The sequence below is a fragment of the Lontra canadensis genome, unplaced genomic scaffold, assembly GCF_010015895.1.
Source record: "Lontra canadensis isolate GAN:19392208 unplaced genomic scaffold, GSC_riverotter_1.0 scaffold52, whole genome shotgun sequence".
Lineage (NCBI taxonomy): Eukaryota > Metazoa > Chordata > Mammalia > Carnivora > Mustelidae > Lontra > Lontra canadensis.
In genome coordinates this window covers 177,482-249,570 of record NW_022631046.1, presented here as the reverse complement: position 1 = coordinate 249,570, position 72,089 = coordinate 177,482, and positions in this window count along the sequence as shown.

Genomic DNA, 72,089 nt, shown 5'->3' with positions numbered 1-72,089 from the left:
AAAAGGACCCTACCTTTGATGATAAATAATAAAAATAATAGTGAACCTAAAATATATTACATTTTTTTAAATTTAGAGAAACATTGTAATAACTATCTCTGGGTGATAGAGATAAGGGGAGAGTGTGAAAAGGACAGACAAGAGGAGCAGGCTTAAAGTGTTGCAATACCTGGTGAGATATAAGATTACTGATAATAAATGTCAAAAATTCAACTACATAGAACAATGTCCATGACACATTGTTAAATTTGAAAAAATAAATAAAAAGGAAATAGAACAAAATATAGTACGAATATTTTTGTGTAAAAAAACAGACACACACATGTACACTATTTTAGATGTTTCTCATTTGATTCTAAATGTCAGAAGGCTGATTCGAGTTTCCTTAGCTAAAAGAAGGGAATTTGAATTTTCATATTCAAATATGAAAGCATATTTGAATTGTTCATATAATAATAAAACCAAAGCAAAGCATGAATCTATTTAGGACTTGTAGAACCAAATACTCAACATCTTTTCTTTCTTTTCTTGTCTTTCTCTCCCTTCCTTCTCTTTTATCTGCATAACGACTTCATTCTTTCCTTCTGCAGATCACTTGCCACTGTTAGTCCATATCATGGCTGCCAACAATTCTCTCCCACTTGGCAGATACACCAGAGAGAGGCCAATCTTCTTTTTTCTAAATCCCATCTAGGAAGCACTGGTGAGGAATTCTGAAAATCTCAACTAAACCAGGTTTTTACCCACTCACATTCAATCATTTGGCCAATCAAGGAAATGTTGTCAAGCAATACAGACATGAGCTTTGAGACCTCATTATATACATTGTATCTATATGTAAATATATATCTGTTTTTATATGTAAATATATGAAATAGAATGGAGGGGAAGAGGGTAGTAGGAAAAAAAAGCAAGAAAGATGGGGACATTTACTTTTACCTAATAGCCTTATGTCTATTAGAATTTTAAGGATATTGTTTGAGGTGGCCAGATCGCCCACAATAAATTATTTGGTGGCTTAGATCGTTTAGGCTGCCTTACTTGTCATGGAGTCTCCAGAATAATGGGGGAACGTCTATATTAATCCAATTAGGCCACATTTGAAATGTTTGTGCTGTGTGTAGTCAAACTCTAGCAGATCTAGTGAAGAATAATCAGCAAGGGGAAGGAAACCTGTAATGGGAGAAGGAGTTCCCCATCAAGGGAGGTTAAAGCAATAGCCATATTTAAGTTCATTGTACATGATATTCATGCATCAGAAGGATGACTGTTAAATCACTATTTGTTAAACTGAAAGCTGAACTTAAAAGCTTCAGTATCAGTTATGCTTTTGTCTGATGGTTCACATTTGGTGTAAGATAGCATTTTAAAAAATTTCCTTTCCAAATTTCCTTTTAAGTTTGAAAATGACATTAGGTGACTCTGGGTTTTTTTCTCCTCTAATTAGTTTCCCCCCTTACAGCAACCATGCCTGAAACCAATACATCTCAGTGCTGAGTAAAAATGAGATGAATAATAATTTAATTTTACTGCATCTATAAATGAGAGATTACAAAGACATTCTCAAACTCTATGGCACATTATGGTATATCAAGCACAAATGTAGAAGAAAATTTTGCCTACATCCAAATAGTACATATTATTTTGTTGGGGACCATTTTGCTATTTACACTGAGATAACATTGTTTTATCCTGAAGAAAAGTAAGAGAGCAAAATTAGAAATTTTGGTTGAGTTACAAACATTAAACAAAACAAAACAATAGAATAAGGAACCAGACTGAATTAAATCCTAAGAAGATAATTGTAAATTTAAATAGAAGGAAAAAAAAGTTAAAAACCCTTTTTAAAAAGAGGGGGAAAAAAAGAACATATCTTCCAATTTTTTTTCCTTTCTTTGTAATTCAGTGTGAGAAAGGTAACTGAAAAATCAAAATGAATTCAATATAGTCACTGTATAATTCACACATCAACAAGTATTTTTCATATCTACTACTTATTCCTAAAGTAAGAGTCCTAGAAGGTTTTATAGGGTTGCATAATAGTACATAATGGAGGTAAGATAGTGCCATCTAAGAGAACAGATCATGAATGCACAAACAGGAAGAATTGACATGACATACTGAATTTTACTATAAGAAAGTCAGTATGATTATAAAATATTCTCCAGCTATATCCAGCTGGTCCAGAAGAAGGAGGTACAGAACACGTTTTTAAACTGTACTGGCTTTGCAAGTAGAGGTGTAAAGGAGTTGAAGATGACTGCAGGGATATGTATTTGTTGTATAAAATAAATGCACACAATTTATCCTGGAAAGGAGGGAAATGTTTTTGGAAAAAAGTGAAAGTATTCTAGGATTAATGGATCTTAATTCTTGATGGAGTTGAAGGATTATTCAAATTTGTAGACAGAATGAGGTGGAATGGGAAGATGGAAAGGTGGGTTTGAGATTTTTGATACTTAAACACCTCCCCCACAAAAAATCCCAATCCAGATTAAATTCTTTTTACATAATGTGAGTTTTTAAGACACCAGCACAACTCACCATATTTATAGAAACACAGCTCAAAGCATATGTTCTAGACATGGAGGACCAAGAGAATGAAGAACAGCATGTTTCTGTCATTGCCAAAAGTGTTGAGAAAGCTTTCCTTTCTCAGCCAGTAGAATCTTCAACAGCAGATGTGTTGCTAATAATAACAAACATCTTAAATATACCCTGCTTGTTAAGGAACTTTTAGCAGCCAAGGTAATGATAATCTTTTGCATAGAATGAAATAGAAATGCAGGTCAATCACATTTTCTGTAACTTTGTAAATGTTACTTGTAAAAGTAAAAGCCTTTTACTTCTAATTAAGCATTCATATTATATAGTAAATACATATTCTTAAATATAAAATTCAGACGGGGTGAACAAATTATACACTCCATTATATATCCTGATATAAATCTTAAGAGTGTCCCATAAATATATTTATGAAATATTTAGAATATCATTTAATTTAGCAAAATATAAATTCCTGAACAAAATTTTGAGCCAAAGAACTACAGTTAAATCCATAAAGATGAACAGGTATGTTTTAGAAATGTTAGACTATGACACTCATGGATTATAAAAAATAAGTTGTGAGAACTAATAAATGTACCTTGAAAAATGTTTTATGCCAAGTTATAGAGATTAATCCTTCTATTTAATTGCACTACCATACTGTTTCAGTGCCTGAAAAAAAAAAGTGGAGAGAGATCTGGGTGGCTCAGTTGGTTAAGCGTCTCCCTTTGGCTGAGGTTATGATCTCAGGGTCCTGGGATCGAGTCCCACATTGGACTCCTTGCTCATTGAGGAGCCTGCTTCTCCCTCTGACTGCTGCTCCCCCTGCTTTTGCTCTCGTGCTCTCTCTCACTCACAAATAAAATCTTAAAAAAAAAAATGAAAGAAAGGAAGGAAGGAAGGAAGGAGTAGGTACAGTTTTGACTTCTAAGAATGTTCCTTCATTATTAAATATTTTCATGCACTAATAATCTTATTTTGAGAAATTATATCTAAACACAGTATTTCATTTTTTCCACAAATGGAGTTTTATTGAAAAGCAAAGTGAGACGACTTGTCTGTATCCAGATGTTCGCCTAAACACCTGTATATACCACCAAACTTTCAAGTACACCAAATTTTAACCTGAAAATTATTTGGGAAGCTTTCTTACATCTACACTCTAATCTAGGAACATGAATACATCAAGGGGAGACCATATCCTCCAACAAATACATCCTTGTATTTGATACGAATTACCATTTTTTTCTTATGCTAGCAGCTTTGAATTTCTATATTCATTCTGATTGCTAAGTCAGACTCCTGCTTTGTCTATATTTGAAGTACTATTACACTAAAGGAATTACCAGGAAGAACTATTGAGAGAAAGAAAAAAACAGACAACTCAACTTCGGTTGTATACAAGTTATATAATTAAATGTCCACATGGGCATAAACTATTCAAGTAAAAACAAACAAACAAACAAAACCACTCCAAACTCAAAGGTATTCTTCACTGATTCAGAAAACAAGAAAAAAATAAAACAACCTAAAGTACTCAGAGAGAGAGGACCCATTACAATTTCTATCCCACTGCCAAATTGGTTCTGTTACTGCTTTAGTAACTCCCCAGTCCATCACCACATTCTGGAAGATTCAAGACAAAAGGCCCTAAACTTTTCTACATTTTTCCTGTTAGAACACATATTACCACATTTGCTTTAGGTTGATATAATTGGATGGGGATCTGAATAATTTTTGCGTTACTTGAGTCTTCTAGAGATCTGGGGTATAAAGATACATACCTGTCTAGATGAGCGGTAGTGGTTAAAAACTTCATGTCAGCAGTTATGGGTGAGAAAACTTTCCTCTTCTACATACTAAGTTTCTGACCCTGGGTAGGGCACTGTCTTCCTTAGCCCCCTTTTACTCCTCTGAAAAATGGACGTAATACCTGCCTACGTTGTTAGCATTGTTTTAAACATTTTTTTTTTTAAATAATGCACAAAATTTTGCACAGTGCTCAATAATGAGCACCTAACAGAAACCATCTTTTATTATTACTCAGGCTTTTATATTCCTATAGTTCCTCTTCACAGGTACTTTATTTCCAATCTTTAGCCAAAATCTAGGGTTCTCTTTATCAGTGAAATAGCAGTCATGTTTGATATTGGCCTAAAGAATTCCTCAAGTTCCACAGGCTCTGTGATAAGAGCTTGCTTCCAGATGATCCATGAAATGTGTTATGTATAGAAATTGTGGTTATTTTCCTGCCATAGTATTTGCTTTGCCTTCCACCCCATTATGTACCACTTATTATTTGTTCTTTTTATTTATACTTCTCATTTCTAACTCACTAATTAATTTTCTTTTTTCTACTTATTATCACTTATCAAATATTTTAGAATAAGAATTCCATGAGGTTAGGAATCTGCCCTCATTGTTCTTTTACTCACTGGTTTAGACTTTTTATTCACTGGTGTATCTCAACAGGCACTTCATAAATTATTTTCGAAATAACTAATGAGTCCTAGAAAATTTGTTTGATTACTCAATACCAAGATAGAATAGGGGTACAATTCAAAAAATATTATTTCTGGATTATCCATTCTTTATTTAAGATTTAATCTTCCCCCGAGTATAACTTAAACATAACTTTGATCTTAAATTTGTCTTTATAGTTCATTCTTATTCCTCAATTAAGTTATTTTATATAATTAAGTAGAATAAGATATAGAAATGAATAAATAATAGGTAAGACTGAGACAGAGCAACCTCCTGGCACTACTTTATCAAGAATTCTCTACATGATCTTATCAGCCACACACTATGGCAGTAAAAGGTAATGGCAAGTTATAATCAAAAGTCCACGGGAGCAGTGACTAAAATGCAATTACTTAGGAATTCACTCCTGTAATCTGTGAAATCATTTGTATCTGCCAGTGTTAACAATCAGACTGTACACCTCTGATGGTAAGAAGTATACAGCACACATTTTAATTTTACGGTGACTTCTTGGTAGTTAAGGAATTGATATACCATGTTTTAAAGAAATAAAATTTTCATTACTAATCAGAAGTTCTAGCTAGCTCTGTCAGTTACTTACTATGTGACTTTCATATTAGGATGACTAAAATGTTAAGCCTTTCTTTAGTAAAATGCAGGAGAGAATTACAGTAGTTAAGAACTAGAAATGTGAAATCAAAGAGAACAGAAACTGTATCCCAGTTATGTAATTCACTGCAGGAGTCAGCCTCAGACGGCTTATTCATTTATTGACAGGTTTAGTTTCCTCCAAAATAGATTATGAGAATAACTACCTCATGGGCTTACTACAAAGCCTAAATGAAATAATGGCTATAGTGCATATGGCACAGTGTCGAGGTCTTAATGTCCAAGCACACACACACACCCTTTAGCAATTTTTAAGTTCCAAACCTAACGAGTTGTAAGGTTAGGTTAAATAAGATAACATGTCAATTTCCAGTGTAGAGGAAGCATTCAGCAAATGGCAATATGAAATTCACATGAAATAGTTTACATTAACTAATACAAAAATAAAGAGGAGATGGGAAGGGAGGAAAAAAGTGGAGGGGAAAAAGGGAGAAGAGGGAAAAAAGGTATTTATTATAACATTTCAAAGATATGATAAATAGCCATTTAATCTTGAAACCTTATGTTACTTTAATTTTGCTGAATTTATATTGTCCCCCTTTATCACCTTTTGAATATTTGCTGGCCAGTGCATTTCAGTTAGTAGGATTCCTCTGCCATTGTGTCTCTTTAGGAACCCACACCTTGATAAAGGCAAAAAGAGTAAGAAATCAAAAAATCCTAATCAAATGTGAAGTAAAACTTGAAGTTATATTTTGGTAACTCATTTATCAAAATAGGACCAGAAACCCTTAGATCATGTAGCCGTAGCCTTGATACTTAAATATGCAAAGTCAAAGGCTTAAAGATTGGTGGCAGCACACTGGACTAAAAGTTAGATGACTTGTTTTTTCAACTGGGCTTTATACATATTATAATTATTAGAAAAAACACACACACACACACACACACACACACACACACGTATTTATGTATGTAAATGTCCAGAGTTTTTAGTTGTACTTACTGACAGAAATATGGAAAAACACACCTACTTCATTTTCCTGGAAGTGGAAGTATATACTTGCTTATTTACTGAGAAGGATTGTTCATTTCCTCATATTCCCATACCTGGAAGTCCCTCTTTCTACTTTTTTCTCTCTCTTTTTTTTTTCTACTTTTTTCTCTTAAACTATTTTTTCTTCCTTCTACTTTTATATTTTCTATCACTAGCTTAACTAATAATCATTTTCAGGGATCCAAAATAATCTAAGTTAAAAAATAAAACTATATTCAAAGAATTCTAGTTATTTATTGGAGTGTAACAAACCATCCCAAAATTTTGTGGCATAAAAGGATAACTGTTTTATTATCATTATAGATTCTCTGGATCAGGAATTTTGACAGGATATAGGAAAGATGGCTTAACTCTGATTCTAATGTCTGTGGTATCAGCAGAAAGTCTCACATAGCAGGGGGAACTATGGTTATGGTTATGGTTAATGGCAGAGGTCCAGAATTATCTATAGATTTCTTCACTCACATGTCTGATACCTGGGCTGGGGATACTTGAAGGCTTGACTTACCTGGAACCCATAACTGGAATGACTATGTGTGGTCCTTCCTTCGTTGTCTTCTTCCTCCTCTTCTTCCTTTTTTTTTCTTCAGTTAGTTTCAGAGGCAGGGTTTTAGTTGTATATCAGTTGTATATTACACCCAGTATTCATTACATGAAGTGTCTTCCTTGATGCCCATCACCCAATTATCCTTTCCCTTCTCTCCTGCAATCCTGTTTGTTTCCTAGAGTTCAGCATCTCTTATGATTTGCCTCGCTCTCAATTTCATCCTACTGTATTTTTCCTTCCTTCCTCTATATTCTTCTAATTTGTGTCTTAATTCCACAGGTGAATGAAATCATATGGTATTTGTCTTCCTCTGACTGACTTATTTCTCTTTGCATAATACCCTCTAGTTCTATCCATGCACGTGGTCCTTTCTTGTGGCTTAGGCTTCTTCACAGTATGGCAGCCCCAGGATAGTTGGATTTTAATTTTTTAAATTAATTTTTCTATTGAGATTTAATAGATATAATATTGTTGCTGGGTTTGGCCCTGAGGCAGTGAATCAAAAAATTATCCCAGACACCTAAATAAGAGAAAGGAGAGGGCGATAGGACCAGTTGCTCTAGTGGTGAAAGGTCCCGAGCCTGATTTAGTCTCTGCGTTTATTGCAAGTCTTATGAATACATCAAGTAAAAGCAGAAAAATAGAAAGGAATGTTAGGTTTTAATAATCAAGATGTAAACATATGGCACAATGCATGATTGAAGGAAACAGTGTTCATGACTGGTATGCAGGCTAAGGATATGATGAATACATGACCTAAGGTGAGAGTGTTTCTCATCTAAGTTAAACATTTACTCCCTCGGTGAGAGCGTTGAGCTACAGTAAGGATCTGGCTAATTTCATCTCAAAAACTTTAAAGGAAACCCAGCATTCCAGGCACTCCTCCTTTGCTTTTCAATTGATCTCACCTTGGGAGACATATTTTACTTAAATCTTATCTATCCAGGCACTATGAATCCCCACATATTATATTAGTTTTAGTTGTACAATATAATGATTTGCTATATGTATATGTTGTGGAATGATAACCACCACAGGCTTAGTTAGCATCCATCACCACACATAGTTAAAATTTTTTCTTTTAGTGAGAACTTTTAAGATCTAGTCTCTTAGCAACTTTCATATATGTAATAGAGTATTTTTAATTACAGTCACCATGCTATACATTAAATCCCCATGACTTTTTAATTTTGTAACTGGAGGTCGAGAAGGTCATTAAGTTTCAATGAGACCATAAGGGTGGGCTTTAATCTGATATGATTTTTAGAAAGAGGAAAGATCAGCAAAGATCTCTCATGCACCCACTGAGGAAAGTTCATTAAAGCACAATGAAAAGGTGGCCTGCAGCAAATCAGGAAGAAAGGTTTCACTAGAAACCAACACTCTCAGAACCTTGGATCTTGCATTTCCAGCCTCCAAAACTTTAAGAAAATAAATGTCTATTTTCTTTTTTTATTTATTTATTTGCCAGAAAGAGATCACAAGTAGGCAGAGAGGCAGTCAGAGAGAGAGAGGGGGAAGCAGGCTCCCTGCTGAGCAGAGAGCCCGATGCAGGGCTTGACCCTGGGATCATGACCTGAGCTGAAGGCAGAGGCTTAACCCACTGAGCCAACCAGGCACCCCAGATGTCTATTTTCTAAGCCACCCAGTCTGTGACATTCTGTGGGCAGCCCCAGCACATACAGTAAAAAGGGATTGGGAAATTGTGAGCGTAGAAGTGACAAATCTATGTTTTAAAGGGGACGCTGGGGGTACCTGGGTGCCTCAGTGGGTTAAACCTCTGCCTTTGGTTCATGTCCTGATCTCAGAGTCCTGGGATTGAGCCCCCATTGGGCTCTTTTCTTGGTGGGGAGCCTGCTTCCCCCTCTTTCTCTGCCTGACTCTCTGCCTATCTGTGATCTCTCTCTCTCTCTCTCTGTCAAAAAAATAAATAAGAAAAAATAAATAAAGTGTATCAAATGGTAAATTGAAGAATGGAAGCAGAGAAAACTGTAAGGGTGTTGAAAATGATAAGAATATAAATTGAGTCAGTCCTTTTGGAAGGCAGCTTGGCAGTGTATATAAGTGCATAACATCTAATAAATAGATTCCATTTTAACCACTTTACAGATGGACTAACACAATTACCACAGATATTCATGCCAAGATGTTCATTGCAGAGTTATTTATAATACTGCAAAACTGAGTCTGTCTAAGTCCCTACCTATTGAAATAATAAAACCAATTATGGTATAACTATAGGGTACAACAAAATATAGAAATTAAAAATAAGTATACATATATGATTTTTATGTTCTTCAGTATATATTTACATATATATGTGAAAATGAATATATGTTTTTTCAAGGCAAGTGTGGGTATATATATATATATGTATGTATGTATGTAGATATACATATATATATACATACACACACACACATACCTAAATGTATATACACACACTGAATTTTCTTGTGAATAAAAAATTTCTCACAATATACCTAAGGTATGGTTAGCAGTATTACCTATGGGAAGTGGAAATGGTGAAGTAGGTAAGGTGACTCAAGAAAGTGATTATTGCTCTTCCTTTAATACACTTCTATACTCTTATTTCTTATAAGCATGCATTTTCATTAAATAAGTTATATATTTTAAGCCAATAAATATTACATTTACATATAAATCTTTTTTGCAAAGTTAGGGTCCTTAAATATCTGATTCTATGTGCATTAACTATATAATGAGTTGATTTCAATTTTGCTTTGTACAAAAACAACAACATTTTGTTTTAGAGACATTTGTTATCCAGACAACTACTAAATAGGAATGCTAGGATACATAATGAATATGATTTTAAATTGACAACACAATCGGTGAAGCAGATGGAATGCACCATATCATTTTCAGTAGATTAAAAAGAGACTATCAGTTGCTTTTCATCAGAGGACCCTAAATAGGATGCCTGTGTACCTAACTGCCTCATTAATCACTAGGATATTACCTGTGATCTTCATTAGGGATTTTTTGTACTGCTTTATCATCTTAAATAGAATGTATTTTTTTTTCATTTCTCAAGACAATTAATTAATTTTAAAAAGGCAATTATGTTTAAGACAATAAAACTTCTATCACATATTTGAAGCAATACCTCCAATTTTATCAGAATAGATAAGTATAACCCTTAAACTATTCTTAGTCATCATACCATGTTGTAGCAATGTATTACTTTAATAATCTGAATTGATTACTTGCTCATTAATCTTCATTTGCTGTCATCTGTAATATGGCTTCAGTAGTCTCATCTTTAAGTCATGTGATGTGAGTTGCCATTAATTTAAAATAAAATGTTTTCAAATCATTATATTGTTATTCTCCTGATACACATCCACTCTCATCTCCTTTATGATGGCATGTTTTTCTACACCTTTTTTCTTCATTTTACTATTTAATCTTCTCTTTGTACTGCCGCAATTTATGTACCCTAACTTATGAAAATATAGTAAATCTCCAAACGATCTTCAGTAAGTTTCTATGAGCCATCTGTGCAGTAGAGTACATTTGCCATATGGTATTATGCTATGTTCATATTTTATTTGAAGTTTTTTGTGTCTATTGAACATTTCTTAACATTTGATTGTAAATTATATGGACTAGGCGTTGGTTTTTGTTGTTGCTTTGTTTTGTTTTATGTTTTTATCCTAGTAGGAGATAATGTAATTGGATGCTTGAGAACTCCTTAGGGGCGGGGACACATATCCCTTTATTCTGCCTTTCTTCCTGAGATATTGTATTACCTGAAAGTCATAGTATTCTTCATAGTTATTTTGACATAGACTGGCAAATTGTTAAATTGTCTTCTTGTTCTAGCACACATGCTTTGAAGTACATTAGAAACATAATTATGGTCTATGTCCATTCAAAGTGCATCTATATACACACTGACAGTAAGCTTTAATATAGATAAAAATGCACTCATCCAGTTTGTCCACTCTTTGCCCACATGGCTAGCCATTTAATTTAAGGATTGGTAAACTATACTTTCTAAAATCAAAACTGAGAGAAAATCTCTGTTGTTTATTACACTGTTCCATGGAGCCCTGGGAGAATTTTTTTTTTTTTAAGATTTTATCTTTTTATTTGACACCGAGAGAGAGAGAGAGAGAGAGGTCACAAGTAGGCAGAGAAGCAGGCAGAGAGAGAGACGGGAAAGCAAGATCTCTGCTTAACAGCTCAATGCGGGGCTTGATCCCAGGACCCTGAGATCATGATCTGAGCCAAAGGCAGAGGCTTAACCCATTGAGCCACCCAGGTGCCCCCTTGGGAGAATCTCTTCAGGAAATATAAAACTAGAAAATATAATGCACCCACCTAATTAAAATGATGATTGTAGGTATCTTTTCTGCCCACAATGGTATGAAACTAGAAATTAATTATATGAAAAAAAATCTAGAAAGAATAAAAATATACAGATGGTATACAACATGCTACTAAACAAAGAATCAATCAAGAAACAGAAGAGGAAACCAAAAAACACATGGAGACAAATGAAAATAAAAATACAATGGTCTAAAATCATTGGGATGCCACAGAAGCAGTTCTAAGAAGGAAGTTTATAGCAATACAGGCCTACATCAAGAAACAAGGAAAAAAAAAATCTCAAGTAGCAACCTGACCTTACACATAAAGAAGCTAGAAAAAAAGGAACAAGCAAAGCCCAAGATTAGAAGGGAAATAACAAAGATTAGAGCAGAAATAAATGATACAGAGACTTAAAAAAAAAAAAACTATAAAAAGATTAATGAATCCAGGAGCTGGTTTTTTGAAAAGATAAATAAAATTCATAAACCTTTAGCTGGACACATCAAGAAAAAAAGAGAGAGGACTCAAAATCAGAAGGAAGAGGAAAAATAACACCCAACATGACAGAAATACAAAGAATATATTGAAAAATTATATGCCAACAAACAGGGTAACGTAGAAACAGATTCCTAGAGACCTATAATCTACTGAAACTAAAGCAGGAAGAAGGAGAAATTTGAACAGACCAATTACCAGAAATGAAATTAGATCAGTAATTAAAAAAACTCCCAACAAACAAAAGCACAGGACCAGATGGTTTCATAGGCAAATTCTACCAAACATTAAAGAAGAGTTAATACCTATTCTTCTCAAACTATTAAAAAAAAAAAAAAGAACAAAAAGGAAAATTTCCAAATTCTTTCTATGAGTCCAATATTACCTTAATACCAAAACTAGATAGACTCCACTAAAGAAGAGAAATGCAGGCCAATATCTCAGATAAATATATATACAGAAATCCTCAACAAAATGTTAGGAAACTGAATTCAACAGTACATTAAAAGAAATTATTTACCATGCCCAAGTAAGATTTATGCCAAGAATGCAAGAGTGTTCAGAATTTGCGAATTGATCAATGTTATATGTCACATTAATAAAAGAAAGAATAAAACCCGTGAGATCATCTCAATAAATGCAGAAAAAGCATTTGACAAAGTACAACACTCATCCATGATAAAAATTCTCAACAAAGTGGGTTTAGAGGGAATATACCACAACTTAATAAAGGCCATCCTTGAAAAATCCTCAGCTAACCTGAATTCTATGATTAAAAAAAAAGAGCTTTTCCTCTAAGATCAAAAACAAGACAAGGATGCCCGTTCTCATCACTTTTATTCAATATAGTACTAGAAGTCCTTACTATAGCAGTTAGGGTGAGAAAAAAAAAAAAAAAAGAAGAAAGAAAAAGAAATAAAAGGCATCCAAAATGTTAATAAGTTTATATTATTGTATTATAATTTATAACTGGAAGTAGGATTATTGGGCATTAGGATATAAATGATTATGAGGTGCTTGATATTTGTTACCATAATGCTTCAAAGAAAACTTTGATAAAATCCATATTGTCATATTACTGGTAATTTTCTTTGTGATTTTCCCCAGACATTAATTTAGAGAATATTTCCCTCTCACATAGGTTTTCCTTCACCTCAGATGTGGTCTAATATTTCATTCACATCTATTTATATATGTGAATAGTAATAACTCAAAATAATGTTTATTTCAAGTAAAAAAAAATCAGTTACTCAAGGAATATTTATATAAGCTAACCTTTTCTTTTTGAGTAAACATCTCATTTTTCAAATAGTAGGATTATTTTTTTGATAACAGCTTTATTGTAAAATAACTCACCATAGAATTCATATATTTAGCATGAACAAATTCAGTGGTTTTGAGTATATTTATAATATTGTATAACCAATACCACAATCAATAAAACATTTCCAGTACCCTAACAAGAAACTCCCTACTGTTCAACAGTCACTTTTTATTTCCCCCAAAGTTCAACTAGCCCTCGGTAACCACTAACCTATTTCTGTCTCTATGGATTGACCTATTCTGTATATTTCATATAAATGGAATATACAGAATTGTGACTGGCTTCTTTAATTTAGCAGAATGTTTTGAAAGGTCATCCATAATACAGCATGTGCCAGAACTTTATTACTTTTTATTTCAAATAATATCTCATTGTACGAATATACCACATTTATTTGTCTTTTCATCAGTTGATGAACATTTGGCTTTTTTTTCTACTTTTGACTACCTGTATAATGCTTCTATGGATATTCCTGTACAACTTTTGGGGATGAAATGTGTTTTTATTTTTCTTGAGATATATCTGTGTTAGAAATGCAGGGTCATATAATAGTTCTATTTTTAACACTTTAAAGAGGTATTATATAGTTTTCAGGGTGGTTGCACCATTTTACATTACCACAGTGTATGAAGTTTCCAATTTCTCTACACTTTTGCCAATACCTGTTATTATCTGCTTCTTTTCCTTCCTCTTATTATTATTATCATCACTATCCTAGTGGTTGTGAAATGGTTTGGTTTTGATTTGCATTTTCCTGATGGCTAATAAGGATATATATTTTTTTAATTTTATTTATTTATTTGACAGAGAGAGAAATCACAAGCAGGAAGAGAGGCAGATAGTCAGAGAAGGGGAAGCAGCCTCTGCTGAGCAGAGAGCCCGATGCAGGGTTCGATTCCAGGACCCTGAGATCATGACCTGAGCCAAAGGCAGAGGTTTAACCCACTGAGCCACCCAGGTGCCACTAATAAGGTTATTTTTTTGGGGGGGGTGATTAATTTTATTAGAAAAAATTATTAGTGAACATGTAATACATCTTTAGTTTATGGTGACACTTTCATATTCGCTAAGTTGTGTATTCATAGAACTTCAGCTTAGCCCTCTTGTCACATGATTTCCTGTATCATTCTAACATAGTTATTTATATTCTATTGATCATTTGAAAACAAAGCTGAATTTTTCACCTTAATATAAAAGAAAATACATTGGGGCACCTGGGTGGTTCAGTGGGTTAAGCATCTGCCTTCAGCTCAAGTCATGCTCTCAGGCTCCTGAGATAAGACAGCCTCTTCAATAAATGGTGCTGGGAAAATTGGACAACCACATGCAGAAAAATGAAATTGGACCATTTCCTTATACCACACACAAAAATAGACTCAAAATGGATGAAGGACCTCAATGTGAGAAAGGAATCCATCAAAATCCTTGAGGAGAACACAGGCAGCAACCTCTTTGACCGCAGCCGCAGCAACATCTTCCTAGGAACATCGCCAAAGGCAAGGGAAGCAAGGGCAAAAATGAACTATTGGGATTTTATCAAGATTGAAAGCTTTTGCACAGTAAAGGAAACAGTTAACAAAACCAAAAGACAACTGACAGAATGGGAGAAGGTTATTTTTAAAGCTTATGTTCTATTTTTAGGATATTTATTCTGTTACATTTAAATGTCTATCCTTGCACCTAATATATATTTTTGATCAATTATTATTCTGTAATATGTTTTAACATTATTTCAGTTTTCAGTATAACTTTATTTTGCAACACTTTTTGTGTATATATCCTTATTTATTAATTATTCCAAATTAAGATTAGAAATATTTCTTATTGTTTAAAATTGCAGTTCCCAAATTACTTCTGAATATTTTTCCAAAAGAAATTAAGGCAAAAACTCAAACAGGTATTTGTATATCCATGCCTATAGCAGCATATTCACAGTAACCATTAGAGAGAAGCAACCCAAGTGTCTATCAATGGATGAATATATAAAGAAAATGGAATACATTACACACAATGGAATATTATTCAGCTGTAAAAAGGAAGGAAATTCTGATACATGCTACAACATGATGGACCTTGAAAGTATTATGGTAAGTAGATTAAGCCAATCACAAAAGAATAAATGTTGAATAATTCAGCTTATATGAAGTACTCAAGAGTAGTCAACATCGGAGACAGAAGGTGGAATGGTGGTTTCTAGGAACTGGGGGAATGGAGAATGGGCAATTACTATTTAATGAGAGTTTCAAATGAGGAATTTGTATGGGTTCTGGAGATGAATGGTGGTGATAGTTACACAACAATGTGAATGGACTTAATACCACAGGAATTTATACTTTAAAAATGATTAAAGTGGTTATTTTTTGTTATGTACATTTTACCACAATAATAAAAAAGGAACTTATAGAAGACACAATTGGAAATTTTAATAGAACTTCATGAAAACAATTAATTTGTGAAAAAGTTTATATTTTGTAAAATGTAGTTGTCACACTATGGAAAATTTTATCTCGCTTGGCATTAAATGTTACTTCAATTTTACTACTGAATTTTTCAAGTAGTTTCATCAGTGTCTCTCTTATTAAGTTTATTCTGATCTCCTTCACATTTATATTACTGATCTAAGTAATATTTTAAAATATGGCTTCTTATGATCTGTTGTCAGTATAAGATGCTTCTTGTCTGACTACTCATTAATTCCTAAAACTTAGGCTTCTACACCTTGAATTTTCCTGAAGCTTATTTATTGAAGGCATTTCTCAATGGTATATGATCATCAATTGTTAAACAAGAAATCTTGGAAATAATTCACCTATATTTAAATGTTAATTAAAATATAACGATGCATTTACACACCACTACTTTGAGGTAAGGTAAAGTCTCTTTCTGAGCACGGATCTGCCTATTTGAGTTCTGCATCATTTCTTACTTAAAAGGTAATCCATCACATATTTTTTAAGTATGGTTGTTGAAAACCATCCAGCTACATTGACAAGAATCATTTTAAATTTAGGCTCATTAACCTCAAGTCGGTCCTTCATGCTGTGCACAAGTCCTGTAACATTGCCTGGTGCATTCACTCTGCCAGTCTCCCAAGTAACTGCATCTCTCTGCCTCTTCCAGCATCCAATATTTCCTTCCCATCCATGCTCCCAGGGACTTTATCTCTCATTGGAAACACAAAACAGAAGAGAAATCCTTTGTGTTTTCACTACAACATCTTCCAGTCTCTTTCCTTAGAGCTAATACCCTCATCTTCCCTGCTGGTCCCACAGAATGGGTGATCTTTCTTTTCCCCAAAGATCCAAGCTTTTCACATGTGCATCTGATCTCTCTTGCTTATTTAAGAACATCTTTTCATCAATTATCCCTACTCTCATTCTAATCATCTACTTCCTTTCCATTGGATAATTGCTATGAGCATATGAACTATTTGTTATTTCTCTTGTTTCACAGATAGCTTTCTTTGACCTCACATTCTTCTGCAATTAGCAGCACTTTTTTTTTATTAGCTCCTGTGTAGAGAACACAAATAGACAAACAAAACAAAACAAAACAAAACAAAACTTTGAATGAGTTGTATAAAGCAGTTTCCAAAACAGGACCTATTGCCCTGCTTTTTATATCTGATATATCCCTCCCTTTAAAAAAAAAAAAAAACATTTATTTACTTATATATTTGACAGAGAGAGACAGTGAGAGGGAACACAAGAAGAGAGTGAAAAAGGGAGAAGCAGGCTTCCTGCTGAGCAAGGAGCCTGATGTGGGGCTCTATCCCAGGACCCCAAGATCATGACCTGAGCAGACACTTAATGACTGAGCCACCTGATAAATCCTTTTTAATTCCCATAGTTCACACCAATATTTTAAAATATGACTAATGAAGAAAAAGAGTCATTTTTCTGTAAAATATACATCTTTTTACCTTTTTCAAATTTATTTATGGAAAGATGAGCATGCAACTAAGAGACATCTAACATCTAAGAGCAAGCCTTTTTCATTATTTTGTCTGTAGCAGGTAAATTCCACTTGAAATTTAAAAATTATTTTGGTGAATATGGGTCTTAACTTTTTCATTCTCATTTTGTAACTTTTCCTGGCCTAATAGAGGTTTCTTCTTTTCTTTTCTTTTTTCTTTTTTTTTTTTTTTAGGTTGGTGGATAACTTCCATGGTATAGGAGAGAATGATAATAAAACTGTGAAAACATTTCTAGGCATTAGTCAACAGATTAAAAAAAAAAACTGTGAATTTTCCTATTCATGTGAAAAATAAAGATCTCTGTCTCTCTGTCTCATTCTCTTTTTCATAGCATAACAGTCCAGGACAATTCTCTTGCTAAACCTGTGATTTTGACCTACTAACCTAGTCAGTATATGGGAAAAGGAATAATAACATGCAGACCTGTGAGAACCGAAGCCCAAAAGACACATATGGTCATCAGAAGGGAATGTAGTGTGCCAACAGCAAATAGTAACACTTACATGATACCATCTGCTATAGTGGAACTAATGGAGGAAAGAAAAGAACTAATTTGAAGTAAATGATATATAAGTGAGTTGCTCATCCAAATAGAATGGAGTAGGGATGTAGTTCTTCCTTTTGGTTCAGGTTAATATGTGGGCAGTACATTGACGATATGAGTGATGTCTGCCACTCCAAGTTCCAGAACATTTCAAGTGATAAGTATCTCAGGAGAAATCAAATCTTTGGAAGAAGAAACAATGCCAATTAATATAAGCCAAGAAACTTGGTGTTTTAGAATGAAAAATCTTATCTAGACTTTGAGTATATCAATCATCTGATTAAGTAATGTTTAATAAATACGGGGAAAACAATTGGTAATTTTTTTCTAAGATGATGATGTTCACTACCATCAAAAATGCTAATCATTTTCTCTGGAAAGTATGTCAGTTGTTTGCAGGTTTTTCTGACACTTACAGTATTTGTGACAGTAGGGATTTTTTTTTTTTTTTTTGAGAATTGTCTGAGTGTTGGCTTAGCCCTATTTTGACTCAGACTAGCTCTTTCTTTCTTTCTTTCTTTCTTTCTTTCTTTCTTTCTTTTAATGAGATAAAACATGCAAAAGTTGAAGTAGGTTAGCAGAAGCTCCTAAGTAACTTTAAAGAGAAACGGATCGTTGAACTTGTTGGAAGGTGAGTGAAGTTGGAAGCATTGCTTTCTTGAACATTATATTGACCGTTCCTCCAGTGAACAATTTTATTTTGAGCTTAAGAAGTGAAAGATCAGGTAAAACTACCTGATTCTGCAACAGTAATAGTGAGCCCTCAATATGATTTAAGCTGTAAGAGTCAATAAAGGTGTCAAAGGATTGCACAGATTTTTGAGTCCGGCAAAAGAAATTGCAGGAGACCCTCTGGCATTGTAACAGTGCTGTTTGACATTGATTTAACATTGGCTGCAGCTTCTTAAAGGTACATAATCCTATACATTAACAACTCACAACACCTTATTAGGGTTCTCACGATAAGAACATTGGAATTACATTTTTTTTCCTCCCCTATTTGCAATTGATTACTCCTTCCTTTTTTCTTGCTTTATATCATAAAATTGCCTCTGGATACCCTTAATCAATATGATATGATAAAGAAACATGATAATCTTTGCGATTAGAGAGTCATGTTAAATGCATGTATTATGCCATGATTCCCACACACTAGCAAAAAGCAAGCACCCTAACCATTTTATCTCTAAGACAGTTTAATCTCAACTAATTTTTAGGGAAGATACTGATATGTAAGGAGCACTTGGACATTGTATAAAATAATACATGATTTTTTTCTTTTCCTTTCTTCCCTTTTGCCTGCCCCCGCCCCCCACATTTCTCTGTAGTGCAATGTCTAGCCCAGAGCTGGAGCATTTTGAAAATATGTAGACTAATCTTCTTTTGCTTTTTACTGGATATAACTTTATTTAAATGTGTTATTCTTTTGGTCTGTATTCTGCTAGTGTTTTGGGGATTATTTTCTCAATACCTATTTTAATACGGTTTATATTGTTATTCACAGATGTGGGAATATCATGTCTTTGAGACAATGTATTGCTCAAGGGATCTAAAATGCTATAAAGACAGTTATATGTCTCTGATATAGTAAAGTTTAGATTTGGTGAACATATGTAAAGGCACATGAAACTACTGTAATAACATACAGGCAGACGTTAGAAAATGCTCACACTTACATCAGAGGCCAGAAAAAAATTGATTTGTAACATTTTTGAACTGAGAATAATTTTAGAGGTAGGTCCCAATTTTGAGCTTGTATATATGTGACTATCAATGGCAACTTTTCAAAGTAGTAATTTTGTTCTTTTTTCCCCTTCTATTGGTGTGTCTGGCAACAATTTTTCCCTAGCTTTTTATAGTTTCTAAAAATATATCTTCAGATTCTCAAAATACATGAAAGCAAATTCCCAGCCAGTTCTTCACTTGAGCATATTTGCAAAGGCCATATGATTCTAAAAATAATATTTATGTTTAATGTATCCTGCTTTGAGATTTGTATAAGAGGTTTTATAGCTTTGTGAGTTGTTAGCATATATGATTATATAAATTTGAAAAGCTGAATCCAATGCTAAATAAATGTCAGTGTGTTTGTGAGAGAAAATGTAATCATTTACATCAGCTACCAAATCTAAATATTGTATAAATATGGTAAAATCTCTAAGAACTCTTCCTGATAAAAAAGATTGAATTTTGTAACTATAGGTTCAACAGAGGATGAAATAAAGGGCAAACTAACTTTCTTAGACTTGTGAAGCTTTGACAGTCTCAAGATGTCAACTTGTAAATGTAGAGAAAATTAAACCCAAATGAAACTGGAGAAATAATGCAATCGTTTCATACACTTTTCAAAGAATAAAGTGCATCATAGTTTCTTTTGATGCCGCATATTTCCATGTGTAACACTGGCCTGGTCATTTTTCATTTCCTCATTTCTATTTATCCCTTTGATGGTGAAGATTTTCCTCTTCAATCTTAAATCCTGATAGTAAACTCATTGCCATCTCTGAAAACAATAGGGCAACATGATTGTTTAACCGAAAAATTGGCCTGTTCACTCTACTCTCAGTGCCAAAAAAATTTACATTTCTTTTGTCACTGTTGTTGATGATGTTTTGTTTCTTTTTTACTTGTTTATTCTATAGCAGGCTTTCATAAGCTTGGAACTATTTATATTTGGAGCCAAATAATTATTGTGGCAGCCAGTCTCATGCATTGTAAGATGTTCAGAATCATTCCCTGGTCTTTACTCAATAAATGACAGTCCCACACAGTTGTGACAATCAAAACATGTCTCCAGATATTGCCAAGTATCACCCAGTAGGGAATGTGGGGACTCTAATATTAGAAATATAAAGGGAATATACATAGTGCTTTATTTCACAATAGAAGATATGGTTTTAAAAATAAGGAAATAAGCATGACAGATTGTGTGTGTGTATGTATATGTGTATGTATATATATAGATAGATAGATAGATAGATAGATAGATATGTGTGTGTGTTCCAAACAAATAATTGGCACTTAACTTACTAAGCAGAGAAGTAGTTACAAGGACAATGGAATATACAAAATCCAGATTTCCCTCATATGGCAAATACCTTAGGCTTTGTTTCTTTCCATCTCAGGGAAAAGTGGTGGGGTTGCTTTACGTTACTTTATAATTCTTTGGTCCATTTATGGTTTGCTGCTGCCTCCCCTTAGCTGTTTAACATTCTTCTATTTTCATAATATATGGGCAGTGTAGTATGTTATTGTAGTAGGGTACTGATACAAGCATGTAAGAAAATGAAATCCCATTTGCATCTGAAACTCAATTGTTAACTTTGGGGTATTTTATTATGTAAAACTTTATACTGTATGTTAATATTATTAAAAAATACTAAACAGTGTTAAGAAATCTACATTCCCATGTTGACAATTACAGAGAATTCATTGATTTTGTCTGTTGAAAAACAGGAATTAATAACACCATGCTTCCATGACAACAGTGAATCTCCCTTGCCCTAACAGCTGCAGTTTTAATTATAGCTCGTAGTTTTCTAATAATAACTAATAAGTAACTACTTACTAGTTTCTATACTAAATGTGTTTTCTTGGTGCCTGAGCCATTAAAGTTCCATTCTCTAAAAGTTGAATATTAGGCTACACATTACAGTGCAATTTATCACCTGGATACTACCCACTGACGATTAACATTAAAAAGGGTGATCAACCACATGGATTGCTTCTAATATAGAGTTCTCTATGTATATAGCATTATTATGGGGATTTCAGTATTTTTGGTGCTTCCATTGAGCAATAATAAAATAAAAAATAAATGCATTATGATATGATTTTAATATTGTATACTTCAGACTATCAAGAAAAGCTTTAAAATAACATTTAGAAATACTTATTAACATTAAAAAAAAAAAAACCTTGAGTAAAATGTGTCTTTTGGATGACTTCCTGGTCTCTGTCTCTTTTTTTTGATGATTAGTCTTCTGCTTTCTCTCATCTCATCCAGTCACTCAGGACATCTTTGCTTTGTTCTAAGTATTATGTTGCACATCTCATGTCAAGAGTTTACATGAATAAAAACTATCTGGACTTCCATTCATATCTCCTGCCTTTAGTGCCTCATTATCTGTGCACCCATACCAGATTCAAGATTCAACAATAGTATGCCCCAAGTGCCATTGGGTACTTTCACAAATCGTCTCACCTCATTACCTCACGTATAAGCTTGCTAGTGCCACTTTCAATCTGAAGAGGAGGAAACTGAGGGGTAAAGTGTTTTGAGTTACCTGCCGCTAGGCATACGGCCATTTCCTTCATGCCTTTCATAATTTCACTCACACATCTGATAAACTCATTTCTTCTTATGATGGCAACTCAGAACCATCATTTCCTTTTTGATAGGCATTTTTTAAAAAGATTTTATTTATTTGAGAGAGAGAAAACTTGAGAGAGAGAGAGAGAGAGAGAGAGCATGAGCAGGGGGGAGGGGCAGGTGGAGAAGGAGACTCCCTGCTAGCCTGGAGCCCTACAGAGGCTCCATCCCAGGACCCTGGGATCATGACCTGAGCTGAAGGCAGATGCTTAACCAACTGAGCCACCCAGACACCCCAATAAGCATATTTTTAAATTAAACTTTTAAAATACTGTAACTTAGATTTCGTTTAAGCAAAAGGAAAAAAAAAATAGTGCTAATTTCAGATCAGATAAGAAGGACTCTGTTACTGTGAGAGGCAAAGGAAAGGTATTTTAAATCACAAATCACAAGTCTCTTCTGGGTTGTGGTAAAAATAAATCTATTTGACATGATGCTAATGGCACTTTAACTCATAAGGATGTTTGCAATGTTTTAAAACAAAGTTCATGAAATTACAATTAGAATGGGATATTCTTAGGAAAAAAACACTTGTGATTTTGTAATCCTTGATAGACCAGATCAACTATGAACCATGTATGAAGCCTAGTTAATAATTAAAGGTCCATTTCATCCTTGACTTCTTTTTTCTTTTATTTATTTATTTATTTATTTATTTATTTATTTATTTATTTTTACAGAGCTCATCCCTTAGAGGTGCATTAAAAAGTATGAATTGATAGAGAAATGTAATTTTAAACTAGAAATGAAGTAAGGTCTCTGTCTAGAAGGTGACTTGTCTAGGTTTCTTATTGAAATAATAAAGCATCTTATTGAGAATACAAAAAAAAAAAAACTTGAGTTTAAAGTCTTTCTCTTAGAAATTAAATATCAATGCCCCTTCAAAAGGATTGTAGTGGAAATATTCACCTTATACATTGCTAATTTTATGAAATCAATGAAGGTTGTTTGGGAGAATTACAGATTTTTTTTAAAGATTTTATTTATTTATTTGACAGAGAAAGAAAAATCACAAATAGGCAGAGAGGCAGGCAGAGAAAGAGGGAGAAGCAGGCTCCCCGCTGAGCAGAGAGCCTGATGCGGGGCTTGACCCCAGGACCCTGAGATCATGACCTGAGCTGAAGGCAGAGGCTTAACCTACTGAGCCACCCAGGTGCCCCAAGAATTACAGATTTTTATAGAATATTTCTTATTAGAATTATAAAATATGTGAAGTCATCATACAAGTTATGGAATTAGGAGTCTTGTGCAATAAAAAATGCTGTTCTTGAGGAAATGAAAGCCAAAAGTGAAGGGATAAAGAGTAGAAGTGTCTATATTCAAGGTCATAATAGTCATCATGTCAATTATGATATTTTAATGGTAAATGATTTTTAAAATACATCTGAATGGACTTTCCAGTTTTTCTTTGTCTACATATATTAATGACATTAAGCATGGATTACTAGAACAGAGACCAGAACAATCTTTAAGGTAATATATACTGATAAAGAAGAAAATGAAAAAAAAAATTATTAGAATACAAGTTCTCTAATTTCCAATTTCCACATAAACTACTGCAAGTCACAACCTTTCAGAACGTCTTACAGAGAAGTGCAAAATGGAAATAGCAAATTTCACTTTACTGTTTATGAATAAATTTTACAATGGTAATGATAGTACAGCCCATAAGAAAACAGCCTTAAGCACAAATCTAGTGAATTCCATTCTGGGGAGTGTTTGAACAATCCGGACAAAAATTTGTCAAATAATTCAAACACTCTGCACAATGTCATGACTATCCAAGTACTAGATGATCATTTGACAGTTGTTCTCAACTTACAAATTGTATTTGTCCTTTGAAAACAAAAATCAGGTACTATAAAACTTTATTTCTCCAAAACTGAATTCACAGAAATGCAGAACTGAGCAAAGAGAAAGATAACAGTGTGGAATAGAGAGCTTTAACCAGATTTTAAAAACCTACTCTGTGTGTGTGTGTGTGTGTGTGTGTGTGTGGTTAATAAGCAGACACACTAGGCATTTTCAGAGCTATTGAAAGAGAAAAGTTTATATTCCAATGTTATATGAACATGTGAATAAGTTACAGATAGAGAAATATTTAATCAAGGCTCTATTTAACAACCAAACTTGAGTGACTTATATGGTCATGAAAAAGAGTAATTTGCAATTGATATTAGAAGTCATGCTATAATTTCTTTTTTCCTGCCTCTCCCTACTCTTCCAGATACTGGCACTAATAGAATAGCTTGCATTTTCTGAAATTTGATATAAATGTAGTCATATCATATGTGGTCTTTCTAAAGAATCATTTTGATGTAGACTAGAGACTGATATGTAAACAAAGTGGACATGTCTGCATGGTGTCAACATAGATTGCAAAATAAAATCTGATTGAGAAGACAAAGATGTAGAGATGTTAGCTGGATAAAAATTCCCATAACTCTTTGGAAAGGAAGAATTAGAATTTGATATTGTGTATCATCACCTTGTTTAAAAATAATCATATATCCTTTAGGTACATATTTAAATATATGTACTTTAATTTCATAGTGTCAGTTCAGAAGTCTTTGTATTTATTTGCTAAGGCTGTTATACCAAAATACCACAGACCCAATGCCTTACACAACAGAAATTTATTTTCTAACATTTCTGGAAGCTAGAAACCCAAGATCAAAATGTGGGCAGGTTTGGTATCTTCTGAGTCCTCTCCCTTGGAATGCATATGACTGCTTTTTTGTGTCATCATTTTTCTTCACTCACTCTTTGTATGTCTATATTCTATTCTCTCCTTTAAGGAAACCGGTCATATTGGATTAGGACCCACTCATATCTTCAGTTACTTTCTGAACTACTAGGCTTTAGGACTTCAAGATATGAATTTTGTAGGGTACAGTTCAACCCATAAAAGTCCTCAATTATTCTTTTTCTTACCTTTATAAAATCCTGAATTAAATGTCCCTAAACCTGGGCCACAACTGAAAACTTCAGTTGAAAATCTTCAGGACATTTAGAAGAAAACTCCTAAGATTTAGATGAAAGATGAATATTACAATGAATGGTTTCTGGTACGGAAAGTACTTATGAACTGTCAAATGATTTATGCATCATTTCCATTTAACCCATAGTTAAAATTTTCTGTATTTTAGTGAGTGATATATAAAATGTATTGCTTTGTCTTATCTTTGTTCTGGGAAATATATTTATAAATCCTTATAAAGAACATATTTTCATGACTAATTTTTAAGATGTCCATTTTATTGCCTCTCTAAATAATTTCCCATTATATTTTCAGGTAAGGTTGTTTTTCTCTCTTTTAATTTCAGTTAATAGCCATAAATTCTAATTCTTTCTTATTTTGGGGGTAGTTTTTAGAAAAATATTCACCAGAATTAAAATGAAAAAAAATGGTGTCAAGCTTTTAAATTTCAAATTGTAAGATACTTAGACTAACATATTATGATCTTTCTGCAAATGGTAAGGTTGTCTTGTTGAGATAACACAATTTGTTTTTTTTTAAAGAGGTACTTTAAGTTGTCTAATGTCTGTCTGTGATTATATAACACCAAAAATTAGATCTAAGATAGTGATCATAGTCTTTTATAATATATGCCAAATATTGTTTTATAAATTCTCTATAGGAAACATAATTTTAAGTGGGTAAATGAAGCACTTTCCTCTTATGTTTTACTTCAAATATTTTACTTGTTTAACCAGATACACAACATATTTACTTAGAAAACATCCTTTATTTATTATAGACATTGTGCTTTATAATGTCTTATGTTCTCTTATCTTATGTCATATATATGTATATATATGATATATATATCATGTATATATGTACAACTCTTAAGTTAGAAAACTAAAAGTTTCTAGCAAATTTAAGCACATATAGATTTAGAATTCCAATTTTCAAAATTTACCTTGTTAGCTTTAAGCTTAATTAATATAAAATCTTCAGTTTTTGGACCCTGTGAAAAGAATGGTTACTATTGATTATGAAACTGGTAAGCAAACACTTAGTAAGAGTACATAACAAATTTTAATCTATAAAACTTCGGAGACCTGAATATAGTGATAAAATGATATGTGCTTAAGAGCCACATGAATAATAGCCACATATTGTAAAAAGAGTACAATCACTTTGCAGTAGATTTTATAGGATGAATTGTTCCCTGAAATTCCTATGTTGATGCCTCAACTGCCAGTACCTCAGAATGTGACTATATTTGAGAATAGGGCCTTTACAGGTATAGTCAAGTTAAAATGAGATCCTTAGGGTGGGAAGTAATCTAATGACTGGTGTTTTTAAAAAAGAAGAGATTAGAACATAGACACACTTACAAAGGGAAGACCATTGGTAGAAGACACTATTTGCAAACCAAGGATAGAGTCCTCAGGAAAAAGAAATGAATATAAAAATAAAAACCTTCCCAGCATCTTGATCTAAGGCTTCTAGCTTCCAGGACTATGAGAAGATAAACTTTTGTTGCTAAGCCACCCAGAACATGGTGCTTTGTTATGGCAACTATAGCAGACTAATACAGATTGCATATAATCCTGATACATACACTCTGTTAATAAAATTATAAATATCTCTCCTTCCATTTCATGTATCCATTTAACACGCATTTATCAAGCATTTATATGTGGCAGGTTCTTGAGTACTCTTTTGAGTCCAAGGCATTACAGTTTTGAACAATACAAACAAGATCCATGCTTTTAATCAAGGTATTGTTAGGGCTAGTATTAAGAGCATTAAACCACAAACAATTGTGTAAGCCAAAGAATGTCATGAAGTGATCATTTCTCCAGTGGAAAAAAAATGGATTGAAGGGTTTATAATAGCTTTCTGTAGCAGTGGATATATGTACAAATTGATTTGTCTTAATCCAGAGAGAAAATGACCTGTGCTCATTGAACATGTTTTATTTTTAGTTTGCTGTTATCTTAAATAACCCTTTTAGCTGATGTCTTCATCTCTCTGATGGCTGATTTTGAAAGGTTGTAGGGGAAACCTGTAATTAGAGAGAGTGTGCAAAAGCAAATGTACAGACCAGTCTTTCCTTGCTAAAATCAAAAAGATTGTGCTTGACTGGTGAATGATGCTAGGCCGAGAGTCAGCTAGTGCCAGCCAATCTCCTCTGTGACTCTGATAGTCCCAACTCTTTATTTAAGGACTGGGTCGCACTGGTCTGGTAGTGCTTGCAGAGCTATCCAGTCTGTTTGTTGTGTCTTCAGGCAGTCTGCCTGTGGAAGCCTTTGCTTGCATATGAGCCACTACATCCTTCACACTGAATACAGATGTTCTAGCCCAACTGATCGTCTAGTTTTCTGAGGGAACCTTTTTATTCATTGTTCACATGACTTGGGCACTTATTTACAATCATAAATGGTAGAAAAAAATAAAATTGCTTCTGGGCTACTTCATAAGCTTAAAGTGTATGTGACTTTTATCCAATACTTTATATTAGATGGTTGCTTTTAAAATGCAGTTCTCACTTACACTTTAATGGATAGGAAAACTGACAATTTCATTTTCAACTCTTCTGTATGGCAAAATTAGAAATTAATCTTAAAATTAACATTTGCTTCCTTATAAAGTTCTCCTGTGCATGTAGATTACATCCATAGAGTGCTAGAGGGATTCAGAACAATCCATTACAAGAGCTGCAAAATGCACATATACCTTCCTTGGTTTTTGACACATAGTAGATACTCAATATATATTTATCACACCAACCCATGAATTCAACTTCAGAATTCTATATACCTTTGTATTTTAGTTGGTATTACTTCACATTGAACTATGTAAGTCTTTGGAGTTATAGAAAACTTAGGTGTTATTTTTATACTCTTTGTAGATCTAAAATACATGACATCATTAAGTATTGCTTTTATACTTTTTTTTAGAAGATTTTATTTATTTGACAAACAGAGATCACAAGTAGACAGGCAGGCAGAGAGAGAGAGAGAGAGAGGGAAGCAGGCTCCCTGCTGAGCAGAGAGTCCGATGCAGGGCTCGATCCCAGGACCCTGGGATCATGACCTGAGCTGAAGGCAGAGGCTTACCCACTGAGCCACCCAGGTTCCATGTATTGTTTTTATTCTATGGTCTATAGTCTGTAGTCTACAGTGTTCTATGGCTGGGTTTCCTAACAGTGATACAATTGACATTTTGGGCTGAGAAATATTTTGTTGTGGGGACTGTCCTGTACATTGTAGGATATTTAGCAGCATCCTTGTACTGTATTCACTAGATGCCAGTAGGACTTTCACTCCCCCCAACACACACACACACACATGCACACACACACACACACACACACACTCACACATGAGTGTGTAATAAGCAGAAGTATCTCCAGACATTGTCAAATGGCCCCTGGGGAGAAAAACACACCCAATTCAGTACAACTGCTCTAAGGAGGTAATTAGAACACCATAGCATGCTAAAAAACAAAAGTTTTTATGGCAGAATTTAAGTTCCAACTTGGATACTTAGTAGCTTTGACTTTTAGTGTGTCACTTTATTGTCTGGGATTCCATTTCCTCATCTGCAAATTGAGGCCCATATTTCATCTGCTGTTTCAAAAGCTTAGAATCAAATGGCAACTCCCTGACATGACTTCTGAAGATAAGTAGAATCTAGAATTAGAAAAAAATAAAAATAAAAATAAAACTCAAAGAAACTAATTTGCTCTGGTTGGTCAGAAAAATCTCTCAACAGTGACATGCAAAATGAAACATGAAGGAATAAAAATGTAAGTCTTGGGATGAGGAAGATGAAAAGTAATCTGTTGCCAGGGAAAGCAAATGCAGAGATCCCAAGGTCTTTGTCTAAAAGTACATGCTCCTGTCCTCCCATTCTACGGTGATTTTCTCTGTTTGTTGAAACTGATCAGGTCACCCAAAAATTTGCCACTTTGGTGTATGGATTATTCTGAGTTGACAATTGAGAAAAAGCAGACACAGGAAAAGCTCTGTGCCACCCATCTGCCTAAATGTAGGGCATATATTCCCCTGTGGAGATGCTCTCCCCTCTCCCATAGCAGAAAGAGGGAAGCAAGCCTTCTCATCTAGAGGGAGACAACAGTGAGTTGAGACTGCTTAAGTAAATCATGCTAAATATTTTTTACTTCTCATTAGTTTTCCCTATATGGTTACCTCTCCACAGTTGACCATCCAAGAACTCCAAACCCATTTTCCTTTGCTGGTCACTCCTCCAGAATTTATCATCCTTTGTTAAAGTGGTATATAAACTTTCAAGTCTGTCTACTTTGAGTTTTTCACTTCTGTGAATCCCCTGTGAACTTAAAAACATTAACATGAAATAAAAGTGGTATTCTTTTCTTCTGTTAATCTTTCATCATTATGAGTTACAGACCCCATTTATAGAACCTATCAGAGTAGAGGCCAAGTTTGTTTCTCATCGAGGATACTGTATGTCTGCTTACCACCAGAAAATCTGGCATATATTAAGATCCCATTAATTATTTGTTGAATAGATTCATGTATGAGAATAATAATAGTCTGATGTAAAAGGAGGTACCACATATGAAGGAACTAAAACATTATATACTATTATGCACAGCTTATGGTTATTGTTACCATTTCTGCTTTTATAGTTATATTGATATTACATATGTAATATATACAGTAAAACATGTTTATTTCACCAAGTTTGGTTTGACATAAATTTGAATTTAGAATATTATCCTTTCATGTAACTTGGTTCCAGCAACATTTCTATTATATTTCATTCCTGGTCTCTAAATGAATAACTCATCAAAATTTATGATTATGATGTGATTCCTGTATTCTAGAATAGGCATGTTATAGTTGCTTTAATTTTAAAAACTCTAAACACAGCATACTCCATAAAGAACATGGACTGAGTCAGGACCCAATTTTGGTTCTTAAATAGCATGTTTAAAAAAAATAGCATGTTTAGTTAAAGAATCCTGACTCTTTGCAAACAATACTCTTATTTTACATATTTAAGGAATCAAGTCTTATGGGCCATGTGGCATTTACCACATCGTTGATCTTACTGAGCTGCAGATATAATTCTATGAAACTTTCATCTTTCATAATAGGTTAGCTTTGGCCATCTCTTTGATAATGCCCGATTGAAATTTTATTTTTGCTATAAACTCCTGATTTTGTTTGTGCTTTTTCTACCTAAGTTTATTACTCCTTATAAACCTTTTCAGCTGCTGATAATTTTACAAGCCTTGGAATTTAAGACATATCAGCTTGTGAATCTTAACAATAATAATTAATTTACCTAAGGTTGTTTCTCTATATGGTGTGATATAACCACTGTGTAATATTTCAAAGAATGATTTTATGAAATGAAAGGTAAAACATGTTGTCCACCCATTCAATCACAAGAAAAAGTTATAATTTCAGCCACAGTAGTCAGTCTGACAGTTCTGCTACATGGTCACTGGCAAACCGAGACCAATCTATTTTTGAATGTAGATACTGCTGTTCTATTTTTTTCTATATCTAGAAGTAATTAAAAGAGTGGATCCTAACCACTACACCAAGACTCTAGAAATTGTTAAGGTAAATTAAATGTTATATTTCCCAAACAAGTATATTTGTTGAATAAATACCTGTATGTCACAGGCCCGAAAGGAAATATCAGAAGTGAACATATTTTATTAACCACAAATTAAAATATGAGAAGTTCAAAATTCTTTATCTCTATGGCATAAAATCCCCCAAACAAACACTGAGTCAGAGGATAAAATGATTTCTAATTTCTGATACTTCATCTCTTTAATCATTATTATGGGAAGTACATGATCTTCATCAAATTATAGAATTTGCCATCAAATCCTGCAAAATAAAATGAGTGCTGTAATAATACTAAGCTCTGTATGTCTTCCTAAGTTCTGTATGTCTTCCTAAATTCTGCATTTACATGAGAAAAAAAAATCATAAGAACTAAGAACTAATCTGTTTTTATAATCATAAAAGATTTCCTTTTTTTTTTTTTTTTGCTTACAACAGTTTTCAGTTTGCATGTTTTTACTTCTACCTTGGCAATATTCAACATTTTATCTTATTATCACACGTTTTTTCGTGTCTGTGATAACCAGAATTCTGAGATGACCCAAGTTTCCTGACCACTTGTATAATCACCTTTTCTTGAGTTTGTGCAGAATGGCAAATCACTCTGGTGATTATGTTAGCTCATATGGCAGAAAGGATTTTACAGATCTAAACAGGCTCTATGATCAGTTGGCTTTGAATTAATCAAAGGAGTGTTCACCCAGAGTAGCCTGACCTACTCAGCTTAGTCCTTAGATGTGAACAAATGAGTTGAAGTAACATTCTCCTCTTGCGTTAAAAGAGCAAACTGCCATATTTGTAGAGGCAGCCAATTGGCAGGGCCTCCAGAAACTAAACAGCCTCTAGTCATCCAGTATGTAAGCAAAGACTTACAATCTTATAGTCAATCACCAGGGACTAAACCACCAACAACAACCAATGACCATGGAAACCGAAGTTGAGCTCCAGATAAGTATGCAGCTAGACTTGGTGTGCCAGGGTGGCTTAGTCCATTAAACATTTGACTCTTGATTTTAGCTTAGGTCCTGATCTCAGGGTTGTGAGATCCAAACCCCATGTTGGGAGGGCATGGAGCCTGCTTAAGGTTTTCTCTTTCCCTTTCCCTCCACCCCTCACCTCCCCCAAATAAGAATGCAGCTAGACTGAACTTTGATTTCAGCCTAGTGAAACACTAAAAATAGAACTCAGTTACAACAGGTCTGGACTTCTGATCTACAGAAAATATACGATAATAAGTGAGTGTTGTTCTAAGCCACTCTTCTGGAGATAACTTACTTCTGAGTCACTAGGTTTGTGGAAGCTTGTTACTTGTGGAGTGTTTTCTCTAGTAATGCCCATTTCTAAAGTGTAACAGAAACTCAAAGCAATTTGACAAGACAAGAAATCATTATCCCTGTCTGTCCCCAATTTTATGTTCATCCTTAAACATATATTGATATATAGTAAAGGAAAGAATACAAGGCCTAAGTCTGTTCTGTTTAGAAATATGTGATGCACTAGAAATTTGAAAAGGGGTTTTAACTTCTATTAGTCCAAACATTTCCTTTACAAAGGAAAAATGAAAGTACTTGAATTAAATCAACATGTTAAAAATGGGGTAAAAATATAAGGTATGATGAAACAAGGGCAAATAACTATAATTTATTTACATTTTTTAAACCACAGTTGAATTCTATCATGGTTTACCCTCAGATCCATTTGTTTCATATCCTCATGTACTAGTTTTTTCTTTCTCATTTTTTAATTATATCATTGCCTATGAACAGAGAGTGAGCAATGCCAGAGAACATTCTCAATGAATATCTTTTAAAATTTATTAGCATCTGTGATCAAGGATTTAGTGAAGGGCAAGGATGAAGTTAATGTTTAAAAATTAAAGTTGCAGTACTGTTGGTAACATTGCAAGTTAAAAACAAACAAAACAAATCATAAAAATCTTAACTTTGAAATATGGTACTGTGAGTCCTTTTTATAAAAGCTGCAAAATGAGAATTTTTAGCTAATGAGTGAGACTTGGCAGGACATAAATGGAAATATGTTTCATTGGCCAACATGTTCTGGAGGCATATGAGTGTCTAAATAGACAACGCTCAAAAGAGTATTTTTGGCATGAAAGTGCTTCCAAACATTTTGATCAGGAATTTGATTGCCATATGTCCATATCCTCCAACTTAAACGATGAACATACTTCAGGTCTTTTGGGGTTTCTTATTTCCTGGCAGTACTGACTCTTTTACCATTAAGCATTGTGGCTTGCAAAATGCATTGTTTTTCTGTCTTTCATAATTATCCTTGTATTTTATTGATCATTTCAGTATAAACTGTCTGGAATTTGCGCTAGAGCAATGACTTATTGTAGCTCAGTATTGAGAGAAGCAGCCATGTTTAGTGTTTACTCTTGAGCAATGTTTATGAATTTCCCTGTCATAACCCTTGACCATATACAGACTCATGTTTAGTCATAGATGTTCATTTTTCCTCTAACCTTGTAGATTATAAACTTCTAGAATGATTTAGGTGTCATTTTCATCTGTTTCCCCACAGAGGTTTTCAAAATTTAAAAGTTTTTCAGAAAATATTTGCAAATACATTACTGAATATCATGTTTGTTCAATCAAATGACTTTATTTTAACAAAACATGCAGATGTCACCAATGGTAGAAATCTGAATTTTGGAGAAGGTAATTGGGCTTAAATTTTCCTAATGCTTTGGAAATCCTCAAATTACTTAAAATGTATTTTGAGGGAGGAAATATTTTGTTAATGTTTTTCCAGTTCACCTACCATGTGCTTCAATGTTTTTGTTCTGATACCACTGGATATGTTAAACATTGGTAAATATGTATGCACAAATAATCCTGCTTCATGGAAGTCTGGAGGAGCTATTTTTCTTTTTACTTTTTTTTTTTTCATTTAAGCAAACTTTCTAGAGCTGATACTCCTAGATGTGCATTGTAGGCAGTTGTGGTTACATGTTTTTTAAAATTGATAGAGTTTATTTTTTGAGAGCATATTTAGGTTTATAGAAGAATTAAAAGTGCAGAGAAAATGGTTGCATTTTCATTATAAATGCTTATTTCAATTATTATTTCTTGTGTGACACACTTTTGCAATTCCTATCCTCTGTTTTATTTCATCTTCTAAATAAAAATTTTCACTTTACCTTATTTTTTTTTAATGTCCACTCTGAGTATCTGAGTTTATAATATAAATGCTTTGTTAAGGAACCCTGAGAATGATGAAACAAAAAGCATCAAAATGAAATATAATTGATTAACTTATACTACAGGCAAGGTTGGCATGCTTCCTAGGAAGCAATAGAAAAGGTTCAATCAGGAGCTCAAGTACCATAATTGAATATAAAGGTTTTTGTATTTGATACCTCACCTACTGAGAAAGGGGAATTTCTCTTCTTACAATAGATAGCTGGAGGCCTCAATCTCATATCTGATGCTGTCTGGGCCCATTTAAGTTATATATCAAATTAAATAGTTCCCTGGCTGGCAGACATTTATGAGTAGAATTCTGAATGATCTAAATCTTTCAATTTAATAAAGGAGATAGTATATCTTAATAGATTTTGTGTATTCAAAGGACTTTATAGAGTTCACCAATGACTGAATATAAAGTACTTGGAAGACAAGAATAATGACTGGTTGAGGCAGGGAAGCATTAAGTTGTCTGTTCAAAATCTGTGCACCACAATCCTGATAATGGTGCATGAATGACCTTGTTTCTCCCTGTGGCAATTTGCCATGCTTGACATCTGTGGAAACTGTTGCATGCTGGAATCCCTGAGACACTGTTCTCTAACTTCCATCCTTCTGACGAACTTCTTTCCTCAACTCAGCTGCTGGAGATGCAATAGTTATTTGAGGAATGTGATCTGACTGCCCAAACACCACTCAGCATGCAAACTGAATTTAGAAAATAGAATAACCCAATTACCAAAGTGAGGACTGTATGCTTGCTATAGTTATCCACTCATACTCAAAGCTACATATGGAAATAAAGTCTTTACTGAGTTTATGAGTGATTTCAGCCAATGTGAGGGGAATCCTTTCAATGACATGCCAACTCATCTCTCAAATGAGAATCTCTGCAGGCTCTACCCTGTATCCACCAAAGCATCCATGCATTCATCCATCCATGTATTGACCTATTTATGCCTGCATCTATCTCTTTCAGTCTTTTATTTGCCTTCTTCTCTCTTCCCTAAATACATCTCCTGTTTTGAATGTTTCTCCATTTTTCTCTACTAGTTAATTACTTGTCTTAAAATTTTTCTTTAAAATATTTTTATTGCACAGTCCTAACAGAAATATACTTCTTCCAAATAATACCATTTTCTTAAGTCTGATTTCATCTTCTCCTTAGCTCTTCATAGTCTTCCATCTAATTATATACCAGACTGTCTAGTGTTTATTCCCTAATTTCCTGTTTCCTCAAATAGGCTATAATAATCTTCATATCAGAGACCATATTTCATTTATTTTTGTGTCCTTCATTTTTCCTAACATAGGAATTTCATAACCCTATGAATTCTCAAAGCTAAATAAATAGGTATGGTATTATTGATAATGAGTATTTTTTACATTTTCAAGCTAACTAAATTTAGAATATGAATACATTGGTGCATCTACTGTAACTCACAATTATCAATAAGACCAATAATCGTGAGTTTATAATACTTGTTAGACACTGTGCAACATACTTTATATATATTCATGCATTGGTTTTGGACAGACCTGGAAGATTCAAGGGGTGAGAAAGCCGAGTAATCCTGTCTAAATGACTTTTCCAGATTCAAGAACTAGTGTGTGGCACAACCAGGATTTACCTTCTGAGCTTTGACTCCCCATATGGGGTTTGTAACTACATTATGTTGTAGCTTCTCAAGTTTGGCATGTGAGATAATCACTAAAATATTCACCATTCTGGCCATCTTCCTTGTGGACACATAATCCAATTGAATTTTCCCACCCCATTTGATTTTAGCTTGACCCTGTGACTTCCTATAACATAAAATATAAATAGAAGCTATAGTCCTCTTTCTGATAGAAGTGTTGAGTGCCAATTTATGATATATCACATTTTCTTACCACTGTTGAGGTGACTTTGGAAACTTCCATCAGTCTGTCTTTGCGTGACTACAACAAGCCCAACTCTAGTGCTGGCCCATTATGTCTATACCATGAATAAGAAAAAAAAAATGTGTTAATTCACTGCCATGTTGGGATTTTTTTATTACTGCAAATTAACCAAGTTCATTCTAACTGATATAACAAGAATCTGTTGTTGAAAATATATTTTTTCCTGTTTTTTTCTTCAGTTACTTCTGCTTCTTTTTTGAAAAACAGTCTATTTATGTCCAGATACATAAATGCAACATTATATTCACTGTTATGCCACAGCAGTTAGAAGCTCAATTCTTATGGATCAAAACTTCAGTAGGATACCCGAGGACGCTTTACCAGATCATTTGAGGACTTTTAAAAGATTTAGGATCTGGAATCCGCTCTATATCTACCAGATCAAAATGTCTGAGAGTAGGTGCCTGGGTGGCTTAGTTGGTTGAGTGACTGCCTTTGGCTCAGGTCATGATCCCGGAGTCCTGGTATTGCTCCCTGCTCAGCGGGAAGTCTGCTTCTCCTTCTGACCCTCTCCCCTCTCATGCTCTCTCTCACTCATTTTCTTTCAAATAAATAAATAAAAATTGTAATGTTTAAAAAAATATCAGAGAGAAGACCATACAATATGTATTATCGCTGATATCTCACAGGAGTCTTACATATAATAAAGTTAGAAAATTAATGCCATGAATAGTATAAGGCAACACTTTTTTCCATAGTTCAGTCCTGGGCTCAATTTCCTCTTTGAAGCATGGCAAGAGCTATTTCTAGCCATTGCCTTAATATCCTTTTGGTAAGTGACAACCATAAGCAAAAAAAAAAAAAAAAAAAGAAAGAAAGAAAAAAGAAAGAAAAATCTAACTTTCAATGCAAATTAAAAGTTTAAGAACATTTCAGTTTTTAAGATAAAATAAGCAGGATATAATGAAAAAGTATATTCAGAAAAATTAAATTGAGCCTCAAAATGTAATTACTTCAGATCATGTCCCTTGAGTAAGAATCCAAGTAATATGTTTTCATTATGGAAAATATATGGATGCAAACTACAGATAAGAAAAAAAAAAAAAGAAAGAAAAATCAGCTATAATTTGGTATGTCTTTCCAGACTTACTTTTTTCTTCTTTTGCTATGATATCTTTAGTAGATATATAAGAGCACCCATTCAACATAAGTGATATCATGCATTAAATATTGGTTTTAAGTATTCTAGAGGATATTGCCTCCTGTTATTATTATATTATTTCTATCATAGTGAATAATACCTAGCCTGTTTACAAAGTATTAATATTTTATAATTTATTACCCTCCATGATTTCTCAAGTGCAGTGCTTCTGGAAGGCATTTGAACACAACTCTGCTGCAAATTCATGTAAGCCTAATTGAGTTAGTTAAATTTGCTGAGCTTCACTTTATAATCTGTGTAATCCTGGTACCATGCAACCCTCAATTGTCTATATTCCTTACCATACTTCTCTAAGATAAGTATCTTCATCTCGTCATAAAGGAAGACAAACTACTCTAGAGATATCCTATAGTCATGATTAAAACCAGTGCTGTCTACCGCTAAAGTCATCAGACTTTCTCTCACATCCTCAGCATGAGTCTAGTGGTGTTGATTATTTAATAAAAAACGAACTCTGCCTTCAAAATGAGAAACTTGTCATTGCAAAAGCTAAAATACCTATTTCTTCTCTGGATGATATAATCAAAATGGTACTGTCTTTAGAACAAAAAATCCTTCCAGGATTCGATTATACCTTCTAGTATCTACTAAGTTCTATGACCACGGTCAAGTACCTTTCCTGTACAAAGGGAATAATAAATTATTTGAAGTTTTCTTTTGAAGTTTATAGAAAATGAATCCAAAGTGCCTGTAGCTATGCTTGATGCATAGTGAATATGTATTGGTATTTTGGTTCTATTGAATTTTATCAAAACCTATAAAGAATAGTTGACCAACTGATATGCTTTAAAAGTATGTTCTTTAAAGATAAGAATTTTTTATAAGTATGAATATTTCTTTACTTCTATTAGGTGACATTGTTTTCTATTTCTTTTATAATTTTTATAGAATATTCTACTAATATTGGACAAGAGCCTGATGACTTTACCCAGGACTTATGAGTAGGTCTCCTGTGTTTACCATAGTCATCATAGTTTAAATTACACCTAGGGACTCATAAACATTGGTTTTATTATGAATCACTAAAGATAATTGTGCATATGCCCAATAACTACAAGTAAGTGGTCATTAAGTCTAATAGGTTTATTTTATTGACAAAGGACACTAATATCTATAAAGCAATACAAAATTTTCTTCTACAAACAGTAAAGATCATACAAATTTCTTGTTAGAATGAAGCTAGTTGAAATAAAGAAGACAGTCTTGATTATAAATAAGAAGCATGCTCTTTGCATTAAATGGTGTATGGCTAAGCACTGCATTCATTTGACTTTCCAGACAGCCAGAGTTGAATTCAGAAGCAGCTAATTGCCTTGGGGACCTTCCTTTGGCATCTTGCCCAATGGTACTCTTCACGGGCGGAGCAGCTTCACACGCAGCACTTAAAAGCATCTGGGTTGCTGTTGTTCTGAATGCCACTGCTGACAGATTTACCATCTGCCTTTGAGAAAGACAACAGCCAGGGGAACTTTTGATACTAAGCATTCACATGATAGCCTTTGACCATCAAAAGCACTCATGAAATAAAAGCCCAAAATATATCCTATCAAAACTAAACTTAAAAAATGACAAGATTTATTTTTATTTTATTCTCTACAAATGAAACATGAAAATTCATTAATGGTAGAAGATTTATTGAGCACTAACTACATGCCAATACTAAGTGCTTTCCATTTCCATGTTTAACCTGAACAGCCACACACTTAGATGGTATAACTTTTATCTTTAAAAATATGGAAACTAATATTTAGAGAATAAAATATTTGTCCAAGCTTACTTAGTGTCAGAGCAAAGGTACCTGAATACCTAAACCCAGGTAGTCAAAATCAGTTTACCTTAAGCTTCACCTCTATATATATTGCATTTTTATCCATTTTCTCTTGGAAGTTCATGTTCTGGAATACCTTAGCATCAGTTGATTATGTAATTAGTGATGCAGATATACAGTATATTTCTATATCAATAGATTATATACTGAGAATAGGTTATGCAGAATATGGTTATATTGAGATCAAGGTTGCGAATTTGATCTTTTCTTGCCTCATGAGATTCTCCTGAAGAAAATATTATTCAAAGAGAGATTGTATCCTTAATCCTTGAAGATGTATGTCATAGGTAGGACCAGGTATGGATGACAAAAGTGCACTTCACCTTCAAACAACCAGAGTATTTGTCACAGTGATCTGAAAGTACTTAAAAAAATTAGAGCACGATGCAATTGTAAGGTGCATCACATCTGAAGGATGGTATGTTTGGTCAGTTTGACGTTTATTAACTCTTATAATTTAAAGAATACATTTTTAATCATCATCATGTTTTGCTTTTATGGAAGATTGATAAAATATATAGTCTTAGCAAGTGAGATGTGATAGGCATGTATAATCATATTTGTACAGTATTGCAAATTATATACACTGTTTCTTTGCTTAAACATTCTTGGCCTGATCTGTAAACACTCAAATGCTGATGATCTCAATGCCATTAATAAGATATCTATGTTAACTTTAAATGATAATTTAATTTAAAGTCCCTAAACAGAAATGCATGGATACATTTAAAATTGAATTGCATCTTTTAAAACAGCTCTCTGTGGACATTGCCTTCTGTTCCTTAAAAGGCAGGCACATTCCAGCTGTAAGTACTTGCAGTTGGAATGCATATCTTGACCTAGAGTTGACCTGCTTTCTTTTCCCTTGGGGAAATCTACCAACCTGGTTGCGGACTGTCAGTAGGAAGATAGGTAGAATGATTTATAACCAGCCTGTGGCTGTTTATACTAAAGTGCATATAGCAAAATCACACCTGACTAGAAAATGGAGCAGAAGATATTGATTCATATTTTTTTTAGGAGCAGCCCTAAACCCCACAAGTACAATCAATACTGATTCTATTAACTCAAAATATGCAGTACACTAATGAATAGTAGAAAAAAATGGAAGCAATAAAGTAACTTTAAATGTAGAGGGAATCCAGCATACAGAGATGATGGGCATGAATCTGAAGTTCATGATTTAAGATTACTCAGTATAAATGAAATATACTATCTAGTTGAAGTTGAAGATTCTGGATCCCTTATTGGTATCAGGCAAAGAAACAAGGAGGAGGAAATGTATGGATCAATTAAATCTGAGGTCATGCATATGCATAAGCACTGATCCACAAGGGGATGGTGAAGTGGCAAGAATTGAGTCGTAGTTTCACCAAAGAAGGAAGAATACTAGGATTTGAAGGCAAATACATTTGAGGACAAATCTTGCTTCATCCAATTGATGATTGTGCATCTCTAGGTGAGTTGCTTAATTTCTGTGGGTTTTTACATCTAATCTCTTAATTGCAAAATAGGATAATAACAACACATTTTCATATTTTTCTTGAGGCTTAGAGAAGAGGAAAGGAAGTGGCTGTCATATAGAAAGCATTGAATCAGTGCTAGTTTCTGCACTGTTCTGCTAGTTTCTGTAAGACGTCTTACTTGGTATTCAACGCCCCTCTGAACCTGCTCCCACTCATTCTTCCAGCTTAATATCCTACAATGCCCTTTTCAAAAGTAATACTTTAAATTGGTTGGTTAGTAGTTCTCCACTTCCCTGTATTCTGTACAATTCCTACATTTTTCACATTAAAAGTGAAAAGGTGTTTCGATATTTCTCAAGTTAAAACCAGTCTTTTTGTAAGTCAGCTGACCAACAATGATCTTGAGTTGTTTAAAAGAGATGACATGTTGGTCCTTCTAGTTGGCCAGAGTGCGTTCCTTTTTAAAATTGTACAGAACCTTTTAAACTGAATCTTCAAAATATTTCCAAGAGCACAATAAAATGAAGAGTTTCCTCTTGCTCACACCCTTACTCCAACATCTTGAATAGACAGGAACATATTTATGTAGTTTATATATTAGGATTCTCTATGAGATTTCCTTTAAAAGGAAATTAAAACCAAACTATTATAATTATGCCTTAAGGAGTAGCACATAGTGGTTCAGAAATTCAGATTGGCAAGCTAGTTAAATTGATTCAAAACTTAGGAATATCACACTGTTTAGATCAATGGTGTCACACATAAGTATTTGCAAGGGTAAGGAGAATAACATAATGGAGTTCAGTAGAGCAGTGTAATGTAACAGGCAATGTTGGCAACAAAGGTATATTGGAGAGTATGTGCTTCACCTCAGTTAATATTTCTGTGTCTCAGTATCTCTCATCTCTGTATCTATCCATCTGTCCATTCATATCTGTCTAGCTATCTATCTTTTTCTATCTATCCATGTATTTTTTTCTTGCCAATCCAGACTTATCTACAAGCCAAATTCTCCCAGAATCTAGCCAGCTTGTCACCTTTGTCCTAACACACATAAAGAAGCAACACTACACAAGCACATACATATACATACTCATAAATGTACTTGCAATTATTGAATATTGAAGGGAAGAGAATTTTGTCTTAGAGTAATGACAAAGACTGAATCAGATTCAGAAGTGATCTAAATTCCCATACTCTCCTTTCCCTTTCTCTTTTTTTTCTTCTTTACCCTGTACATATTTCATGATCTTCTGTCCTTCTCCCATATTCTAGCAGTACCAGGCTAAATGCTGGCTACATGCAGGGAAGCATATTACATTTCTAGAGGCAGTGAAGGAAGAGGGAAAGAGAAGCAGCCTCACTGAAGGAGAAGGATCCTCAAGATGTCCAAGCAATATGGGTATCCTATTGGGAGAGACTGTCCTTTTCCTGGAGTGATTAACAGAAGCTTCCTATGAGACCAACCAGTGAGGATGCACTCTTAACTCCTGCCCTTGTTGCTTAAGCTTGGCCAAGCCATTCTAAAAATTTCAAAGAGGGAATTATTTTCTTCAAATAGTATGGTAAGTACTATAAACATATATATGCTATATACATTATATGTATATTAGGATTCTACTAACAAGTTCATTTTTTTAAATATAGAAGTCGATTTTTCAACTTTTATACATTTGGCTTTCAGATAGAGTTTCAGGAACATGTTGTATTTAAAGTAGATTTCCTAAACTTACTGTTCTTTTCCTCTACATCTTTGACAAGCAAATCTTTTTTTTTTTTCTTTTAAGATTTTATATATTTATTTGACAGAGAGAGAGGGAGCACAAGCCAGGAGAGGAGAAAAGGGAGAAGCAGGCTCCCCGCTGAATAGGGAGCCAGAAGCGAACTCAATGCCAGGGTCCTGGGATCATGACCTGAGACAGAAGCAAACACTTAACCGATTGAGCCACCCAAGCATCCCGACAATCAAGTCTTATATGTCTCCCAGGATCTGCCATTTGACTCCATGGATTCATTCCTATCTATCACAACACAAAATTGCTTAGTCTTCTAAACCTGTAAAGCATTATTATTTTTTTTTTACCTTTTATGGCATTTATTTTATAGTTTATATCATAATTACTTGTGACTATGTCCTTGTCTCTATATTAATGCCACCTTTTCAGAGGTCTTAGACATCATTCTTTCCCCAGATGCTTTGTGCTCCATGCAGAAATAATTATGAAAATGAGTAATTGGTTGTTAAAGTACTTTAGGAAATTAATGAGATTACTCAAATTAGATTATCTATCTTTTCATAATAGTAGTATGCTGGTTGATTCATTCTCATCAATGTTAAGAGTCAATTAATGCATGTGAGTCAAACAAGTTAATAAAAATAAGCAAAGATAAATCAATTTATGCATTTATGGTCCCTTTAGCTTTAGATACCTAGGTACTAGAGCATTGGTTAAATTTCCTCAGTGTATCTTTTCCTCAGTGATTCATAGCTATCTTCTTCTGGGACTATTAACATTTCATTCAAATTTTCAAGCATGATTTTATCTGATATTCACTCTTAAGCACACTCTGACTCAGAAATCACAGGACAGCATTTCTTTTATTTTTATCACAATTCAAAACAGAACATCTACCACATTTCCTTCTCTGCCTCTTTCTGTGTATGTATAAGTGCAACACACTCAAGACTTGATGTCATCTCCACTGTCTTACAATTTATTGCTTCATGCATGAAGCTATTAGGTGAGGTGCACATGCCTGTGAAGGGAAAATGTCAATGTTAATCTCAAAAAGAGATATTTACCAGAATCTTTTCTGGAATTCAAAATTTGGCAAAGAGTAATATTACATCTGTTCTACAAAAATAATTAAAATCTTAAGGAAAGAGCTATAATTATGAATTCTTTAGGAAGATCAGTATAAACCCAACCAAGTATTTCTCACATCTTGGGATTTGTATTAAAAGTAATGTTTCTTTTTGAGAAAAGATGTCAATAATGAAATAAGAAATAAAGTGAACCAATTTAATCTTCCCTGTAGGAAGCAAATTAAAGCCTTATCTCATTTTTTTTTCTCTGAAGATTAGTAGATTTAAAAAGTAGGTCTTGTGACAAGCCTTACTTGCATTATTAAAATGGACATCTAAATTGAAAATACAAAAGTATTTTTTAAAAATATTGATGTGTTAAGGACTTTGCAGTTTGGGAACACAAAAGAAAATCTCTTCTTATAACTACTATTCCATTTTGCATATTTGCATCACATTAAAAATACCATAATGCAGGGGCGCCTGGGTGGCTCAGTGGGTTAAAACCTCTGCCTTCAGCTCAGGTCATGATCGCACGGTCTTGGGAGCGAGCCCCGCATCAGGGTCTTTGCTTAGCAGGGAGCCTTCTTCCTCCTCCTCTCTCTCTCTCTCTCTCTGCCTGCCTCTCTGCCTACTTGTGATCTCTGTCTGTCAAATAAATAAATAAAATCTTTTAAAAAAATACCATAGTGGTGTAAACCTGGCGATTCACAGACCTGTACCCCTGGGGATAAAAATATTTAAAAAAAAAACAAAACCATAGTGCATTTCAAAAATACACAAAGCAAAATAATATTAAGAGGGAGTTCAGAACTAAATTAAGGTAAATGAAAAGAGGTGTCTATTGTATGATTGGGATCTGCATGACTATTGTCAATGATGTAAGGGAAAAATCAGGAGGTTGTAGCTTTTTAATGAGGACCTGGTGAGTGATAGCATACTTTTCTTATAGTATTTTATCCAGTCCACTCAACAAATCACTAAGCTGAGTACTGAGGAGGAAAAACAGTGTCCAAGAGATATAAAGGGTATCATTTGTACAAGTTCACTCAGGTAGTAAGTTGTAGCCCAGAAATTAAACCCATGCCTCTTCTTTCCACACTACTTGTAAATAATTTGTTTTCCTGGATACCAAAGATACTGCTAAAAAAGAGGCAGTAAATACTGGAGGAATTATCCAGTTCAATAATGTACGACCAGAAGAACAATTTTATAAGTTTAAAACATGTAATACAATAAGGCAAAGAGGATGAGAAAAACTATTTTTTCAGATATGTTTTCTATTTTCTATTTCTATGATTGAGGAGAATAATATGAACGTAAATATGATAGGGTTTTAAAAATATGTCTTATTGGAATGGGTAGATCATTACTATCACTGGTTTCCAAAAGTTGTTTAAGGGATTTTCTTGAGAGATAATTTTTAATCTCTATTTGTCAATGTGTTCAAAATATGGATGCACATAAATGGAGAGGGCTAGTGATATCACAGACTTTCAGCAATGTGATTCTGTGGTATATTGTTATGTATCACAAATCAATAATTTTTGAAAAATCAAAAATGTAGTATACTTTATCTTGTGAAAAGCACTGTATTTAGAAAATATTTTATCATTCTAGTTTTTATGTCTTTACCTTTAATATTTTCAAAAACGTGAATCATATCTATGGAACTTCTTTAAAAAAACAACATATATCCTGGTTATCCCATTAAGCTTTACCTACAAGAAGGAAAATCCTGGCTAATTGATTAATTAAAATAGGGAGTACCAAAAAGTGTACTACTCTAAGATCCAGGGATATTCACAAATCACAAGACCAACAAATTATATGCTCCTAGTGCGTGCATTATAATGAAAGAGACAAGCAGTAGAAGAAAATTAGTGTGCAAACAAATGATAAAATTAATTTAATGAAGAATTCTGTGGTTACACGTTAAATTGGATAAGGGCAGAGAAAGTGATGAGGATGGGTAGTGGTTATGATCTTAGTTTAGAAAATCTATAGAGCTTAACCAAGGAGATAGTCATGTTTTTGGATGCCTAAGTAGTATGGAGCAATCTACATATAATCTGTGGAAACACAAACAGACTGAAGACAGGTGGACATAAAAAGATGACAAGAGTAAATCATTCCTTAGAACTTGTAGTATACAGATGAGGCCAAATAATCAGAGTCTTTATAAGGAAAGTAATACAACACAAGCAGAAATAAGAATGAGAGAAGTTAATTGTTTATTATGTTATTATGTGGAAATGGGTTGTATCTCCATCTCCACACAGACTGTATTTATCTAACTTCATCGCAGCTGGATCCTGGGCAATGAAACTGAAGCAGAAATGCTACTTCCAAAGCCTTTTCAATAAACTCTCATTTGGAATCATTCTTATTCTTCTTTTTTCATGTTCTTTGGAACTCCAGGGAAAACTTGGGAGTTAATGTGTTGAAGATGACAGACCCAGGAGATTTAATAATCTAGGATCCTCAAATCACTACTTGGATGAGAGCTGATCCACGTGGACTTTTATGAGTGAGAAAGGACCTTTTATTTTGCTTTCCTACTGAGATATGGAGGTTTACTCATTATAATAGTTAGTGTTGCCTTAAGTAGAAATAGCCAAATTGCTAACATTATGAAAGTTAACAAAACCAAACAAATATGACTTACATAAAGAGAAATCTTTCATTGTGGAAATGGGAAAAAAATAGAAAAAGAGGACTTGAATAAAAAAATTGTGTACTTACTTTCAGTAAAATCATCAGAAGTGTGTTAAGTGTGAGGGACAAAAGATGATTATGACAACCCTGTTCTTATGATGCATACAGATTACAGATAATAATGTTTAGTGTTTATTAGTGTTGTCCAGATGAACTCCTGTTCAACTTCCAGCACATATATATCTTTAATATAGGGCAAGGAACATGGCAACTACACCTGTCATTACTCTCATTAACTTCCATTGCTTTATATTTTTTAATCATTTTCATAGCTCTGATAATAGCTATCCACTACCTTTGCCTATACAAATGTGATATTCCTGGAATGCACACTTGGAAAAGCAGTTGTAAGTAACCTAGACACAGGGGAGAAACAATGAACATGCAAATGATAAAATTCAGATTTTGTTTTTTATTTAGTCCCTTGTTTAGTTTGAGGCAGTTGTTTCTGGGGTTTATTTATGTTAATCTATTTTTCTAGGCCTCGTTTGGTGAGAACAAAATTTGGACCTAATGATTTCATCAAGGTAATGCAACCCAGTGAAACACAATCTAGACACATGTCAGGCCTTTCTTAATTACACAGCTTTCCTCCATTATAGCCTTCAAATCACAACATTAATTATACTAGTCAAAACTTACCACATGCTATTGAATAATATTTTAAATAAATAGTTTATCAAGGTTTCATGTTGGACACGTCCCTAAATACAAAGAGAACTGTATATGTAGCTATAGTTGTTAATTTTAGTCACTTGATATTCAGTAAAATTCTCAAGATGACAGAAATAAAACTGTTCTAAATTCTTGGTTTCTAGCTAGTTATTCAAATTGTTCAGAAAATTCTAAATGGTAAGTTTATGACACTGTTATGAAAAACTATGGTGTGAAATTTTAACAAAACCATTGCCTTCTAATGCTATTTTATATGAATATTGATGCCAAGTATTATAAAATTGCTTCCTTTAGAAAATGTGTGAGAGTAAACTAAAGAATTCATTAAGTCCGTTAATTCCTTTTCAAATGCTGCTGAAATATGTGCTTAAGGCCCCTTAAAGGTGGTTTTAATTTCTTCAGTAAATTTCCAAGATCAGGAGTGTAATCTAATGTCAGTATAAGTTCTTTGTGGTTCAGTACAACTGTAACACTATGAAGTAATTTTAAATTGCTTTCCAGGGTTCTTTTTTTTTTTTTAAGATTTTATTTATTTATTTGACAGAGAGAGAGAGGACAAGCAGGGGGAAATGGGGAGGGAGAGGAAGAAGCAAGCTCCTCGCTGAATAGGGAGCCAAGTGGAGGGCTTGATCCCAGGATGCTGGGATCATGACCTAAGCCAAAGGCAGGCACTTAACAGACTGAGACACCTAGGCACCCTGCTTTCTGGAGTTCTGACACTGAATATGAATAGAGCAATATTACCTCTACTGAATATTACCTCTACTGAGCTTTATTATTTCAGAAATTTGTTAATTTTATGTATTAGTTAATTCTAGTAACAATAAGACAACTTACATATGCTAAATTATTTCATACTCATATCCAGATCCCTTGCAAGGTATTAATGACATTTTACAGCTAAGGATCACATTGTAAAGTAACTTGCTAGTTCTCAAAGAGGTAAATTAACCTGCCCCAAATTTATAGCAAGTATTGAAATTATAATTCAAGCTTAGGTCTGTTAGACCCACTCATTTGTTTTATCACTATGACATGTTATCTTAGTTCAAAGAAAATGGGCCAGAAGGGAAAAAAACATACACGATCATTTCATGCTGCTTTAAGAAACTTGGCCTTTATCTGGAAGGCAATGGGGAAACCTGAAGCAGAAATTCCTTCCTTCCCTGGCAATTTCACTGCATGTCACTCTCTTTTACTATGTACGCTTCAACCACACTCACCTTTCGGTTGTTATTTCCAAGAGTCTTCCAGTCTCTGGTTCTTTTCCATTCTGTTACTTCTGTACTTATTTCCTACTCATTCCTCAAATCTCAGCTCTAATGTTATTTCTTAACAAGAAATCTCCTGTAAGCTATCACATTTTATTTTTCGTTTGTAGCAATCAAATATATTTGTTGATAAATGAGCTAATGAATGAATGAGTTACATGTTATGAGTGCAAAGTAGAATATTAGAAAGAGGTTGGGCTACAAAAATAGATTTCAAAAGCTAAAAAGGGAAAGAAATAGTTTTTGTCCAAATGGGAAAGCTTCATTGCAATAGTAGAAGAAAGAATTGAAAGGAAAGGATGGATATGAAGGATGTTATGAAAAAACTAGATAATGCTATATATTCTATACTAAGATTTAAAATCCTAGGAAAATAGGAATATTCAGAGATTTGTAGCAGAATGTGAGATTTCTTATCAGAGGATTACAACTCTGAGAATGAACACAATGATTTTGGCTTAGGACACACTGAATTTGAGGTGGTAGACTTGTTGAATTTAAGGAACTTAAATATATAATTTGTGCCATTCAGTAAAAAAGTGGAATTAATGGAGTAAAATACATATAAATATCTTCTGATTTCTCAGAGTCTCAGGAATTCAAATCAGATAGGAACTTATTACATCGCTATTAAGTGCTGCCATATCCATGATTCAGTGCCATGCACTTGCATAAATTGGTGATAAAGTAAGAAATCTGTATTCTGAGGGTGTTTATGAATGAATTGTAGATGACTGTTACACCTTGACAGAATGAATCATTATTTGATCAGTAATAACATGTGTTCCATTATTTGTCAGTGGCTTAAATACATTTAAAAATAATTGTATTTGTGGTGTGATTGGGGATTTAGTGTTCAGATTTGAGGGAAATAAATGACTGAGTTAAAAATATTTCAACCAATGAACAAGCATATAATAAGATCCTGTTTTTGTGCTTCATGGCAATGTGCTATTTGCCTTCCATAGGTATAGTCCCTATTTTTTTATTGGTGAACCAAAGTACAGTTCAGGGACATCTGCTTAACCATCTCTAGTAATATAATATATTGTGGTTTGTCAATGATAAAAATGATGTTGATGAGAAAACATAAGGAAAATTTTTCAAAATTATGTTGCTGGTGAGGGAATGGTAACCTAGATTTCCTGAATGTATTTCTCATTTTACACAGGCTATACCTGAAATCCTAACACTACCTAAAGGTGGAGGTGAAAACCAAGTACGTTGCATTTTATCAAGTCTATTGCTTTGATAAATTGCTACCTGTATTATTCCTTTTTTCAGAGACACTCAAGATTGTCTTAATGTTACTATATTACCCTCCATCTTCTTGTTACTTATTACCTTTCTTTATCATGTGCTCTATTTATCATCAGAAGATCCTATCATAATTACATATTAGAAATAACTTCCGGGGGAATTTTAACCATTAATCTTGAAAGATGAAAGATCAAATTAGATTTTCTTCCTTAGATACATCACTAAGGCTAATGGAAAGGCATTGGTATCATGTTGATATTATGGTCGATATTACGGTACTATAACTATCATCACACACACACAAACACACACATATGAAGTATCCAATGAAATTATTTTCATGTTTTCAAAATACTGAAATTTCCCTCAGCCTCCAGCATAACTTTCAGAGCCTGAGATAAATTTTTCTAAGTGCTAAATATTTAGGAAAGTTAATTTTGAAATTAACAATTGAAATGGCCTATGAATACACTTCTATATTATGTTGTGTTGCAACAATCAGATTTTTTTTTTAAGATTTTATGTATTTATTTGACAGAGAGACAGAGAACAAGTAGAGAGAGGGGCAAGTGGTTGGGGTGGAGCTGGGGAAGCAGGCTCCCCGCTGAGCAGAGAGCCCAACACCGGGCTCAATCCCAAGACCCAGAGATCATGACCTGAGCTTCAACCCAGTGAGACACCCAGGCACCATGCAACCATCAGATATTTTTATCTATGAAATCAATATTACGTACTTTGCTCGACATTTCACTTTCAATAGCATGCTTTGAAAATCCTACAAGCTTTTCTAATAGTACAGAGAATTTATAATTGCTGAAAGAAAGAAAATTCTTGAAATTGTATTCATTTGGGTAAAAAATTGTAAACATTTACAGGGACTTTGTATTTGTTTTTAAATATGTTGATGCAAAGTGTGGAAAGAGTAAGAATATTTTATCATATATTGGTGACATTTCCCAGAATTATGGGTCAGTAGGAAAAAATTTTAACTTCTCTGTGTCCCAAATTTATCATGAATAAAATGGATAAAATCATGCCTACTTCAAATATTAAATTATGTCAGGGTGACTAATGGTGGGAGCATAGGAGAATTACAATAATCATTGTTACTTTTAAAATTGGTTCCTACTTTACACATATGCTACCTATTACAGGGAGTTTTCTCCATCACTTATCTTGTTTCTTACTTCATATTCCTTCTTCTTTATATGTCTCCTTCATACTTATTCTTCAAAGTCATTTTATAGAAAAGAAAGAATGGAAAAATCCAATGTGAGATTTTGTCAAAGGTTGAAAGGGAAACCACTTTCCTTATCCCTCATAAACCCAATAACAATAGTGACAAAGTATTATGTTCTTTATTGTTTAAGAAATCCTTTAAAAACTGACTCACTCTTCAAAATATGAAAGATATCTTCATAATGGTTCACAATATAGTCAAACACAGATGTGTTAAAGGAAGAATGGAGTATTATTTATATAAACCAAATAGTGAGAATTCTGGCTCACTAACCAAGTTCCCACGTGCCTTTCCTCCATCCTAACAGATCCTTGATTTTAACTGGGTTTCTACTCTTCTCAGGCAGAATCCATTTGACCCGAGGTGAGCCTTGGAGTCAGCTAATCAACTATTGTGTTACGTGAGCTGAATTCACAGGTTCAGTAGTGGCATATGTCCAGAGCAACCTAGTAAGTAAGCGATGCTTGATTGCAATAATGAGATGGAAACATTCTTTCTCTTTTCCCTTCTTCTGGAAAGTGTTATACACCAAGGTGGTCTTGAAATAACTGCAGTTATTTTATCACCCACATGAGGATGAAGGCAATACACAGAAGGAAGCAAAGTTAACAGAATCATAGGACATTCCCAGTAAGAAGCTGAAAGCTTCTATCCTTCTGGGTTTCACATTATATGAAACAATAAAATTTCCTATTTTAAAGCTGGGTTGGGGTTTGTATTACTTACACACAAAGTATCCTCAATGATAAAGGATAAGATTTGAAAATTTTAATGTGACGGGAAAACTTGAGGCTTAAATTACAAAATGTGACATATTAGGTCCCACAGATAGATTGCTTATTGCAGAATTAGAACTCATCCTCACATCTCTCCCCTTCAATTTGTCATACTCTCTTACAGTAAGCATCTTTCAGTGAACCTCATAACAAGAAAGTATAAAGAGTAGAGTTCCAATGTTATCAGATTGTTCCACCATGCTAAAAACATGAAAACCCTTAGTCTTTCAAAGGGAATAGCATCTCCTATTCTTTTCCCCATGGACTTAATTCCATGCTTACCACCTCAGAATTTGTATACTAAATCCAAATATTGGTGAACTAATCACCACATACTCACATATGTTGTTTAAATCAGATGGTGTATTACTGAGACTAGTAAGGCCTCCTGAATCACCATTATAAAAAGCAGGTTGAGGACTGGTGGTATGTGACATTGCTTGTGCTATAGATTCATTGGAAATTTATTCCTGATATCATACACTGATAATTACTCTTTAATTATCTTCTACTATACCTAAGTTAAAACCTGCCTCTAACTAGTTTCTTTGATTTATAATTTATAAAAGTGTTGATCTACTATATACCGTCATGGTTCTGATACTCTTCCTGATTATGTCAGTTAGTGTTGTATAATATGCTACCCAAAAATTCATGGCTTAAAAAAAATTAAAAGAAACAAAATAAGTAAACTAAATAATATTTAAAGATAAATTAAATAAGTAACAATACAAATAAATGAGAAGCAACACAAAGAAAAACGTAAAATAAAGGAGAAAAACAGCATAAAAGAGAAAATACATTTAAAAAAAAAAGAAAAGGAAAGAACTTGTTACTCTTCATGAGCCTACATGTTGCCTGTGTGGTCTACTGATTTGGGCTGAATCATAGAACATGGTTTGGCCAGAGAGAACATCAGTTTCAGTGACCATCTGTGATTCATCTCATCGGCTGGGATGATAGCCTGGGTTTGTTTTCATGGCTAGGGGAAGATTCCAAGAAAGAGAACAGAAGAGCACTGGACCCCTTGAGGTCTAGTTTCAGAATTGGCATAGTGATTAATTGTTCATGTATTTTAAACTTTCTCAGTGTCATAACATCTATTTCTTCATTATCAATATTTCACACAGTTTAGAGTCATTAGACCTGCATTGATCTTCCTTTCTTAAGGTGAACAGACAGAGAACAATAGCATATTATCTCTCTCAAAATAACAAAACAACAATAAATCAGAACGATGAAGACAGACAATGATATAAACTTTGAGTGCGTATAATGCATATATTTAAAAGAGTAAAAATAAAATAGAAAAGAGAAATCGATAAAAAATATATAATGAAGAATGTTTTCTAGCAGTGAGAGAGAGATGGTATTCCAGCAGATTAATAAGGTACACAGTATATCAGAAATAAGAAAATGAAAGAAATGGTCAGCCACAAACAACATCTTGATCACATTACTGAACATTAAAACAAACAAAAAAAAATACTGTAAACATCCAGACAGAAAATAACAGATAATTTACAAATACAGAAATATCAAAGAGGTCTCATATTTCTGTATTCCCACAGTGAGGGTACAAAATAGTCTTGTAAATTCTATGCCATTTAAGTTTTTATAAAAGGATACAACATAATTTTTACCTTTTAAAATTAATTTTAACTAGCCACACTATAAAAATTAAACTTATCTACAAACCAAAATCCTATTTGTTTGCTGCCCTACTTGCCAGGCTATCTCCCTTGTTCCCAGAGGAAATGATTGTTATCAGTATGATGCATATTTTTCCTAACATGTCTTTTTTTGTAACATAGGTATTAGACATTTTATTCACTTCCAGGAAATATTTTGGGAAGTGGGGATGCAGTTTTGAATAGTCTCTGTTGTTACAATGCTTATGTTTTAGTGGAGTAAGAGAATCAAAAAATAAAAGTGGGGATGAAAGGGAAATTGGAATTAGCTTGATAATAATTGCTTCATCTTTTATATTAAGCAGCAAAAAAGACTGGTTTATTTCTCAAATTATTGGATTAAGAAGCAATTTACTTAAAGATATAAACATATCCATCATAAAAGCTTAAAAAGGAGCCTACTGTATGTTTCTCCACAGAGAAAGGAAAAAACAAAAAAAAAGGTAGAAAAGAAAATATGGAAAAGGCAAAAGAAAAGCAGCAAAAAAGCTGATGCTCAAAAATATTGCATATAAAATTACATAAAAATAAAGATAAAATTAAGATGAGCTTACCCTCTAAAGGTGAAAGGTTGAATGAGTTGAAGTTCCTCTTAACACTTGTTCGGGTGAGCACTGGCTATTACACGTAAGGGATGTATCACTGAATTCTACTCCTGAAACTAATATTACACTCTATGTTAATTAACTAGAATTTAAATAAAAGCTGGAAAAAATAAAACACAATTAAAAAAGGATAAAGTAACCTCTTAAAATTAAAAAAGAAATAAACAGACATTATCTTGAATTATACAAATAAAACCAAGTGTATGGAATCCTTAAGAGACACACCTAAAACCAAGCAATCAAGGAGTTGAAGACAAATATGACAACATGTATATTAGGTGCTGTGTACTGCTGTGTTTATGATCTTTAACTGCCGAACAAACTTTTCCATGTCCTCCTCTCCACCCTTAGTCCCAACCTCTCATGTCTAGGGTGGCGGATGGGGAGGAGGGAGGTGTGTTTCCTGCCAGGGCTTTGGAAATGCTCTTCGCTTTCATTACTGGTCTAGATTTTGAGGCTTTGCTTCTGGGGGTCCATACGAGAAGGACACAAGTCTGAATCTGTTGTATCGCTTGTCATATTGGAAGACCTACTAAAATTAGAGGAATGGGATGCCTGGGTGGCTCAGTGAGTTAAGCCTCTGCCTTCAGCTCAGGTCATGATCCCAGTGTCCTGGAATGGAGGCCCACATCGGGCTCTCTGCTCAGCGGGGAGCCTGCTTCCCTTCCTCTCTCTCTGCCTGCCTCTCTGCCTACTTGTGATCTCTGTCTGTAAAATAAATAAATAAAATATTTCAAAAAAAAAGAAAAGAAAAGAAAAAAAATTAAAAAAAAATTAGAGGAATAAAGCTGAGAAAGGCTAAAGAGAAACTGAAGTTGGATATAAGGAAATACCAGCTAACTTGAATCTTCACATAGCCGCCAAAGCCAAGTTGTTATGGCTCTTCCTCAATCCTATGAGTTACATTAGTTTTTTGGGGCCAATTCATTTCCTTTTCTCCTTAAACTAGTTAGATTTTTGTTTGGGGGACTTGCAAATGTAGTAGTCTTGACCAATATCTCAAGCAAGTTTTTTTATTTTTAATAATAGAAAATTGTGATTTTAGTATTAAAACAATTAGTATTAAACTAATATTAAAAATTAGTATTAAGGCAATTTTGTATACAAGTTACAAAATAATCAATGAAACAGAGAATGTCATTTTATCATGACCGAAAGCAGAACAATGGTAAAACAGCTCCTAAGAAGGTTTTGACAAGACTAATAAAGAAAGATAGAAAGGCAGTTATCAATGAATAGAATCAAATACATAAAAGGAAGGATGGTTTAATGAAATGTATAACTTCTTGGTAAGTCTGACCAGTGATACTATTTTCCTTTAGAGAAGACTGACTTTTGCTTGTGACCTGAAACACTTCTGGAGGCAAATTAGCTTCATTCCAAAGATGGCCTGAGATGGTTACATGCTGGCTTTATTCCTTTTGACAGCTAATCTATTTCTGGTTCATCCTCATTCCTTGGGTGTTTCCATCAGAAGTTCACAATTTTTACCAGAGGCCCTTCTCCTTAGACTTCTGATTTTTCTCCTCAGCCCTATGAGCCTGATGAGATCTCTAAAAACTCTGCTTGGTTTATTATCTTCTTCTTTTTTTTTTTTTTTTTTTGCCACCATTGTCACTTTTGAAATCAGCTATTGCTAAAGGGAAAAAAGTGGCCTCAAGATTTGAGTTAACTTCTCTCATCTTTTCTTCTTTTCCTAGCACAACAGAGTCTCACTAATTTCCTGAGGCTTCAAAAGACATTTTTAAAAAGCTTTTGTTCCAATTGTTGAATTATTCTCAGCATGAATGTTGGTCTCAAACAATTTAGCCTATGGTTGGATGTGAGATTCCATCTCAGTAAATTTTTTCTTCAGATTAAATAAAAGTACAACTGCAATCCACAGTACTTAGAGAGGAATTAAGAAACCACTAGAGAACTTTCTCTTTTGGAAAAGTTCTGTTTCCCTTTTTCGCATCATGGCAATCCTTATGGAGCCATAGATGACATCAACATTGATATCCTCTAATTCTGATCCTCTCTTTGATTCCAAGTACCATGTCTAATTTAATCCAATGCTTTCCATACCCTGTATTGCATCTGATACCTTCAAAGTGCTCAACCTATGCTCACAGGATTAAACAATTTAAATGTGCTTTACCCATCTCTGGATTAAATCACTGTGTACTCCTGTTTCTGCACATTTGGCTATCTTCATCACTGTGTTCTCTTCACTTTGTACTTCTGTACACTAAGTCTTGTCATCCCAAAAGTTTTCGGGAGGAAGCTTTTTCACATGGGAGACTGAATGTCTGCTTTCAATGTTGCATTTTCTGCCACCTTCCTCCAATGGTAAGATTATAGACAACCAGTTTCAGTCATATTATCTGCTTTATAATGACCTCCTACCTCCCAGATTATCTTCTTGGGCCTAAAGGCATATGATGCTACTGGTCCAAGTTTTCTCCAAGATGATTTTGCACACTATTCTCAAAATACTCTTTATATTGTCCCTTTATTACATCCAAAGAAGGTACATTGACAGCATTGCTTTGTCTTCTGTCTGTGGAGTAGCCATGATTGAGTTTGTCACCCTTCTGCAAATGAGAAGAGAATTTGCTTATATCCAGTATTCATCTCTAACTAGGAAACAGGCTTTCCCCAGACACTGAATCTGCTTGTGCCTTGATCTTGGACTTCTAAACCCCAGAATTGTGAGGAAATCAATTTTTGTTACTGAGGCCACCAAGTTTTTGGTATTTTGTTATGGCAGCCCTAGCAAACTAACATAGAATTCATAGTTCATAGCATTTAGTTGTTATTTATCACATATTGTTTCTTAGAATTATTTATATCTTCCCACATGCATAGCTTGTCCTCCCAACAGATTAATAATGTCTTCCAAAGCAAGAACTCACCTTATACTTTGTTACTTCATTAATGATGCCCACTAGTACAACCTGTACAGTAGAAACTTAAATATTAAGCCTTTTAATTCATTAGAGTAACATTTACCTTACATGTTAAAAGTTTGACTAATTCATAGAACAGGGAAATGAAATATTTTATATGCACTTTATTCCATATAAATATATATATATGATATATAGCATATATTATATTACATGATATATATTATATATATACAAAATCTACCAATATATTTTATTTGTAATAGGGAGAGAATGGAAAATCAAAAATACATGATTGAGGGGCGCCTGGGTGGCTCAGTGGGTTAAAGCCTCTGCCTTCGGCTCAGGTCATGATCCCAGGGTCCTGGGATCAAGCCCCGCATCAGGTTCTATGCTTAGCACGGAGCCTGCATCCCTTCCTCTCTCTCTGCCTGCCTCTCTGCCTACTTGTAATCTCTGTCTGTCAAATAAATAAATAAAATCTTTAAAATAAATAAATAAATAAATGATTGATCAAGCTTTCATAGTTTCATATTTATACGTTAAAAAATTCCTTTATAGCCATTACCTTATTATACCACCAAGATGAAGTAATGAGACAACAAAAGAAAAATAATTCTCCTTTTAAGAAACAGCTTTAATTTTCATTGATTTTATTCCTTAGTTTCAGCAAAACTTCAGAGTAAGTTAGGTTCTGAAAAAAAAACAGAATATTAGGCCACAGAGGTACTATTTAATGCAGAGAAAATGTAATTTTCTCTGAGAAATCAGTCTTCTAATAAAATATGTTACTGAAAAACAGTAAGGTTTTAACTATCTGTAGCAAAATGTAAAGCAGATAATTTGAGCTCTTCAAGATTGTATCATATCACTTCATCAACATTGTTGAATAATTTGGGGACTTAAAGACAAGGTAACAATAATTGATATAGACTGCCGAAAATAGTTTAAGTTATTCATTTTATGTCAATAATGATATTTATTAATGGTTGGAACTGATTATTTGGTGAACAAAGATTGCCTGAAAATCGCTAGAAGCTAGGGAAAGGCAAAGAAGGACTCATTGCTCTAGGTTTCAGAGAGAACATGGCCTTGGTGACACCTTGTAATTTTGAACTTTCCATTCCAGATATGTGAGACAATAAATTTCTGTTGCTTGCACACACACACACACACACACACAGGCAGAGATTTGGATCATGGTAAAACAGAACACTATAAAAAATAAAAACAAAACTGGTGAGTCAACATGGTAATTGAATAGATGATTGATGCTGGGTATGTATAACCATAACTGAAAATGAAGACTTAACATCTATCCTCAAATAAACTTTTATTTTTAGCTGGTAGGCAGAGTACAAACACATGAAATAAATTAGTAGCATTTATAAAATAACAAATGTATAAATTAGTTGGATATAAATTTAGTAAAGGTAATGCTGATAAAGTTGAAATGGAGTCAATTAGTCACAGTTTTCTATGTGAGGCCATATTGATAATTCTTTTAAAATTGTGTTGGAATAAGACTTCCAAGAAGAAAATTTTAAAATAACATCTTTGGTGGGCTACATAAATGTAGGATTTAAAGATAAATATATTCCTCCTAAAGTTTTATGATGATAAATTTGTATCAGTTTTGCTAGACATATATGTATATATACACACATATATATATACCCATATTATTTCTCCACCTTCTTCTGACCATCGACAATTATATTCAAACTAGGAAATATAACTAACAATAATATCTGTTATGAGAGATTAGTAAAATAGTGTAATGCTGTTTTGTAATTCCTTTTCTTCTTTCAAGACCAAGACATCTATCTGTTGCCTCAGTGAGTGAGAATATTGACTGTTTATATCATACTACATCCTTCTGGATATTTCCATCAGCTAAAAAGGAGATGACTTACTCAACATAGAGGGCTCTACCCAAGAACAACCTATATCTTATGAGCCACCCACACTAGGGTACAATGCTTGGCCATTTGCTTTGGTTGAAATCAATTCCAAATCAATATCCCTGCTCCTGAGATCTTTGTGAAAAGGCCTGAGGGTTCTACTATAACTGTACTACAATTCAGCTTCTCCCTCTGACTTATAAAAGTTTAGAAAATTAATATAATAAGGCTTAATCTGTTGAAGAAACATAACTCTGAAATTGATCCCCAAATAATGCTTGCAAACAAATTTGCTAAGTAATCAGCAATGAACAATGCTTAACTTTCCACTCATTTCCCCCATTACATATCTAGTGAGTATTCAGTAAATCCTTTCGTATTGCTGGGTGAACTCTAATTTCTCATTGAACTTAAGATTTCATCTTCTATTTTTTGTCTGCTTTTCTTTTACATCATAAATAAGAGAAAGCATAATATTAGTGACATCTCTAACATATGTGATTATCAATTTTTTTTTCCTAGTGGATGGGCTTTCCTTTACATTGCATAATTTCTAATATTACCAATTTAATTTGATTTTTACTTCTCATAGACATAAACTAAGGGAACCACTTTAATAACATAGTTTATTTAAATATTTAACAAAATTTTGTGAATGAGATTATGTTTGTGCATGTACATATGTGGAAAGAAGACTCATTTGTCAAAATTTCCAAGGCATGGGTGAACCAGGAAAATATTTAAGAAGGGCAGTAAAAAAATGCGGGAAACAAAGTTATTACTTATTCAAATAGAAATATAACAGCAATTTTTACACTTCAGACACAATTCATTTCATTGAAGACCTACTAAATACATTGACTACAAATAATAACACTTCTTACAAAGATATATCAAGGGCTTGCTCAGAGCTGAGCTCTGTTGTTGGGAGACAGCTTACATTACCTAACTTAATCATTGGTACAAACCTGGAAAATAGGTATTTAAGGTTTGACACAAGGAAAATGTGATAAGAGATAAAAAGGAAACATACTAACCTTTTATTAAACTGTCCTTCAAATAAATAAACTATAATACCTCTTCTACCCATCTCCATCACTTAAATATACTTTTTTCCCCAATAGTTTTAAAATATGTGACAATGGATCTTTCTTTAGTTTTCACTTGTGTATTCAAAAAATTGTCACACTACCATTGTATGTCAGGAATTTTATTGTGAATTAAATGGAAGAAAAATGAAGACATTTTTGTTGTCTTTTGGGAGATCCAATTCAAGCAAGAGAAACAAATAAGAAACAATTTTAAAATAAAGAAACTTACCTGAATAGGCCCATAACCAGCAAGGAAATTGAAGCAGTAATTAAAAATTTCCCAGCAAACAAGAGTCCAGGGCCAGAGGGTTTTCCAGGGGAATTCTACCAAACATTTAAAGTAGAATTAATACCTATTTTTCTGAAGTTGTTTCAAAAAAGAGAAATGGAAGGAAAACTTCCAAATTCTTTCTATGGGGCCAACATTACCTTGATCACAAAACCAGACAAAGGCCCCACAAAAAAGTAGAATCACAGAGCAATAACCCTGATGAACATATATTCAAAAATTCTCACCAAGATACTAGCCAATAGGATCCAACAGCGCAGTAAAAGGATTATTCACCACAACTAAGTGGAATTTATTCCTGGGCTGCAAGGTGGTTCAACATCTGCAAATCAATCAATGTGATACACTACATTAATAAAAGAAGGACAAGAATCATATGATCCTCCCAACTGATGCAGAAAAAGTATTTAACAAATACAACATCCTTTCTTGATTAAAACTTTTCACAGGGTACAGATAGTGGGAACATATCTCAATATCATAAAAGTCATATACCAAAAGCCCTCAACAAAGATCATTCTCAATGGGGAAAAACTGAGAGCTTGTCCCCTCAGGTCAGAAACATGACAGGAATATCCACTCTCACCACTGTTGTTCAGCACAATACTGGAAGTCTTAGCCTCAGTAATCAGATGACAAAAAGAAATAAAAGTCTTCTGAATTGGCAGAGAAGAAGTCAAACTCTCAGTCTTCAAAGATGACATGATAGTCTGTATGGAAAACCCAAAAGACTCTACCCCAAAATTGCTAAAACTCATAGAGGAATTCAGCAAAGTGGCAGGCTATAAAATCAATGCATAGAAATCAGTTGCATTTCTATACACTAACAATGAGACAGAAGAAAGAGAAATTAAGGAGTTGATCCCATTTACAATTGCACTCAAAACCATAAGATACTTAGAATAAACCTAACCAAAGATGCAAAGGATCTATACTCAGAAAACTATATAACACTTACAAAAGAAATTGAGGAAGACACAAAGAAATGGGAAAATGTCCCATACTTATGGATTGGAAGAACAAATATTATTAAAATGTCTACAGTACCTAGAACAATCTAAACATTCAATGCAATCCCTATCAAAATACCATCGACTTTTTTCCCAGAAATGGAACAAATAATTCTAAAATTTGTACAGAACCAGAAAAAAACTCTGAATAGCCAAAGAAATGTTGGAAAAGAAAACCAAAGCCGGTGGCATCAAAATTCCAGACTACAAGCTGTATTACAAAGCTGTAATCATCAAGATTGTATGGTACTGGCACAAAAACAGACAGATAGATCAATGAAACAGAATAGAAAACCCAAAATTGGATCCTCTACTCTTTGGTCAACTAATCTTCAACAAGAAAGGAAATAATATCCAATGGAAAAAAGACACTCTCTTCAATATATGGTGTTGGGAAAATTGGACAGCCGCATACAGAAGACTGAAACTGGACCATTTTCTTACATTGTACACAAAAATAGACTCAAAATGGATGTAAGACCTAAATGTAAGACAGGAATCTATCAAAATCCTAAAGAAGAACACATGCAGAAACCTCTGTGACCTCGGCCACAGCAACTTCTTGCTACACATGTCTCCAAAGGCAAGGGAAACAAAGGCAAAAAGGAACTATCGGGACTTCATCAAAATAAAAAGCTTTTGCACTACAAAGGAAATAGTCAACAAAACCAAAAGACAACCTACAGAATGGAAGAAGATATTTGAAAATGTCTTATCAGTTAAAGGGCTAGTATCCAAAATCTAATAAGAACTCATCAAACTCAACACTCAAAGAACAAATAATCGTATCAAGAAATAGGCAAAGGACATGAACAAACACTTCTCCAAAGAAGATATACAAATGGCCGAAAGTCACATGAAAAAGTGCTCCACATCACTCAGCATCAGGGAAATACAAATCAAAACCACAATGAGATACCACCTCACACCAGTCAGAATGGCTAAAATTAACAGCTCAGGAAAAGACAGATGTTGGCAAGGATGCAGAGAAAGAGGAACCCTCCTACACTGTTGGTAGGTATGCAAGCTGGTACAGCCATTCTGATAAATGGTATTGAGGTTCCTCAAAAAGTTGAAAATAGAGCTACCCTACTACCCAGCAAATTGCACTATTAGGTATCTACACCAAAGATAAAAATGTAGTGATCCAAAGGGTACCTGCACGTGTATGTTTATAGCAGCAATGTCCACAGTAGCCAAACTATGGAAAGAGCCCAGATATCCATGGCCAAATGAGTAGATAAAGAAGATGTGGTATCTATATACAATGGAATACTACTCATCCATCAAAAGAAAAATGAAATCTTGCCATTTTTAACCACATGGATGGAACTGGAGAGTACTATGCTAAGCAAAATAAGAAAATCAGAGAAAGACAATTATCGTATGATCTCATTCATATGTGGAATTAAAGAAACACAGCAGAGGATCATAGGGGAAGGGAGGGAAAAATAAAACAAGACAAAAATCAGAGAGGGAGACAAACCATAAGAGACTCTTAATCACAGGAAATAAACTGAGGGTTGCTAGAGGTGGAAGAGGTGAGCAGAAGGGGTAAATGGGTGATGGACCTTAAGGAAGGCACGTGATGTAATGAGCCCTGGATATTATATAAAACTGGTGAATCACTGAACTCTACTATTTAAAAAAATAAAAATAAAAAAAGCCTTATTGTACCATACTCACCCTTCCCATTGTGATTTGAGACAATAAAATACCCTATGTAATGAAACAAATTAATTAATTAATTAAAAAATAAAATAAAATAAGAAACTAATATCTTAACAGTGGTCAAGGAAGCCCTAATACTTATTACCTAAAATTAATTTTCATACTTTACTAAACCTACCAAATTTGTTCTTCAAGTTCTAAAGGATCATATGCATCTTTTTAGAGAGGAAAGATTTTGAATACATGAAGTCTAAAACCACCACTAAAAATATGTTCAATAATTTAAACAAAAAGTGAACTGTGGTTCATCTCATCCAATATCTTCTTTTTGAAAATGAAAGAGGATTCCTTAATAATTGAAAGACTTGCTGGGAATGACAGCCAGAACCAACACTAGAAGCCAAGTGTCTCATATTCTGGGCTAATGTTTCTTCTTTGATGCCACAGAGCTTTTATCTGAGGTCTTAAGGAATCAGGTATTCTAAAAGGAAATTGGACTTCCAGCCTAATGAAAATTAAAAGAATGAATGAAATTCTGGTAGGGTGAGGTGATATGTCATTATAGTTTTGATTACATTTCCCAATGATGGGTGATGTTGAGCATTCTTAAATTTTTCCTTGGCTTTTCCTTTTCTTTTTCTTTTTTTTAATTTAATTTTATTTGTTTTTCAGTGTTCCAAAATTCATTATTTATGCACCACACCCAGTACTTCATGCAATATGTGCCCTCCATAATACCCACCACCAGGCTCACCTCCCCTTCTCCCCCTCTAAAATCCTCAGGTTTTTTTTTTTTTTTCTCTTTCTTTGGATGACTTGGAAGTTTTTGTTTTGTTTTGTTTTGTTTTTCTTTTTCTTTTTCTTTTAGAATCTTATGCCTTCCCCAGATCCCTTGGAGTTCCAAGGAACATGGTGTGGGATTTACTGCATAAGAAATGGTGTCTTGGAGAAAAAACAAACAAACAAACAAACAAACTTAGAGCCATCTGAATTATAGAAAATGAAAGATAGAAATTACTTTAAAGCCATATATTACATTGTCTTCTTTTGTATAAGAAAATTAAGAATCAGAGTGAGATTGAACAATTCTCTACAAATTTGGGTTAACCCTAAGGATTTTTATGAGTGCTTTTACTGTGATAAACATAGTTCAATGTTTGATATAAATAGATACTTAATGAATGTTGAAAAGCACATGGACTATTAAACATAAGGATGATAAAACTTTTAATGAAATTTAAGATTTAAAAGCAAAAAGATCAAAGTTCATATACTATAGTGTCTCAGAGTGGTTCTTATCTAAAGTATGGAGAATAAATTTTCATGGAATTTTTTCTATTATTTTTTGTTTCATAGTATTCTATTTTTTTTCAAGTTTATATGAAACTCAGTCAAAGTAAGTTTTTATGGAGCTCCTGAGTACTATACATGTACATGTAAAATGATTAATTTTAACCATTTCTTGATCTCCTACCATGGATTCTCTTCTTAAGCCAGTGCTGTGTTAAAATATGTTTCTTTGATAGAAACTTTCTCTAATATTGAATATTTAAAGTAGGAAAACAAATCCAAACCCTCTGTCAGTTTAACATCCACCATGGGAATAATGAAAGTCATAAATTAGAATGGAACAGTTTCTATTGTGAATTTTCATACAGAATCATATATATATATAGGCACATTTACATATATATACACATGCACACATGCTTTACATATGTAATTTTATATTATCTAGCTATTTTGGATCATATTTCTTTTCAAGTGGTTTGATTTAAGAAAATTGTGACTATGTGATTGCAAAATAATGAACTATGAAATACGTTTAAAAGAAGAACACAGGGGTGCCTTGATGCTTCAGTTGATTAAGCGTCCGACTCTTGACTTCAGCTGAGGTCATGATCTCAGGTTCATGACCTTGAGCCCTGCATCAGGCTCCATGCTGCATTGGGTGTGGAGCCTGCTTAAGATTCTTATTCTCCCTCTCCCACTTCCCCTGCTTGCGTGCGCAAACATGGGTGCAGGTGTTCTCTCTCTCCCTCTCTCTCTCTCTCAAATAAATGCATAAATCTTTTAAAAAAATAAAAGAAAGTAGAGCACAGTAAGAACACTGGAAACGGGGAAATAAAATAGTCATTCTACTAAATAAAAATTGCACAAAGATATTTGGTAATTTTGTGTATTAATGTCTTCAAATAAAACACTTTAGGCTGAATTTCCTGAATAAGTTTTTAATCCATGGTGTTCTACCTCTATGTTATTGCTGACCAAGTAGTTTCAAGACTTCTTAGAAACAGGAACAAAACATAAAAATAAATACACAAAAATTCCTGTGCCGGGGTAGTGTCTTTGTCTTGGAGTATACCGACCTATTAAAAGAAGGTGTGAGGCACAGCACAAGTGTAGTGAATAAAAGTTCAAGCATTTGACAATGGCACAAGGAAATGTCTCTTGAGTGGCTTTTTTTTTTTAATTTTTTTTAAGTTTTTAATAGGCAATCATTAAGAGTCAAAGAAGTTAAGGGAGTAACTAGAATACTAGAGTATAAGAAACCAGGGTTTCCCACCATCATGCTACATTGAGAGTGAGTTTGAGGACCTCCTAGCTTAGCTAACTTGTGTTCTGGTGTTACGAGTTCAATGAACTTCATAAATAAATAAATGTGGTTCGGGTAGTGTGTGGTTACAAATCCAAGCAGATATATTAAAAAAAAAAAAGTTTATTTAGGCACTTTGGCCTTGTAGGTTGTTGGCTGCTCTTGCCAAGCCTTATTTTAAAATCAATTAGAGAAATATTTCTTTTGAATTTGAATAAGATGCATCAGAAAAGCCAATATGTTCCACTTATATTGATAACCAAACTGGGGTGGCTTGATGTGACATTTTGAAAATAGAGTCAAATAAATGTTCGTTTACAAATGTATGAATAGCTCAATTCATCACTGTTGAAAATCCAAAGAAAAGGAAGCAGCAAAATACCCTGACGTTGAACAACACACACCCTGATTTAATGCTCAAGACAGCTCTTAGAACCTGTTAACATTGCCATGTTATCTTAGCTTTCCTCAGAGTGGGTATATTATATTAGTGATGTGTTGTAGCCTGATGATGAAAGCTGTGATAAGTTTTGGTGTCTATTAAGTCTTAAAGGATAAATCTAATCTTTATTGTCTTAAAAAAAAATAAAAAGTCTATAGCAAGTGGGAAAAAGCCATATGGTACTTCAAACCACAAGGGAAATTATACTTCTTTATATAAAATGTTCCCACTAGAAAAAAGGGTAACCCTTCTGTTTATCATTATATTTTATGAGGTAACTTCAATGAAATCATGGAAGTATTATCACATGAACAGCAAAGGATAAAATCTTTTTTTCAGGGCCCTCAAAGGATGGGAAATTTAGAATATGGCACAATTGAAGCTTATTTTCCACACTACAAATGAGGTTCAAGATGTGGTATGGGTGAGTGACAGAAGGTTTTTTTGTCATCAAAAAAGATGGTCAACATTTTCAAAACTTTTATGTGGGACATGAAGGTATATTTTACATGCCCAATTCAGGAACTAAAATGTACTTTTAATACAGTTTATGTTGATGTTTTATGTGGGCAGAGTTTGTCTGAGTTGACTCAAATGTTCCAGTGTGTGAAGGAAGTAACCAGCAAACATGCACAGGGAACTCTTACTAAAAACAGTATGTGTAGTGATGAGGAAATATATGAGGAAAAACGATGAAGTCATAGCAACGGTATTTTCCATCATGAAAAATACCAGTTCTCTCTATTCATTTCCCTTGAAAAATAGATCAAACAAAATCTTTTAGTAGACTGTTTTCTTTCACATATAACAAAGATTTTTTTGCAATAATAATGTGTTTCTCCTTTCCATATGCTCTTGTATTCATTCATCAAATATGTGCCATGTGACATTGTGCCATAGTTATAGTAACAGCAGTCAGCATTTATATACTCTCTATTATGTCACTTAGCAAAATAGGTGTTCCTTTCTGATCTACAGCCCACAAGAAAACTGTGAGTGAAGTGCTCACAGTTTATAGCTGAGGAAAAGAGAGCTTAGTGAGGTTTTGGAAGTGATATTCTTAAAGCTTATTATGGAACCAATATTTGAATCCAGGATATCTGGTTCTGTAACCCAAACCTTCCCTACCCTCAAGTAACACTAATGTCTCAAAGGAGAGACAGACGATTATTTAGTCACCAAAATCTAGAACACTTATAGATAATTCACAAGGAAATAAGTATTTTGAAATCCATAAAAAGGAACAAATTAAGTATTCACTTGTGAAAGTTCACTTAAAAATAATAATTATTTTTAAAGATGATATTAGGTAATTCACTACATCAATATACTATATAACAATTTATTTTCTGCTTATTCCTAAGGCTGTGCCGAAGTGCACAATGAAAGAAAAAGAAAGAAAGAAGAAAGAAAGAAAGAAAGAAAGAAAGAAAGAAAGAAAGAAAGAAAGAAAGAAAGAACAGGCACAATGTCGTATGACTGACTGTTCTTTTTGACTTGAGCAGAACCTGTGTAAGTGGTCAGAACACCTGAATGGCTGGAAAGCATAGTTAATTTTCCCACTCTGAAGCAAATAAGTTTTGTGTACAAAATTGCATTTATCCAGCATCAAAGCCAGTCAGTTTTAAATATGAAATAAAAATAAGTTCCTCGATGGAAATAATTATAAACTAAACAAAAATGCTATTTATCTAATTATACCCATAAAAAGTTTGCAGGGTAAAGTGGTGTTTTCATCTAAGAAAGAACAAAGTGTTCATAATCAAAGTTACATTAATTATCACTTATTATGAGCAGTTTCATTGAAAGTTCATATTTTTTATTTGGAGATTTTATTTATTTTTTTGACAGACAGAGATCACAAGCAGGCAGAGAGAGAGGGAGGAAACAGGCTCCCTGATGAGCAGAGAGCCCGATGCGGGGCTGGATCCCAGGACCCTGAGATCATGACCTGAGCCAAAGGCAGAGGCTTTAACCCACTGAGCCACTCAGGTGCCCCAAAAGTTCATATATTTTTATGAAAAAGGTTTTTTTTGTTGTTTTTGGTTTGGTTTTGTTTTTTTTTTTTTTTTGCTTTAGCTTTTTGTGGGTTTCTTTGTTGTTGTTGTTTTGTGTTTTTTTTTTCTATAGTCTCTATGAATTACCCTTTAACCAGACTCCAATAGTATTATCTCTTCATCTTTCTTTTTCAAATGACCACTCTCCATAGGAAAAAAAAAAAAATGCCTCACATAAATTATTCCATTACCTTACAAAATCCTTTGTATTTTTAAAATTTAGAACCTAAACAAAAATGTATTGAAAATTAGAGAAATAACCCCCTTTTGTCTTTCTTTAAAAAAAAAAAATTGTCTCACCATTGCTGGTGGGAATGTAAAATTGTACATTCAATTTTTAATTTAATTTAATTTTATTTATTTATTTTTATTTATTTTTCTAGAGAGAGGGAGTGCAAATAGTGCAAGCAAGGGTTGGAGGGGCAGAGGGAGAGGGAGGGGATCTTAAGCAGACTTCCTGCTAAGTATGAGCGTGTTGTGGGGCTTGATCTCACAACAGTGAGATCATGACCTGAGCTGAAATCAACAGCTTGACATTAACTTACTGAGTCACTCAGTGGCTCTTACTGAGCATAACTTAACGAGTGCCTCTTTACATTCACTTTAGAAGACATATTGGCAATTCTAATAAGATTAAATGTTCTTTCCCAGTATGATCAAGTAATATTGCTCCTTGGTCTTTACCCAAATTGGTTGAAAGACCATGCTCACCAAAAATCCTGTGCATGACTGTGTATAGTTGCTTTAACCATAATTGCTAAAAGTTGGAAGTGAACACAGTATCCTTAGATAGTTGAATATATAAACTGTGGTATATCCATAAAATGGAATATTATTCAGGATTAAAAAGAAATGAGTTAGGTCACTAAAAGATATAAAGGAAACTTAAATACATATTGTTAAGTGAAAGAAGATAATCTACTGGCTCTATATTAATGATTCTAATTATATGACATTCTAGAAAAGGCAAGCTATGGGTGCAGTAAAAAGATCAGTGGTTGTCAGAGGATCTGGAGAAAGAAGGTATGGGTGGATAGACAGAACACGGAATTTTTTTCAGTCAGTAGAATTATTCTGTATGATACTATATTGGATACATGTTATTATATATTTGTCAAAACTCATAGAATGTATAACAGAAAGAATGAATCTTAAGGTAAACTGTGGATTTTAGTTAATAATAATGTATCAAAACTGGCTTATAAGTTTTAATAAATATACTGTATTAATGCCAGATGTTAATATTAGGAAAAACTGGAAAGTGGAGGAAGAGGGTTATATGAGAACTCTCTGTACTCTGTAAACCTAAAATTACTTTAAAAGTAGTAGATTAAAAAAGAAAAACCAAAGTTGGGGGCATCACAATGCCTGACTTCAAACTATATTACAAGGCTGTGACCATCAAGACAGCATGGTATAGGCACAAAAACAGGCACATAGATCAATGGACCAGAATAGAGACCCCAGAAATAGACCCTCAACTCTATGGTCAACTAATCTTCAATAAATCAGGAAAGAATATTCAGTGGAAAAAAGACAGTCTCTTCAATAAATGGTGCTGGAGAAAAATTGGACAGCCATATGCAGAAGAGTGAAACTGGGCCATTCTCTTATACCACACACAAAAATAGATTCAAAATAGATGAAAAGCCTCAATTAAAGATGGGAATTCATCAAAATTCTAGAGAAGAACTTAGGCAATAACATCTTTGGCATTTTCCACGCAACTTCTTTCAAGACATGTCTCTAAAGGCAGGGGGGAAAAAAACTAAAAATGAATATTTGGAACTTCATCAAGATAAAAAGCTTTTGCACAGTGAAGGAAACAGTAAACAAAACTAAGAGGCAACCCATGGAATGGGAGAAGATATTTGCAAATGACATGACTGATATCCAAGATCTATAAAGCACTTCTCAAACTCAACACCCAAAAAACAAATAACCCAGTCAATAAATGGGCAGAAGACATGAACAGTCACTTCTCCAAAGAAGACACACAAATAGCTGACAGACAAATGAAAAAATCCTCCACATCACTTGTCATCAGGGAAATACAAATCAAAACCGCAATGAGATACCACCTCACACCAGTTAGAATGGCAAAAATTAATAAGACAGAAAACAACAAGTGTTGGTGTGGATGGGAAGAAAAAGGAACCCTCTTACATTGTCAGTGGGAATGCAAGCTGGTACAACCACTCCGAAAGACAGTATGGAGGCTCCTCAAGAGGTGAAAAATAGAGCTACCCTATGACCTGGCAATTGCACTACTAGGTATTTACCCCACAGACACAGATTTAGTGAAAAGAAGGAGCACATGCACCCCAATGTTCATAGCAGCAGTGTCCATAATAGCCAAACTGTGGAAGGAACTGAGATGTCCTTCAACAGATAAATGGATAAAGAAGATGTGGTTCAGGGGCGCCTGGGTGGCTCAGTGGGTTAAGCCGCTGCCTTCGGCTCAGGTCATGATCTCAGGGTCCTGGGATCGAGTCCCACATCGGGCTCTCTGCTCAGCAGGGAGCCTGTTTCCTTCTCTCTCTCTCTCTCTGCCTGCCTCTCCATCTACTTGTGATCTCTCTTTGTCAAATAAATAAATAAAATCTTAAAAAAAAAATTAAAAAAAAAAAGAAGATGTGGTTCATATATACAATGGAATATTACTCAGCCATTCGAAAGGATGAATGCCCACCATTTGCATCGACATGGATGGAACTAGAAGGAATTATGCTAACTGAAATAAGTCAAGCAGAGAAAGACAACTATCATATGGTTTCACTCATATGTGGAACATAAGGAACAGCATGAAGGACCACAGGTGAAGGGAGGAAAAACTGTATAGGAAGAAATCATGACAAGGAGACACACCATGAGAGACTCTGGACTCTGGGGACCAAACTGAGGGTTCTGTAGAAGGGAGGGGGTAGGGGGATAAGGTAGCCAGGTAATGAGTATTAAAAGTTCATGTGTGATGATGAGCACTTGGTGTTATATGCAACTAATGAATCATTGAACAACACATCAAAAACTAATGATGTACAATATGTTGGCTAATTTAACATAATAAAAAATAAAAATAGTATGTTAAAAACTGTAAAAGAAGAAACAAAGATTTGGTTTCAAAAATAGGCAATTAATAATTTGAGCATGGGTCAAAAGTATTGTATAAGATATGACTCAATAAAACCATGCTGTGAATAAAGTCAGTCAAAATTAAAATAACTGCCTGCAAGGGTAAAATATAAACAAAGAAAAGACAAAAAGCAAACAAAAACAAGGGAATGCATATTTCTATGTGCTGTTTCTATATGGTTAGGCAAAGGTAAACTTTAATGTGTATTCCAGTTCTAACCAAAATAAACCTGCAAAGGGCATGTTTTTGTCTTTCGATTGTGATATCTATCTAAATGTAACCTCTTACTTTAGTTATTTGATTTATAACACTAACATTTGACTATTTTTATTGAAAGAATTGTTCATAGTACTTCTTGATAAATTGAAGTAAAATCTGGTAGAAGTATTGATTGGATATTATTTTTTGGTAAAGGAAGTATCTACATTGAAAAATAAAGTGTGATAATTACTAAGCATTATCCACATGCCAGTTATTTGTGACTACTTTATTTATTCTTAACTAGGTTAAGTACCTATTGGGTTAAGTACCACTATATCGTCCATTTCAAAGATGGAAAAAACAAGACTTTAGTACTTACTTGCTCAATGTCACAAGTTTCATAATTGGTGCAACTGAGAAGTCAACCTAGGAATTTGACACAACTTGTACTCCTAAAATATTTTCAGAATTACTGTAGAAATAATGCAGAAATAAAAATGTCATTATCATTTAACAACACAAGCATTATTTTCAATAGCACAATGTACAATGTAAAAAAATTAAAATTAAATTAAAAATTTTTATATCACCTTAGTATCATAAAACTATTGTTTAGCAAATATGAGTGGTGTAGAAATATATATGCAAAAATATTTCACAAAATATAACTCTCATGTGAAAGTCACAGGAAGTGTCATGATTGATTTGTCAATTTCCAAGGTCTAATATGATTATTTAATAAATTTTTAATGTATTTAATATTTAATATTAAAATATATGCTTAAGAAATGGTAATTTAAAACATTTAAATAATAATTAAAACATATTTTAAGTGATTCTTTGATTTATAAAATAATTTAGATTCTGACAATGCCTAATATCACGTTTTATATGATGTTATCTTTATACATGCATGAAAAATCTAGTTAACAAGCCCCATTGATCTACTATAGGACAATATATATCTGCCTATAATTCATGAAATTTCCATAGTCAGATTACTAATTTAGTGAAGTTCTTTTTAGCAATTATAAATTAGTATATTATGTTTTTTGATAACTTTAGACTGAAATTTTAAAAAAAATAGTATATCACATAACCTAATATAAAACATTTTGTTTTAAATATTTGATTATTGGGGCACCTGGGTGGCTCAGTGGGTTAAAGCCTCTGCCTTCGGCTCAGGTCATGATCCCAGAGTCCTGGGATCAAGCCCCACATCAGGCTCTCTGCTCAGTGGGAAGCCTGCTTCCTCCTCTCTCTCTCTC